This window comes from Cnephaeus nilssonii (genome assembly GCF_951640355.1).
Source record: "Cnephaeus nilssonii genome assembly, chromosome: 16".
Lineage (NCBI taxonomy): Eukaryota > Metazoa > Chordata > Mammalia > Chiroptera > Vespertilionidae > Cnephaeus > Cnephaeus nilssonii.
In genome coordinates, this window is record NC_137087.1 from 31,503,895 (window position 1) to 31,575,983 (window position 72,089).

The following is a 72,089-nucleotide window of genomic DNA, read 5'->3' on the forward strand; positions in this document are numbered from 1 at the left end:
GAGTGAAGTCATATGGTTCCTACCTTTTTCTGTCTGACTTATTTCAGTTAGCATGATATCCTCAAGATCCATGCATGGTGTCACAAAAAAATGCCTTTAATTTGATAATCCTAAAAGGCTTTGAGAATCAGGGCATGGTTATTCATGGGCTTTGTCCTTATTCCCTTCCCATGTTTGTTGACCCACAATTTAGTACGAGAAATTATACCTCATACAAATGATGTTTTAAAATTGATTTGTTTCCTTTAATTCAATTTATATTATGCAAAAGGCAAGACTTGTTACATAATTTCTGGGACTCAGTAGAAAATGATAGTTTGGGAGCTCTTAACAATTTAAAAAAAATTTCAAGGTGGCAACTACAGAGCATTATCTAAGCTCAGGGCCCTTCTGAGTGTGGATTCTAGGTGATTACACAGGTTACCAGTGAAGTAACCTGCTAATAAGACATTTAAACAATCCTGAGAAAACTAAGCCATGATCTAAAATTCCATTCTAAACAAAATCTAATATAAGATCCCTATTTATATCTCAGGACCCATATTCCTCTCCAAAGAATGTCAACAGTTCTTATCCTTGCTGTACTTTTCTGAATTGTAATATTTATATAATTTTCCTACACATCAACTACATATATTTTTATCCCAACAACTCCCCTGGTATTGCATATTAAGTACATGATCTAGGGCCATTTGCTAGTGAAACCCCCACTATTTTCAGAGTGTAGTTTGTAGCTCCTCTTGAAGTAAAGCTCTCTTTGTGTGGTTTTATGGTTTTTATTTTTAAAAAGCAAGTAAGGTTTTCAGTTATAAACTGAAGGGCTCTCACCCCTCTTAGGCATTGAAGCCTAGATTTGCCCAACTTATCTTCCATGAGTATTTCACCCAGGCTCATGGCCTAAATTGGGTAGATGCTCAAAATGTAACACTGTAGACTAAAATGAAGTTTGAGCATAGAATTGAGTTAAATGGAGTATAAAATTGGAGCAGCCTGTATTAGAGCCTGGGTTTGCCTCAGGCTTGGTATGCTATCAGGAAGGCTCAGACTTGAATACTCCGCAGGTTGACAGGAATTGCAGAATCCAGTCTGAGATGTTTTAACATGAAAAGAGAGAAGGCAAGAATTAGAAACCATCGAAACATCTCGTTTCTCTCATTCAATAGTACTTCTAATTTGTCTTGTCAACTTGTTAATAAACATTCTTGAAAAGTTTACAAATATATTTCAAATGAGAAGTATTCAAATTAGAAATTCTCTTTGATTCTGGCTAAACGAATCTTAATTAATACTCAACTCTTTATTTATTGAACGTAATATTGTTGAGAGGGGTAGAAATAATTGTCTGAACACATAAGGCTCATCCAAAACTTGTAAGTAATAATCAAATTTGAGAGACAGTAAAATAATAGAGGACTATGGTAATTACTTATTAACATAGTAAAAACATAACTTTAAATTGTATATATGTAAACTTTCTAGCTACAACTTAAACTTCTCTAGGTTTTTAATTTTTTAATCTGTATGCTTTTAATTTTCAGAGATACATATCCATCCGCAATGACAACAACAACAAATATAATATGTTCTGTTTCATTTCAACCAGTGAAGTTGAAAAACTATATGCAGAAATAGATAACTATGCTTGTTAAATACAATCTCAACAACATATTAACTTGTCTTCTTATTTCCCTGATTGTATTGGTATATATTTAATGGTGCATCCTTTCCTGTCTATTCAAACATATGTCACAATGATATGTTTTTATTGCTAAGTTGATGCTTTAAAAACCATATTCAGAACATGATCACTTCTAAGCTTAACTAGTCCCAGTGGCAGTACTAATGTATAGTTGTCATAAACAGTTATGAGATATTGCCAAAGAAGAGCAGGAGAAATATATTTTGAAAAGTTGTTTTCTCTATTTAAAAAATGGTCATCTATCCTCTGATGAACATTTTCATTGGTGGAGTCTCATCACTTAGCACCCTTTGGATCATGATAGCCTTTCTAATTATTCTGTTCATAGTCACAGCATAACAGGGATGGTCCTTATAAGGCACAAGCAAAGTCAGGAGATAGTTACATTGATTTTGAAGAGTGAAAAAATATCATCTCACAAATACCCTCTGACAAGTTCCACATTGCCACAAATATTGAACAATATTTAAAAACTAGGATCATTAGCTGTTTTTTAGCAGCCTGCCATTGTGCAAGCTTTTTATGCTTCTCACAAAGCGGGTTGAATTATCACAGTATGATAGAGGTTCGCTTTTCACTTCTACACTGTGGATTTCACAGGATCCCCTCTGTGAGATATTTTGGAATGAATAGATACCAAGAAAGAAATGTGTAACTATTTACTAGAGTTTATGGTGTGCCTAATATATAAAACTAGAAGCCCGATGCACGAAGATTCGTGCTAGAATGGGCTTTCCTTTCCCTGGCAGCCAGCACTGCCTTTCCACTCCAGCCCAGCCCCTTTCTGCTCAGGCCCCAGAGCCGCCTCTTTCCACTCCAGGAGCCGCCTCTTTTTGCTCCAGCCCTGCTTTCCCACGCTGCCCAGAGGCCCTGAGAGATGGGGGTGGGGCAGAACACCTGCATCATCGCCATGGCGACAACACAAGCATCCCATCCACCCTGTCACTCAATGCCTGTGTATGAAAATTAACCTCCATCTTTGTTGGGTTAATTTGCATATCACTCCTGATTGGCTGGTGGCGTAGCAGCCAATCAGGAGTGATATTTACATGTTTGTCTATTATTAGGTAAGATGTCTAACATGCCAAAACTGAAAACTGTGTGTAGAGGTCTACATTTCAGAAGAGTTCCTCTTTTTCAAAAAATAACATTACAGGATTATTTTTAAAAGAAGTGTGTTTTTTTTTAATGCAGTTAGTATCTAATAGATCATAATATATATGAAAAAAAATGACTGAGTTGCAAAGGAGCATATATTGAAGTTCTGAGATTTCTTGCTTATTGCTGGTCAACCTGAAATCAAGGCAATGTATGTCAAGTTAACTAGAAAAAAAAAGTCAAGTAAGAATATCAGGGGGAAAAATATATATATAAATATATAAATACATAAACATATATATATATATATATATATATATATATATATATATATATATATATATAAAAACCCCAGGGTCTGTAACGACCAAAACGTCCGAAGGCTCGACTGACCGGAAGTCAGTCCTGCAGTCAGTGCTGGGTTGCTGTGGCAACCTAGCACTGACTGCTGAAGGGGCTGCAGATCAAGCCCGGAGAGAGGCCTGGAGAGAGAACCAGGGTCTGATCTGTAGCCTCAGTGGCAGCTGCTGATCAGCCCCGCCTCTCTGATCAGACCTGCAGATAGGCCCAGAGATGCTGACTGGCATAGAAACCGACCAATAAGAACCAAATATGGATGAACTGTGAGGAGCCAATGGCTGCCTAGGAGGTGGAGCTTTTGACCCTGTGGGATCGGGCCTAAGACAGCAGACATCCCCCAAGGGGTCCCCGATTAGAGAGGGTGCAGAATGAACTGAGGGAACCCCCACCCCCGTGCACAAATTTCATGCACTGGGCCACTAGTATGTATGTGTGTGTGTGTGTGTGTGTGTGTGTGTGTGTGTGTGTGTATATATATATATATATATATATATATATATGCAGCTATGTGTCAAATTAGATACAGTGAATGATCCTCCTGTTATATATATGGATGAAATGCTTTATTAACATATTATCTATTTAAACAAACTCGTGGGCTAACATACAATGAGGAATCTGTAGATCCACTGAATAAGTTGGAATGAGGGACTCCAGAGCTTTAAAGTCAACTCTTTATTAAAGAATTCTTTCAAACCCTCGGATCTGGAAACACTGTTTTGAGAGCCCTAGGGGCATTGGAAAGAAGAAATTTGCTCAGGGACTTCTCAAACTGGATAATTAATAGGGGGTACATGAATAAAATTGGGGAGCCAAATAACTATAAGGCTTGGAGGGATTAAAAAATGTATTCCTTTCTACAGAAATAGATAAATGCAGTGCTGGTCTTGACAATGGGCTTTGATTGAGGAAAAAGAAATTTACCCTGAAAATTCAGAATCACAAGGTAGCCCACAAGCACATTTACAGTAATAGTATTCTGTAAAAAAATTCCAAGTATGTATATCATTTCACATGTATGCTAGTTGATGATGCCCTCATTTGTCTGATAGAAAGACACTAAAATTATCTCTGAATAAATTCAATTTTTAACCCAAGATTAAAATTTCCATAGATAAACTACAATTGAAACTGAATAATTTATAGTGAAGACATAAAAAATTAGCAATAAGATAAAGCATTGAGTGAAATAATATATATTAAAATTAACAAATGTTATTATTAATAACAGATTTAATAAGGCATAAATTTTACACATAAAACACAGAACTAAACATAAAATAACAATGACATACTTCTAAATATGAATAAGCTAGCAAAAATTAGGGAACAATGTATGATAAAGCAGAATAAAAGTCAGCTTTTAAAACAATAGAAATAATACCTACAAATACAGAATTTGGGGGACACATTAAACAGCAAATTAGGCATAATTAAAGAATAGCCAGTAGAGCCAGAGACTGGTAAAAATGTATTTTTAAATCTGTGCTATCATTATGCCTCATCATTTTGGGGAAATATAAACTATTTCCATATAAAAATTTTGGATGAGAGATCATGAAAGTCATTATGTCTAATGAGAGTTTCTTTAGAAACAGAGAAAATGAGAAAGAGGCAACATACAAATATCAAAAAATTTTTCCTGAATAGTTGAAAAGTTGAAAGACACATATTTAGATCATCTCAACAAATCATGCAAATATATAAATTTTGTATGACACTTTTGAATTTGTCTGAATATAATAAATTATTAACATAGCCTCAAAAATATAAAGCAAAAATTTACAAAACTACAAGAAGAACTCGTGGGAGATTTTATTTGTATATGTCTTTTTAAAGAGTTTTCAAGTAATCATGTGTTTAGGAAATGTCCCACTTTGCTGCACTAGGAGGCTAGACTCAATTGATAACCAGATTAACATTATCCTGACTTCACACTCTGACTACATCAAGTTACATTAAAAAATTTAAAAAGTATATTTAAAATTTGGTTTTAGAATTAATATGAGTAATTTGTTAGATTCCTGAATGCAAAACCAAATCATTCAAAACATTTTTACCACTACAGTTAGAATTTATGCTTAAATAAAAAGGTACCTTTTAACATAGAAAAATACTAAGATGTAAATTAATAAATATCATTTATGAAGAAAAATGTAAACCTTTATATAAAATACCTAAGAAGATGTAAATGTTTTATAATTATAATGGGTGGGCAAAACTAGGTTTACAGTTGTTTTGGAGTATGTAAAGTACAGTTTATTCTTAGTTATTATTATTTTCAATATGAACATCTATAAAACTATTTTGCCCCACTTTATATACCTGATTTTGGGGTAGGAATAAAGAATCAAGATCATATAGTTATCAACTCTTATATTAATTAAGAGATTCATTGAAATTCCAGTCTATTAGATTCCAACAGATTTTCCATGAATTTTGACAGGCTGATTTTAAAATGTTTAAAGAAATTCAGAAAGTAAAAACTTCTGAAAAAGAAAATGAAAGAGGGAGATACCCTATTAGATTTCAAGACTTACTATAAATAAATAGTAGTATCTAAGTATAATTATATATATAAATGAAAAGTTTAATAAATAGAATGGAATACTCAAACACGTGCATTACAGAAAAATGTATTATTTTCTCTTGAATTAAATATATGGGGAAAGTGGGTAGCACAGGTCTCTCTACCTAGTTTTAATGACCGAAAATGCACTCGTTAGGTAGTATTCTCAATTGTCTGCCAATTTCACATGTTGCAATCATCTGCAGTATATATTCTTGGATCCCATGAGGGGTCTTTTAAATTACGGTTTGCAAGGAGACCTATTGCAGATGTGTTAGGCAAGTTGAGATTTCAACACCTGTTACATGCAAGTTATGACTCAATAGAATTATCAAGTAATATAGATGTTCTTAAATGTTTTCTGGCTGAAGAGGAAGCTCTTAGATAATTATTTTCAAATAGCTCAGAGACACTGAGTTATTTGAAAATAATTATCTAAGAGACACTGTCTGGATAGGTGCATGCACATATATACAGACACATACATATATGCATTGCATATTAATTTTACATGGATATCTCTGTTTGTGTGTATGTGTGAGTGTGTGTGTTGATAACTATATATATAAAAGCCTAAGCTACTGGCTGACTGGCCGACTGGCTGACCCAGTAGCTATGACACACAATGACCACCAGGGGGCAGACACTCAATGCTTAGACATGGAAACATGGAACAGACTGATGAATCTCAGAGGGATTCAGATTTGTGCACCGGTGGGGTCCCTCGGCCTGGCCTACAGGGATCGGGCTGAAACTGGGTCTCAGACATCTCACTGGCTCTCCGACATCTCCCAAGGGGTCCCGGATTGTGAGAGGGCACAGGCCAGGCGAAGGGACCCCACTGGTGCACGAGCCTAGATTCCTATACTCTCCAAATTCTTGCAACAAGTTGATTGTGAATTTTTGGAAAAAAAATTCAGAGAGGAAGAGAGAGATCGAAACATCATTCATGAGAGAGAATCATTGATCAGCTACCTCCTGCACTCTCTTTCATCCCACTCAGGATTGAGCCCACAACCCAGGCAGGGAATCAAACCGGGACACTCCAGTGGTTCGTAGGTCAATGCTCAACCACTGAGCCATGCTGGCTGGACTAAAACTACATTTTATTTTCATTCTTTCTTTTCCCTATACTTGAGAACACACTCTTCTCGTTAGCATAGTAAGTTAAATTCTCCACATCTCTCTATAAATGAAAATCGGGTGACTGGAATAGAAGAAAATTTCTAAATGTGAGCCTAGTGAGTACATTTGCATAGTGAGTACATTTTCCAAGCAGTGATAAAGACCTAGTGGGTTTAAAATAATTTTTATTTTTATACACACACAAACACACACACACACACACACACACACACACACACACACACACACACATGCCCCTTCTAATTTGTGGATTTTATAATATTTCTTCTATTCATTCAGTGTTACACATTTACAGCTGAATTGACAATAGCTTCTTAATTACTTCCTATATTCAGACACTTGTCAAATCAAGTAGAGCCAATATTAATAATAAACGACCACTGCCTGACACAGTCTGGTTCAGGGGCTTGTTAGTTATTCATCATTCCTTTTAACAATGCAGGATAATGTTGTAATAGAAATGACACTATTTTCTTTTGGAATGACATGGCTGAGGATTTGAATCTTTGATCAACCACTTCCTAGCTGTGTAAACATAAATAAAGTTATTGATTAATTTTAACATAGTTTTTCCAACAGAAACATTAGCATAATAAAAATGACCTAACTCTAGATTGAAATGAATTTATAAAACATATGTTTTTATATTTTTTCATTCAGCATTGAACATTTGTTTCACCAATCACTGCGCAATATTCTTCTTTGGCCTTAAAGGATGAATAAAGAAGATTTCTGTTTTATTGTTCTCAGTTTCATAGTCTAGTAAGGGAGACAGACATACAACAGATCATTTTAATAGAGTTTTGTTAAGTAGTATGGTAAAAATATGTTCAGAGCATTTTAGAAGTCGGGGAAATAATAACTGAACAAATCTTTCAAAATATAATGTGTTTAACCTGATCATGGTTTGGAGGAATTGTGAGTAGGAAAGTCCATCCAGTTAAGTAGCAGGGGAAGTATGAAACGCCCTTTTTCTCTTAATGTCCTTGCCCACCCAAACTCATCCTGCCTTCTGAGTCTTACTTTGAATTCTTGTTTAAAAATAAGGCATAGCCCAGGCGCTTGGCTCAGTAATTCAGAGTTGACCTATAAGCCAGGAGGTCACAGTTCAATTCCTGGTCAGGGTGCATGTCCAGGTTTGATCCCCAGTGGGAGATAGGCAGGAGGCAGCCAATCAATGATTCTCTCGCATCATTGATGTTTCTATCTCTCTCTCCCTCTCCATTCCTCTCTGAAATCAATAAAAATATATTTTAAAAATAAAAATAAGGCATAAATAAAAACATTCTACTTCAGAGATATAGAATGAGTTAACATGAAAGGCAGACAAGAATATTAAATATGTTCTTTTCAACTTAACCACATTCGGAGAAAATTATCCCCGAGTGGTTTTGTTTTCACCCCTTGTGGTTCTTTTCACTGACAGATTGGGAGATTTAAAAAAAATCATTTAATTAGTTCTCTAACTGACTTGAGCTTCAGGATGATTATGAATTTCTCTACTATTCTTACATGCTATTATGCTGCTAATGGCACTGTTTTTAAGATTTCATGAGTTACATAGAGTAGAATCAATTCCACATATCACCCCTGTCAAAACAGCTCTTGTGACAATAATATGGGTTTTGGTGTTTTCTCTTAGAGTTTTTTAAGTATAAAATACTTAGTTTATATTGCAAAATTACTGAATGAAATGTTACATCTCTTGTGGAACAGATACTACGTGTATCGGTTAATAATGCAGATTTTGTAATCAAAACATGATGTCAAGGGAAACATCAAAAGTGCTTTATTCAAAGTAATGTCCATCGCTAGCTACACATTTCCCCCATCTTTCAGGTAATTTGTGGATACCGTCCAGATAGAACTTTTCTTGTTTTGAGGCAAGCCATTCATAGACCCAATTTTCCACTTCTTCGTACGTTTTGAAGTGCTGCTCAGAAAGTGCTGTGCCATTGATCAGGACAAGTGGTAATCTGAAGGAGCAAGGTCTGGTGAATACAGCGGGTGGGTTAATACTTCCCAGACAAGATCTTTTAATGTGTATCTAACTGGTTTTGAAGTGTGTGATGGTGCATTATCATGAAGCAAAATTACTTTGCCGAGTCTTCTGGCCCATTCTGGTTGTTTCACAATCAAAGCATGATTCAAATGGATTATTTGTTGTCAGTAGCAATCAGTATTAACAGTTTCACCTGGTTTTAGAAGCTCATAATACACCACACCTTCCTGATCCCACCTAACGCAGAACATTGTCTTCTTTCCAAAGCGATTTGGCCTTGCAGTCAATGTTGATGGTTGATCTAGATCAACCCATGATTTTTTGCATTTGGGATTCTCAAAATAAATCCACTTTTCATCGTCAGTCACAATTCGATGCAAATAAAGACTTCCTTTCATGCCGTTGAAGCAACATTTTACTGATGACTTTTCAATTTTCCATTTGTCTTTCGTTCAGTTGATGTGGCACCCCTTTTCCTTCCTTTCAAATCTTTCCCATTGCTTATAAATGATCAGAAATTGTTTGCTGAGCAATGTTTAATCTTTCTGCAAGTTGTTTTTGAGTTTGACACGCATCTTCATCCAATAATGCTTGTAATTGTTGGTCTTCAAACTTTTTTGGTTGACCTGGATGTTGTTTGTCTTTCACATTAAAATAATCACTTTTAAAGCATTTAAACCAGCGTTCACAAGTATCTTGAGATGGAGCATGTTCACCATAAGCTTCCTGAAGTATACAATAACTTTTTCTTCAAAATAATGAATTAAAACTTCCCGAAAATGCTTTTTTTTTTGGCACGAAATTTGACATTTTTAAGCGTAAAAATATCTATGTTAACACCTTCAGCAAATTTGACATATGAAGTTTTGAGGCTTGCTGTCAATACAACAAAATAGCAGACATATCAAATCGCATATATATCAACATATGTGTAACTCCATCTATTGAAAAAAATCCTCATTATTAACCGGTACACCTAGAGTTTCATGATTCAGAGATAAGTCTTGGGAAACAGAATAGAGGCAAGAAGATTTGAGCTTTAGATGAACTATGCACAACTGAAGAAGTTAGAGACCAGGAGCCAAAATAAAGACATATTTCCATAGTGTGGGGAAGTCAGGAAAATGCTTATGTTGATGCATTCAGGAGGTGATCACTGTTTCAATCACTATGATCCTCACAGTAAAAAAAAACCCACTTTCTTTCCAGTTGTCCTTTTTTTTCTTTTTTTTTGCTTGAAATTGCCTGGAGTAATAAAATGAAAGTTGTGTGGTTCATTAGTCTCCCTTTTAATTAAATGTGAAAGTACCTAAAAGGAAAATTGAAAAAACTATTCCAAAATATCTTTATAGTGTTTGTTCTTGTTCATCACTCATAGTTCTTTCTCCTTTACAACATAAGACACATTCCTCTGTTTAAAAAGGAAATGCAGCCTTCTAAATTCATGTACCATCTTTTTCAACCATTACAGAATAATCTTTTTTTCCCTTCCATGATTATTTTTAAAACATTTTCTTTGGCATATATTTTTATGATCATTCTTCCCACATTAAAAAAAGAAAAAAAATGATAGTCTAATAACTAGTCACTATGAAAAAAAACTTTGCAACAGTAATGAGTCTTGGTCTATTTCCTAAGACACTGGTTTGAATCAGCAAATCCTATTTCAAATGTGTATTAGATTCCATTTCAGTGACTTATGAATTGATAATCTTAAGGTCATTGCTAAAACAACAACAAAACAAAAACAAACAAAAACTTCTTACATTTCTTTTTTAAAAAGTTTGTTCTACATTTATTTTGCACAAGTAGTACAGTTTAAAATGTTCAATAAATGTAGAAATACATACAGCAAAAGGAAGCATCCTTTTCATCACCAGTCCTTTATATATATATATATTAATTTCCCTTTTTTATTGATTAAGATATTACATATGTGTCCTTATCCCCCATTACCCACCAGCCCCTGCTCATACCCTCACCCTCCTGGTGTCTGTTTCCATTTGTTATGCTTATATGCATGTATACAAGTCCTGTGGTTGATCTATCCCCTTTATCCCCACCCTCCCCTACCTTCCCTCTGAGGTTGGACAGTCTGATCGATGCTTCTCTGTCTCTGGATCTGTTTTTGTTCATCACTTTATGTTGTTCATTATATTCCACAAATGCGTGAGATCATGTGATAATATCTTTCTCTGACTGGCTTATTTAACTTAGCATAATGCTCTCCATGTCCATCCATGTTGTTGCTAATGGTAGGAGTTCCTTCTTTTTTACAGCAGCATAGTATTCCATTGTGTAGATGTTCCACAGTTTTTTAATCCACTCATATACTGATGGGCACTTAGGCTATTTCCAAATCTTAGCATTTCCTTGCAACTATTATTAATGACTTTATGTATAATAATTTGAACATTTTTTTCTCTATTTAAATACTTAAACAGCATATTTATGTAAACATTTTCTGTAAGAATGCATTTAAAAAATTAATATTAAGTCATGATGATTTTCCAAGTAGCAACTGGAAAGTAATCTCATTTAAAAAAATAATTTAGTAATATTCTGTTATTGATTCACTGTAGCTTATTTTACTATTTATTTATACTATAGTATGTCCTTAATTATAAAATAATACTGCAAAAGTATGTTTTCCATATTTTTGTCTTGATACTTATAATCAAATTCTTTTAAGAAAAATAGAGAAAAAGGCCTTATAGAAGTTCTAGTCTCTTACCCTAATATATAAAAGGAAGCTCTGTTTTCACACTTCTCCTCAGTATATGAGAGTTCATTATCCAAGAATTCTCATCAGCACTCTATATACAATATAATAACATGATTATGGATATGTGAATAAAGATAAATAAAATAAGATTTCATTTATTTTAAGATAGCAATATATTAAACTCATTGAAGACTATGAGAATGGATTTATATCATATGCATCTGTATTTTTATTTTTTAAATTATTTTGGAATGTGATTGTGACTGTGTGTGTATATGTGTATATGTGGGGTTGGTGAGAGTGAAGAGTCAGACATCATTGCATTTGAATTAAGCTTTACTACTTAGTATCTGTTAGAACTTGAACAAACCATTCATTCTCTTCAAACTTGTAAGTAAAATAATAGTAAGGAGCCTGGAAGCACCACATGATGATGAGAATGTGCAGCCACAGGAACTGTCATTCATTGTTGGTGGGAACACCCAGTGGTGAAGTCCCTTGGGAAGACAGTTTGAAGGTTTCTTTCAAAACTAACCATACTTTTCCCATGTGAGTCAGCTACCACACTTCTTAGTATTTACTCAGAAGGGTTGAAAAATGGGCCCAAACAAACCCTGCATACAAATGTTTACTCAGCTTTTGTCATAATTGCCAAAAGTTGGAAGCAACTAAGATGTCTTTCAGTAGGTGAATGGATTGATAAATGATGGTACATCCAAACAATGGATTATTATTTAGTGTTAAACATATATGACCTATCAAGCCATGGAAATACTTGGAGGAAACTTAAATCCATATTACTAAGTGAAAGACGACAATCTGAAAAGGCTACGAATTGTATGATTCCAACTATGTGGTATTCTGTAAGAGGCAAAACAGTAGAGACAGTAAAAACACCAGTGGCTGCCAGGGATGAGGAAGGGAGGCTGGATGAATAGACAAAGCACAACTGATTTTTAGGGCAGTGAAGACACTATGATGCTATAACGATAAATACTTGTTATCAGACATCTTTCCAAACCCATAGAATGTACATCACCAAGAGTGAACTATAATGTAAACTGTGGATTCTGAGTAGTAATGATGTGTCCTTGTAGGTTTAATTATAATAAACATACCACTCTAGTAGGAGGGTATTGATAATGGGGGAGCTATGCATGTGTGAGAAACCTCTGTGCTTCTCACTCACTTTTTCTGTGCACTTGAAACTACTTTAAAAACTAAAGTGTATTTTTTTAAACTACGAATTATCACAAACAAAAAAGTTATAGTGGTACATAATTCAAACCGTATTTGTGTGAATATAAATAACTGGCACTAAAAAAAATTATGCAATACTACAATTTCTTTATTTCTGTTATTTTTTTTTTAAATATATTTTATTGATTTTTTACAGAGAGGGAGGGAGAGAGATAGAGAGTTAGAAACATCAATGAGAGAGAAACATCGATCAGCTGCCTCCCGCACGCCCCCCACTGGGGATGTGCCCGCAATCACGGTACGTGCCCTTGACCGGAATCGAACCTGGGACCTTTCAGTCTGCAGGCCGATGCTCTATCCACTGAGCCAAACCGGTTCCGGCTATTTCTGTTATTTTATGGTATTTAATTGATACCTTTAGGTGAGAGTATAAAATGCTTATAATGCATGACATATCATGTAATTATTCAGTTTATTCATAATCAATTTCAAAAATGTAAAAAAGGATCAAAATTTACATTTGCTTAAAGTAATTTTTAAAAAGGAAGAGTACTACATGACAATAGGTGGCTATATTTACACTATATCTTAGAGTTTAACCTACTTTTAATTGTCAATCCATGTGATAACATATCTCAAACTGTCTCATACATTTCTAAAAAAACATACACCACTTATATTCACCATCCAACTTGTCTTAAATACTGCAGTTCTAATCCTTGAATATATATATTTTACCTAAATAATAATACAGGAAATCATAAGCATTCTGCAAATTACCTTGTTTGACTATTCTGGGATAACAAAACAAAACATCAACAACAACAAAAGCATTTCCCTGAATAATCACCCAAAGTGACATTATTAAATATTATTTTATTGTAGGAAATTCCAGATAACACTAATTTCTACCCTTTTGGAAAAACTCTCCACAACATTTTCTCATATAAATTTAGTATAGTGTGAAAAGAGAGGGTTGAATAAAAGTATACACTTATTTGTAAGATATTCTCATTGAGAAAAAAGGTGACTATTCATATTTTGATTAATATACACTTCTCTTAAATACAAGAACTAATCGAACTCTTAAGTCAGTTAACACACCAATTAACAATACAATTACTAACTGAAATTGAAGTGCTAGTCATTAAGGTAAATACTTGTACAGGTCCAAAGGGAAATAATAAATTCACAAAATGTAGGCTGTGGGTTTCACTTGGTGTCTTCTGTCATAGAACCTACTACTGTGATGAAATTAGCATTTAGTTATTTTGACTGGTAGAAAATGCTCTTAAATAAATCTATGGGGGAAAAACCTTTCATTCTAGGACGTATTTCTTTTTACCTTAATCCTTTATCCAATTACTCTTCAAGTAATTGAGTGCCAGAAATTGCTTTGAGGATATTACTTGCATTATGTCATTTGATTATCACTTTATCTTCTTGTATAAGTATTGGTTGCCTCAATTCACAAAGAGGAAACCTGTCAAGTCCACATGACTTTGGAAGTGAGAGAGGTTTCATTTTAATCCACGTCTCTGATTCCAAAATCTAGGAAGTGTCCTCCTGCTTCTTTGTCCTTGCCTCCACTTAGCAGCAGTCTGGCAAATACCTTCTGTAATTAGGAGTAGAGATTAATTCATTCATAGTCTTTTGAGTATTCACAACAAGCCAGGTACAGATCTAGTTACTAGTGTTAGGGCAGTGTACAAAACTAAAATCATGCTTCAAATGAAAACAAAAACAAAAACAAAACAAAACAAAAACCTTTTTAGATTAATAGAAACATATCCCTTATGTACTTTACTGTTCATCCACCTGCTTAGCCAAGTCAAAAGAGCCCATCTGTTCAGATTGTAGATACAGTGTGTTTTACTTCTGAGACCCCGCTGTCTGCCTAAAGGATTATTTGTTTAAGAAACCAGTATATGAAGTAGACTAGCTATATAATATAGTTCTTAAAAGGTCAACAACTGGCCTAACTGGTTTGGCTCAGTGGATAAAGCGTTGGCCTGCGGACTCAAGGGTCCCAGGTTCGATTCCAGTCAAGGGCATGTACCTTGGTTGCGGGCACATCCCCAGTAGGGAGTGTGCAAGAGGCAGTTGATCGATGTTTCTCTCTCATCGATGTTTCTAACTCTCTATCCCTCTCCTTTCCTCTCTGTAAAAAATCAATAAAATATATTTTAAAAAAATAAAAAATAAAAAGGTCAACAACTGCCTGGCCTGCATGGCTCAGTGGTTGAGCTTTGACCTATGAGCCAGGAGTGCAAGGTTCAATTCCTGGTCAGGGAACATGCCCGGGTTGTGGGCTCAGTCCCTAGTGTGGGGCATGCAGAAGGCAGCTTATCAATGATTCTCTCTCATCATTAATGTTTCTCTCTCTCTCTCCCTCTCCCTTCCTCTCTGAAATCAATAAAAATAAAAAACAAAAATAAAATATTGATGGCTTATTTATCCTTAAAAAAGAAAAGATGGCAACAATTGGTGTCATTTTGCCTAAGCTTGAATCCTGGCAAAACTACTTACTGACTTTTTCTTTAAAGTTATATATTTTCTCTACGATTCAGTATGACCATTTGTGAAATGCTATAAGGATATTGTCAACATTTTGTTTTAATAATATATCAAGGATTCAGAACATTGAAATCCTTAGAGGAGTTTTTGGTGCAGAATAAGTTCTTAATGTCAGAATTTAGGAACCTCATCATGTAGGAGTCAGATGTAGCTATAGCAGGATTCAAAGAACACTAGAATTGGACTCAGAAATGAACCTCTGTCAATTACAAAAATGTATGGCTTTAGTCATGGCTTTAAATTTTTCCAAACTTAGCATTTTATAGTGATAAATTTGTAAAGATTGTCATTCTGTTTTTGAGGAATTTTTATTGTGCAGATTAAGTGAAAATTGAATCATTCATTTATGTATTCATTAGAGAACTATTTATTAGATAGAAAATATGATGTTATAGTTACTTTCTTACATGCTGGCAATATAATAATGAATAAAAAAGACATAGTCATGAATTTGAGATATTTACAGTGGGAAGTTATTTAGTTTTTATGAATGATTTCTCCTTTATTCAGTTTGCTTTCTATGTATCCGGCCTGAATTGGATGGAATATTTTAATAGTCACCTGTATAGTCACAAAATAGGATTAGGTGATTCATATTTAGCTATATCAGGGTGAGAATTTAGTTTAGTTTCTATTCTCTTAGCCAAAGTGTGAAGATTTCTTCTTTCTATATTAGCAAACTAAGGATTTACTTACTTTTAAAGTTTAGTCTTTTACATAAATTTTGTCTCGGTCATCTCTCTCAGACCACTTTAAATGATTTCAATGACATATCTAAGGATTCATCTTAAGAGATTATATATACTATTTCCCAACAGGGAAATTAAATTTATATGGGAGGCTATGTAGAAACCAGAATGTAGTTGTTATTTGTTTTTGACACTCTGTAGGTCAAAGTTTCTTTTGTTGGTAATGAAAAAAAAAGTGACTTATAATCAGTGACTTCAAGCAGACAACAGATAAATCTAGCAAGTAGTGAGATAAGATACATATGCTTTTTGGATATCAGTCCAGAATTTACTTTTAAAATATAATTTACAAAATATACAAACCATTTCAGATTTGATCTTTCAAGGACAGAGTTTTCTAAGCTTATTAAAATTTTGAAATTATACGTAGCTATTCAGAAAACGTCTGGAAATAATGATCTCTTAAGATCACAATCCTCATTGTCCCATTTCCTCCAAACATAGCTAAGTATCTGTGGGTATATGTACTCTAGTGTTGTTGATGAACATGCTATCATTTTTTAAACATGTTTTTATTGAAATTTAGAGGGAGTTGAAAGGAGAGGAATTGAGAGATAGAAACATTGATGAGATGAGAGAGAAACATCATCAGTTGGCTTCTTCCTATATGCCTACTACTAAGGATTGAGCCCGCAACTCAGGCATGGGCCCTGACAGGGAATTGAACTAGTGACCTATCGGTTCCTGGGTTGATGTTCAACTGCTGAGCCACACTGGCTGGGCCATGCTATCATTTTAATGGTGGCTTCCTGCAGATGCAATGAACAAATGTGTACTAAAGCATAGATGTAACATACTAATTTTAGGCGTATCAGTAGCAGCAAGCCAGCTGGGACATCAAATGTTCCCATGATAGATAAGCATTTTAATATCCTACAAACAACAGGGCAAGGATGGTTACACATGCAGACTGTGCCCAGACTTCTAATGCCCATGTATCTTCATGTCCACAACTTCACTCTTCAGTAGGGTGGCATTATGAGGAAATGTTACCTTAAAATAGTGGAATTATTATAAAAGATTTAAAGAAGACAAAACATTTCTATTTATACCAATTGCATGTCTTATTTTATGTCCATGAATCTACCAAGTCCTTATTGGGGCATATGTTGATTTAATTGGGCTGCCTCATGCTGCTTAATTAAACCCTGAGGGATTTTGATTAGTTGCATGGAAGGAAAAGCATAGCCAGGTACACTGTTTCACTGTTCTTTTTCTTGTTTCTTAACCACCTAAAAATTTCATCTTTAGTGTTTGTGTTTGTGGACCATCAAGTTACCCCAGAGGCATAACTATTTAAAAGAAGACAGCTAACAAGCCCAAAGGATTTTACCATGAAACTGTTCATTAGACAAGACACAGTATACAGATCAGTTACAGTTGTGGACTTGAGCCAAAAATTGTTACAGAGATCAAAGCAGAGGCATTTGTCTTTCCACATTTCTCATTACTCTTTGAGACTTGAAACCCAATGCTTAAAAAAAAAAAAAAGATTTTGCTTATCTGTTCTTTCTGTTACATTTTAAAAGGTCTACAGGTAGCATGGGCACAAGTTAAGTTGTTAAATGCAAATGTGGACTATGTCATTTGTATTTAAATTGTTTTAATATACTGTGATATTACCTAGAGGTTTGCTTTCCAAATGGGTATGGAAGACTATTTTAATGAAGTCAGCTACATGTAAAAAGTAATCTTTTTTAAGAGGCTGTATAAATTGGTTTAATGCATTAAACTCCATGGGAACATTGATTTTTTAAAAAGGAAAAGTGAAATTTTATGCTTAAAACCCATTTGTTAATGTTTTAAAATTGTTTTATTTCAATCAAGATTTTTTTCCCCCCATTTGCTTTCTCCTCTACAATAATGTGGAAGTCATTTCTACGTCCAGTTGGCAACTGCTTCTTTGCTTCCGGTCACTTTGATCACTATGTCCCCTGTCTGGCCCCTCTCCTCCTGCCTGTTTGTTTAATTCTCTTTGGCCTTTGCATACTTAGTGAGAAAATTGAAATATTCAGATTGGAACTACTTTATTTTACCACTATGGAAACAAAGGACCCCCTAAGACCTGTAGTATCTCTGGCTTCTCTTCAGATACAGTGGAGGAACAATCCTTGCTCTTACCTATAAGGGCCGCCACTTCTCCATTTGTCACTGGATCCCACGATGTCCCACTTAAATATTTTCACCTGCTAATATTTCTTAGTTTTGCAGCACCATCCAATATTCACTTCCTATTGGATTATTTGACTTGTGCTAAAAACAAGTTATACTATTAACCACCGTCTAAAATTTTATTACACCCCTCTCTAGGTCTTATGCTTTTCCTTTCCTTTTCCTAGAAACAAACAAAATATATGTGTACTTGCTGTCTCCATGTCCTCAGCTCTTCTATCCTTAATTTACTCCAATCAGTATTCTACCACCTGACTGACATTCAGGATTCATAAGTCCCTGATTTGTCCAAGTCAAATGATTCCTTCTCAGTCATTGTCTTACACAACTATCTGGCAGTATTAAAGCATAGTTGACTATTCCCTGTTCTTTGAAGTACTTTATTTTATTTTTTTACTTCATTTCTGACACACCTTTGCAGTCTCCTTTTCTTTTCCTCTTTTGAGACTCAGGATTCAGTACTTGACCTTTCTTTTTTCTATTCATAATTTCTTGCTAAGATATGTATTCTTCTCCTATACATTAAGTGGCATACACATGCTTATTACCTTTGTGTTGACATTTTGAGGACTAATGTTTCAGTGAATATAAGGGTGCACATATCATTTCAAAATAGTACTTCAGTTTTGAGGAGGAAATGTCCAAAAGTGGAATTGCTGCGTTATATGGTAGATTTAATTTTAGTTTTTTGCAGGATTTCCATAATGTTTTACATTATGGCTGCACCACTTCTCAGTCCAACAAAGAGTGCACAATTTTTCATTTTTCAAAAAAAAATTTTTTTCTGCCTGCACATATCTCAAAAATGAAGTATTCCAAAATTGAGTGTTGAGAATCATATTAGAATCTCTATATTCTTCCTTCCTTTATTTGCCATCAAGTACTTTCACTAGTTCCTTTAAATTAAGACTTCACTATCTTATTTATATTAACACTCATCTAATTCTAGTTCTCCATAAGCTCATTACTAGACTATTTAAGAACAAATTAATTTCCTTTTGGTAATCTCTTTCTTCCTCAACCATGCTTAGAAACAAATCTAAATTTCTAAAATACCATGATTATCATATTCCTATTCTTCCTAATGACCTATTCCAACTGCAAGAAGATTAAATATAATCTTTCTATCCTCTGATTATTCCAGAATCTGGGCATATTTTACCTATCTTCACTTAACTGCTAATTTTCTGCAACATATTGCAGGAAACATGATAAATTGGATGCTTCAAGCTATATATCTGAATTATTCTAGTCAATTTCCATGACATGAGATGTGGAATAGGCTGAACTGTTTCTAAATAAACTTGAATTTTAATCAATCACAGTTTTCTTGATATACCAATGTTAAGATTTAGAACTATCATATTGAGGTTTGAGGGCACAATCCTACTAATATTTTAATTACCACAAACTTCGCAAAGCTGTCCACGTTTATAAAAAGTCACGGAACCTAATTGTCTTTGTCATATATTATGCCATTCCAATTATTTTCTCTTATTGCTTCACTTTCTCTATGTAAGGTTAATTTTCTCCAAAAAATAAAAAATAAAAAAAATTGTAGGTCCTTTGCGAAAAGAGATCTTGTTTTATGCTTCTCTTTTATGCCTGGTGCTGACCAAGTAGCAGAGGATTATAATCCTCTGTTCAATTGAACTGAATCCTCTGCCTGAAATCTGTTGCTCACCATTCCACCGATAAACAGCTTGCTACTAGAGGAGACACCTTGCCCTCATTACAAAGGTTTCCAAATGGAGCCTGGATCAAGGCTTCCAGATGCTGCTTTAATTGGGGCCCTGAACTCTCTGAACCATAGTCCCTAGAAAAATAGCATTTTCCAAAACCCTCATTTTAAAGAGACTTTCATTTTATAACTGTTACCACATATGAAATCAACTGAAAAAATTGTCTTCTTTGAAAAACCTAGCCTGTAGTACACCGTGTATGCATTCCTTGGCATGGGAAATAACTACTGGTCTTGGACCTACTTATAAATAAATACATTTTTAAAGCTTGATATCAGTTAGTAAAACATTCTTATGTATTGGATTCATGTATTTCTGTCATATATATTATAGCATTTAAAAATGTGAAATGCATTTTCACATATGGTAGCCACAAAAAGAATGTTGTTTTGCAAGGAGAGCCATGTATTAACTAAATGCTCAGATATCAAAAGTTTTTAAAAGATGAAGATATATAAAAGAAATTCAGTGACTAATTAGCATTTTGTGTAATATTCTGCCCAAACTACTAATTTTATTTCAATTTTAACATTTTTACCTAATCACTACAATAGCATATTTTCATATTGACTTTATTGCAATGTGCAATTTTCTTGACTTCAAATCATAGTATACTGTTTGAACAATTATGTACTTAACTCACTGAACCAAATAGTAAAATCGTTTAATTTTTGCACATTTTACAAATGGAGCCACAAACTTTATTGATCAATCAGCATACTTTAGAATGGTTCAGTTTTATGTGCATTGCTGAATGAGCCATATACTTTACAAGAATAGCTTCATATGTTTCTGGAATTCAGCTGCAAACTCTCCTAGCCAAAAGAAATACCTTATTCTGGTTCACTTAAAATGCACAATGACTTGCTGTTATTTCACAGCTTTACTGGTACTTACATTCTCAACAAGTTTCAATAATTTCTGTATGTGCTTATGTTAAACTATGGTTACAATTAGTAATTCAATGAAAATAAAATTATAGGCATGAAATTCTAAGACAGTGAAATTTTAGAAAATATAAGGGTTAAAATATGTAGCTATGAGAAATGATAAGGTGGAATAGATGTGATCAAGCTCATCTGCTTTGGAAAAAAATTCATTTTACTAAATAATTGATTTGGTTGAGTCACGATTAAATTCATATTCATTCTCTCTCTCTCTCTTTCTCTCCCTCTCTCGATGCCCCCTCATGATTTCTGCCAAAGATAAAATATGTTCAAGTTAAATTTAACGTGTAAATATTGGATACAATATTACCACTAACCAGAATGTTGCAAATGGCACATAAATAAGGCAACAATCAGAATATTGCATTCATATAAAAATTATTATTATATAGAATATTTAGTAGATGTTGTTTGACAATTATTTTTTTATTAGACAAATAACACATAAATAGATTTCTTTAGTTTTGGACATCAGAAGAACATAATTACATCAAGCATATTTGACTTATGGAACACTATCATTGATCATATTTGGGCTACTTATATTTTATGTTACTTCTTTTATTTAATAATTTAAAATAATATAATAAACACCATGAAATCACTGCTTCAGATCAAGAACTGTAGCATTACCTATAACTTACACTTACCTATGTATACTTCTCCTACCACTGCCATCTGATAAGTATGGAAAAATCTTGCTTGTTTGCCCAACTTTGAACTTTGTAAAATGGGTATTGTCCTATATGGTATTCAGAAAAATACCTTTTTGGTATTTTTACCTTGTCAATATACAGTTTTAATGTTATATAGTACAACATATAACTGTAGTTCATGCATTTTATTAGCTGAATATAACTAAATTATAAATGCAAGCCTCTCTTATTTTTTCATTATTTTGTGAAAGGGAATATTGGTAGGCACTTGTTTTTATTATGTTACGATCCAAGTGTCCTTGCATATTATGGTATGTAATTATATGCTTTTTATCTACCTTGAAATAGTAAGTCCTTTTTCATATTGATTTGAGTTCTACATTTATTTTTAATTGGCTTATGAATTTTATGAATTGCAGATCTCTTCTATCAATTTGTATTATCTTTTCCTTAAAGTATCAAATAATAAAAAGTTTTTATTTTTCTTTATGTTTAGTGCTTTTAATATCTTAGTTATTTGTACATTACAATGTCAAGATGAGAATTATATTAATCAACTAGTAGCCCGTTTGCACGAAGATTCGTGCAATAGACCTTCATTCACCTGGCTGCCTGCACCAGTTTTCTGCCGGCACCAGGGACCCAGGCCTTGGCTGTGGCCACCGCCTTCTGCCTTTTTCAGGGTCGGGGCTTGGCCCCGGGCGGTGGCCTTGGGCTCAGCGGCACCCAACATCCTTGCTAAGGATCGCAGGAGCCGACCCCCAGTGGTTTCCTGCGATCGGTGCAGGCTGCCCACTGGTGCCCAAGGCTGGGAAAGCCTCCACCCCAGGCTTTCCTGGCCTTGGGCTCAGCGGCACCCAACATCCTTGCTAAGGATCGCAGGAGCCGACCCCCAGTGGTTTCCTGTGATCAGTGCAGGCTCCCCGCTGGTGCCCAAGGCCCGGAAAGCCTAGGCCCCTGGGACCCCCGGGAGCGGCGGGAGGGGCCGGGCCACGCCCCCCCAGGTGGCCGATCGACCCCCGGGAGGGGCGGGAGGGGCAGGACCACGCCCTCCCAGGTGGACGATCAACCCCGGGACCCCTGGGAGGGGCGGGAGGGGCCCGGACACGCCCCCCTAGGTGGCCCATCACCCCAGGCACCCCCCGGGAGCGGCTGAATGGGCCCGGCTACGCCCCCCCGGGGTGCCGATGGGCCCGGCCATGCCCCCCAGGGTGCCGATCGCCCCAGGCACCCCCGGGAGCGGCGGCATGGGCCCGGCCACGCCCCCCGGGGTGCCGATGGGCCCGGCCACGCCGCCCGGGGTGCCGATCGCCCCAGGCACCCCGGGGAGCGGCGGCATGGGCCCGGCCACGCCCCCCGGGGTGCCGATCGCCCCAGGCACCCCCGGGAGCGGCGGCATGGGCCCGGCCACTTGGCACCGCCATCTTGAACTTCTCAACGGCGGATATGCCACCCGGAGTCCCGCCCCCAGCCTCCTGCCGGCCCAATCGTGGGCATAGAGGAGGTGCGGTCAATTTGCATGTTTCTCTATTATAAGGTAAGATATTCTCTTTTAAGAATTTAGATTTTGAGTATTATGCAAGGAAATAATCCATTGTACTTTATTTATTTTCCATATAGATAACCAAATTTCCCAATACCATTGGTTGGAAAAACTCTCCTTTCCCAAGGGCTTCATCTTGCCATCTCTGTCATAATAAACTTGCATATACACAGATGTCTGTTTTCCCCAAATTTATAATTTGTATATCTGTCTACTTATAAACACACTGTATTTGTATATATTTAAAACATTTTTTCATAAAAGAAGATATGCACAGTGGCTGCTTCAATCTGCATTCCCACCAACAGTGCATGAGGGTTTCCTTTTCTCCATATCCTGTCAACACTTGTATTTTTTTATTTATTTATTGATGATAGCCATTCTGACAGGTGTGAGGTGATAGCTCATTGTGGTTTTAATCTGCATTTCTCTGATGATTAGTGACACTGAGCATCTTTTCATATGTCTATTGGCCATTTGTATTACATAATGGAAGAAATACTCTGCCATGAAAAGAAGAAAATCTTACTATTTGTGACTGCATGGATGGGCCTAGAGAGTGTTATGCTAAGTGAGATAGCCAGTCATTGAAAGACAAACAAAATAGAAACAGATTCATATGTATAGAGAATAGACTGACATCTGTCAGAGGGGAGGTAAGGTTAAGGGGCTGAGTTAAAAAGAAGAAGGGATTAAGCAAAATGCAACAACTCATAGACATGGACAACTGTATAGCAATAACCAGAGGGTAAGCGTGGGGTTAGGGGAGGTAGAAGAGGGTAAAGGAGGGATAAATGGTGATGGAAGGATACTTGACTAGGGGTGCAGAACACACAATAAAACATACAGATGATGTATTATAGAATTGTATATCTGAAAAAAATATATATATATAATTTTATTAACCAATGTCACCACAATAAATTTAAATAAATAAGTAAAACATAAATATATATGTATTTAAATATAAATAAATGTGTCTTCATTTATTAAATGGGGGAAAAAGACCATAATAACCAAATAGAAAAAGTCAAGATTCCAGTTCCTATAGGAAAAGAATAAAACTTATAATTCCCCCAAAATAAGTAAATTAGATTGGGGTTATACATATAATGAGCTACACTACTGTTACACAGTCTTCAGTTTGACAAAAATGCAAAAGAAACAAACAAACCCGTAAACAATATGATGGTTAACTCTCTAATGTTTGTAAAGTATAAAATGACAGAATCTAAATTTGTCAGAGATGCAAATTTGGCTGCCTTTCAAATTGATGTCGACGTGCCCTCTATGACCAGGTAATTTCTTCTGTACATTTTCTTGAAAGGAATGCTTTACTTTTACATAAGTATATGCATGCAGGATTTCTACACCAGTGTAATTTTACTATTCTGAAAATAAGTTCCAATAGGGTGTCCAATATGGGTGTTGACAAATCTATACACGACACTCTCCTTAACTGTCATTGAAAAATTCCAAGATGCAATGTCAAGTGATGAAAGGAAGAAGAGAACAATAGCTGGAAAATAGAACCTCATTTGTGAAAAACACATACCTATCCATGTGGCAGCATGTATGTTTTCGCTTATTTGTACTTCAACTTTCACTCATGTGCGTTGATCAGTGTAAGGAAAAATATGAGTTTAAATTTGAAAATAATCATCACTATAAAGACAAAACAGGAAGAGCTACAAGGTCTTCAAAATCCTGGAGATTTTTTGAACTCATCAGTAAATTCATCTTTGTAAATGACTGTTGCAAAATGATGCATAGCCATCAGAATTTCTGATATATAGAAGCACATGCATCTGAGCACATGGAGTGTCTCCCCCATTTTTTGCTTTGATCCAATCAAATTTGCTTTTCTTGTTTAAAGCAGTGAGATTAGAAATAAAAGTTTCCTCAGCTGAACTCTTTCTATTTAGGTTATAAATCCAAGAGGTCTTATAACTGAGAGCCTTTTCATTTGAATTTAGGTGCTTTGTTGTTACACATTATTCTTCTGTAATTGCAGCCTCTCTTCTTCAGTTCAGTATGGGAGAATTACCAGAGAAAATAATACTAATTCAGACCCTTTTCCACACATGTTGCCCAATACAGATAACTCATATTTATTTTTATATTGTCTTTTATTCCCAAAATAGCAATATTTAATATATCCCTATATGTCTGATTGGGTATCTTTGAAAGTACTGTGGAAAAAGTTCTAGAACTCAGATGCATAAAGGCAATTCCATGCAAATAAGAGTTCAATTATTGTGATACTTATCCACAGGCTGATACTGTGATTCATCTAAAATGTACACTTGTCCTAACTCTTACCTGTTAATCACAAAAGGCACCATGAATGACTTCCTGCTGGAACAGTGAAGTACTGATAAGACTTATTTCTGGGTCAGTAATGCAAACTCTGAATTTCCTTATTGATTTTCCAGGTGCGTTCCATGTAGGATGTTGGCATTATAACGGCGCCAGGGACTGCTTTTGCAGAGCACTTACTGCCAGCCGTTTATCTGACCAAAGTTAGCTTTCTCTGCATGGTCGCCAGCAGAGAATTCTTTCTGGTTTAGTTTTCTGAGCCTTTAGTAGAAATTTGCTGTCTGCACTGATACAAAAGTGTTTTTGAGAAATGGAAACTTATCTTCACAAATTCATTTCATGCTATCCATGATGGAGTGTGAGAAGAAAGAATCATAACCAGGTCAGGCATTGAATCTTACAGTATTGATCACATGACTGGAATGCCAGCCCTTCTGATATTTATCCTGAGATACTGGACAATGTTTTAGACACCCAGGTTTATGAAGTGATTTCCAGAACCTTCCTTTGTCTTAGAGTAATATTTCAACACTGAAAGATTTAAAAAAACAGAATAGATTTTTCAGTATACATATAAGGGATTTTGATCTATGAATCACACCTAGTATTATGGAGTGAATGCTTGTGTCCTTCAAAATTCATATGCTGAAATCCTAACCCCTGGTGTGATGTTGCTAGGAGGTTGGGCCTTTAGAGGGTGAGTAGATCTTGAGGGTGGAAACATCATCAATGGTATTAATGCCCTTAAAAGAGGAGATGTGTGGGCTTGCTTGCCTGCTGTCTACTCTCTGTCGTGTGAGGATACAATGAGAAGGTGGCCATCTGCAAACCAGGAAGCAGGATCTAACCAACTCAGGACATGCCAACATCTTGGACTTCCTAGGCTCTAGAACTATAGAAGTAAATGCTTTTTTATTAAACTACCAGTCTATAGTAAATCGTCAAAGCAGCACAAACTGACTGGAACACGTGGTATTTTCCATTTTAATCTGGTTGAGGAAAACCTAAATTTCTCTAGTTTGGGGTGAGAATCAAACACTGGAAATAAAACCTTCAAATATGACTTGAATAACTCAACTGTAGTAAATAATAAATTAACACTGTAACATATAGTACTTTGAATTTTTTGGCTTCTTTTGAGTTATTTTATTTTGCTTTGACTTTTCCATAAATGTTCCAAATTTATGTTAGTAGTTCCCTATTAATTGTTTTGAAGATCCTAAGTTCTAAAACATTGTAGTGTATGTTTCTAGATGCAGACAATTGAAGAGAATTTATCTTTAAACTTCTGTTTTTCTCCACTAGAGAACAGAACTAGAACAGTAATAACTTCGACTTTTATGTTTTACACATCATGTTACACTCTAAACAGTGATTGATTTTTTGACAGTCTACTTTGTGCTTTAAACTCATGCAAAACTACTGCGATTTTTCTCTCTTGCATGAGTGACTTGTCAAAACTGGTTAGATTTGAAAGAGTGCAACAGCTGAAAGAAAGGAAAACTTTCAGAATAGAAGACACAAATAAAAGTTGTATCATTTATTTAAGGAAACAATAATAGGGGAAAATAATGTCACCCTTGGGAAGGACTTTGGCCCAAAGCAGAGATTTGAATTTCTATAACTTCAAAAGTCATGGTATTTCATTTAGACTTTTTATTTGAAATAGTGGCCTGTCTTATATAAACAACCACATTTTTGCACATCCTAGATTCCATATAATTATTTTCTCATAAGGAATGAATGGGTTCCTTGGTTCCCTTATTCTGACAGTACATTGCTCAGGTCAGTAAATTTTAAGATTATAGTTAAATACATTGATCTCAGTTGTTTGCAAAAATATCAGAAGACTAGAAGACAGAAAACTCAGGTGGAAGATGGTGAACTTTACTTTTTTTTCAATTGTTGCCCAAAGAATAATCCATAAAGATGAGAGAATTGCATATTATTTTCTCATTCCTCTACTAGAGGTGCATATTTCATAATCCTGAAGTGGGATTTAGAATATGCAGTTTCAATCAATATATCAAGAGTGTGGTGAACACATTTAAAAAAAATAAACATTTGTCCAGTGAGGAATGAGCATTGTTTTCTTGTGCTTACTATTTTTAGAGGTCCATGCATGTTAATCCAAGAATGAGCTTAAGTGAAAGGAATTCATGGCAAGCGAGAAAATAGAATAATTCCAGTGGGAGGTATAGAAAGCACATGGATCAGGAAATGGAAGATAGTGTTTCACTTCCTGAGTAATGTCTCTATGATATTCTGGAGGACATTACATTTTGGTCCACAGCAATGTGGTTCAGAAGTCTCTGACCACTGTCATTGGGGTGGGGGTGGGGGTAGATTTGGGAGTTTGAGAAAAAAAGAGAGAAATAGTTAATAGACACAGATTCCCAGGGGGAGGGAGGATGGGGAGATGAAGGAGTATAGAGGGATAAATGGTGATGGAAGGAGACTTGACTTGGGGAGAAACACATAATATATTGTACAGATGATGTATTGTCAAATTGGGCACCTGAAACTTGTATAATTTGGTTAACCAGTGTCACTCCAGTAAATTCAATAAAATGAGGGGGAAAAAGTCTCTAAAGAGAACTAAGGATAGGTTATCAGAATCTCATTTTATATACATTAAATTCACAATAATGATCTTTTGCAAATAAAATAATAAATGTATTTTAAGGTCTACAGACATATTTAAGACTACACAGGTTTTAAAGCAACATATTTAACCTTATTTTAAAATTATTTTATTGAGTAAAATGACAGGCTAAGTGAGAAGGAACATTAACATTTAACATTCAGAGACAGTAAGATATGGCTGATTTCTTTTGAACATAGGGTTCAATTCTGGAAAGGTACTTCAAGCCCAGTGTTCAATGATTTGAGTGAAGGCTGTTTTGAATTTGAAATAAATGAGACACTCAGAACTCACTTTAGACAGAGCTCATGTTTGAGAGAGCCTCTCAAAGCCTCAATGTTGATGATTATTGTCAGTTAATTATACATTTTAACATTTATTGAGTCCCAGCATTGTGCTCGTCACAGAACAAAATATGGCTTTAAAAGCACCAGCTCTTACTGATTTGCAGCTTTCATTTTGGGATAGAATGAGGGTTTCTGTGATGAGCTACAGCTAAACCATCCTAGGAAAAGTAAAAAAAAATAACATAACCTCTTTAACAAGAAATATGGTAGATAATCATTAAGTGGATGTTTTCAAAGTGGATGTTTTCAAAGAGTCTGGCATTGTTAGTCACATAAATTTTCTTCCTAAGTAGCAAATTGGGACCACGATTTCCCCATGGTATTTTCATCATGATTTGAATACAGCAGAGTCTCCTTTTGCCATTTACAATTCCCTGCCTGCATTTAATATTTATGCAATATTGAATTAAATAAAATCCTGAAGTTCTGTGCTCGTTCATTTGTTGTGTGTTTAGGGGAAACTGTGCAGAGTACAATAGAGTAGGAAAATACATTCTATTATTCTCATTATAAACATAGCTGCTCACTGACAGACTATCCTGGGAAATAAACTTCCCTTTTAGGCAATGCTTCCTCATTTTCATTCACCAACTTCAGTTGTTTTATTTTCTACCATAATGGTAGTTGTTGTGAAGAAGATCTTCCGTAAGCATTCCTTTATAAGCCCTGTATTCCATTTCCACCAGAAAAATACATGTGAAAGGTTGTTCATACTCCCCCAACCCAGTTCCAAGTGATTTTCCCCTTGTTCTCTTCATTATTATTTTTTAACTCCTTACCTCACTCGCCATATGCAATGTTTTTGTCCTTTGTGATATCCTACCAGGCCCTAAATACTCAGAATGTGGATACATTCCTACTTTATATATGAAGATAGTCCCGATCTTGTTCCTGTCCAAAAGACTGACCTACAGCTTTGCCTAATCATTTATTTACAAGGGATCTTTTCAATGCATGGGCCACTATACATGAATTCTGGACTCTTCCTCCCCACCTCTGCAAATTCATCATGAATTCTCCACAACCAAGTCTTTTTTCTTCTAGAATAATTTCCTCTAAACTTCCCAATTAAAAAAAAAGAAAAAGTAAACAAAATCTTACAATTGTTAAGTCTTGTATTGTTAACAATACTTTATAGAGTTTATAAGTTTGGATTAGTAGTAAAATAGTCCTCGGTTCTGATTTCAGTTCTGCCTTTTGTAACTATGTAGCCTGAAAAACAAACAAACAAACAAACAAAAAAACACCTAACTTTTCTCAGCCTCAGTTATATAATTATGCTGAATTAATAGGATTAAGTTCTATATTTGTACAGAACACATAGTACTATGCCTAACATAGTTATTCCTATTAGTTACCTCGGTACATTGTGAAGACTCATTACATTGTAAATACCAACTAACAGGTGGTACTGGAGGTACTATCTCCTGTCATTCTGTAACTGAGGAAATCTATGACTCTGAGCAAAAAGAAAGCAATATTCAGTCTCTTGTTCACCTTGTTACTCCTTAATAGTAGTCATTTGGGCTTATTTTTTACTATGCATTTTATATATGTTGTCTAAATGTGAAAGCTTTTTACATTAGTCTTTCATATTGAATTGTATATATTAAAATATTTAATTGAATATTTTAATGTATAAATCACCTTTCTGTTCTTAAGAGTTGGCATTTGAGCTGTTCACTGCTCATAAGGAACTCAGAAAAGTCATCTTTTATTTACATATTTTTTAATTTTTGAGAGAAATATTCTGGGAGAAAAAACCCTCAAAACATTTTAAAAAAGATAACAGATGAAATTATTAAAACATTTTAGTTGTATTTTTTTATTATTATCATTTTATTTGTGTCTCTTGTCTTTTTGCATAGATTATTAAGCTTATGATGAACAGACTATATTAGAGTCCCTATTTCTCACTTGTGTCTCCCGGATTAGAATGTCCTGTGTGTAAGGTTTGGGCAGGCATGTTCATTTAGAGATAGAAAGAGCCTGGCCAAGTGCCCAGCAAAACCATCTCAATCAAACATCTGCACTTCAGGCAGCATGCATGTTTATAAGGCACATGATGTGTTGCTCTGATATAATTTAATTAGGCAATTTATAGAAGGCAAAGGGACCTGTGTCTTATTACTATCAGTTGGATACTTTTAATTTATAGAAATATAGAAAACATTTGGCATTGCTTCACACGTAAGTGCAATTGAAACTTTTCAGTCTGCTAAATCAGTTTTAGATGTTTTCTTGCAGAGCCATCTTTTTACTGTTGTTTGCAAAAGATAATTTAAATAGAAATAAACCAAAGCAGAATAACTGACCTCTGTATTTATACTAACCAAATCCATTTCATTTTTATAAATGTTTATTTAAGTGTGTTTAATTACTTTCTAATTTATAATACATATACACTATGACTTGTTCTATTAACTTGTGAATTTACTACATTGAAACTCTAAGGAAAAAATATTTACCTTTTTCAGGCTGTGTAGAAGGAGGCATTACTAAAAAAAAAAACTTACAAGGGAATTTATTGCTGGGTTTGTGATGAAGAATAATATAAATCACTTGCATAAACATCTAAGAATTGGGATTATCCTTTTTGCTCTCTCAGACATCTGTAGATATAACTGCTGTGGATATATTAAAAAGTGAGAGCTACTTGTCATATGTGGCCTGCACCTGTCTGCATACTAAGTACTTGTTCCAAGGCTGAGAGTTTACAACAAGGAAATGGTGATATTTGTGTTATAGCGAGGGCCCTTTTTCTAGCAACTGTGACTTATTTGGGATGTCAGGATAACTTAAAATAAACAAGTAGAAGTCAAGGTAACTTTTTGACTGTGAGTGTTTCTAAAATGAAATTTTATAGGAAAGAGCCATACGACAACTTGGGTATATATCAGTTAAGTCCAGTGTGACCCATTCTCTTAGATCGGACTGCTATAACAAATAACCCTAGACCAGGTGGCTTAAGTATCAAATGTTTGTTGTGCAAAGTTCTGGAGGCTTCAAAGTCTGAGATCAGAGTACAGGCATGATTGGGTTCTTGGTGAAGTCCCTCTTTCTGGTTTGCAGAAGACTATCATTGTATCCTCTCATGATGGGGAGAGAGAGAGAGGAGAGAGAACACAAGATCACTTGTCTTTCTCACAAGGGCACTAACCTTATTCATGAGGGTTTCACCCTCATGACTTAATACCTCCTAATTGGCCCCGCTTCTTAGTACCATCACATATGGATTTCAACATATAAATTTGGGGAGTACACAAGCATTTAGTTCATAATATTGACTGATCACAAAAATCTCGTCTACCCTGTGCTTGGCAAAAGGAGATGGCCAACTCTCTTAGATGCCTAAATGATGAACAATTACGCCACACATTTTCTCACCGTGGGGGGATTTCTGCAAGCTAATATTATCTCACCTTGGATGGCCTCATTGCACTAAAGCTTTACAAATAAGGGACTCTGATTCCCTGCAAAGACTACAAAAGTCTATGTGCAAGGTGGAATTGAGTGATCTCTTGTTCAAAGTGTTGTCATACCATAAAGCTAAATTATCATACCTTTTTTTTTTTTAATTTAAAAGAGGAATTCAGATTTCCAGTTTGACATTGCATATATTATCAATGGGATAATAAATTGTTTATATAAATTTTAATTATGTTCCATTGCTGTTTAAGTTCCAAACTACTAATAATATTTTAAATATATGCAGAGCACATTTAATCTGCAAAGGTCTTTCTACTTTTATGATTTTAAATAAGCATTTTACAGAAAAGAATTAAGGCATGATTGATCTCCTTACATCCAAATTAGTTCTCCTTAGGATTGTCTAATAGTGATGGTTCATGTTTGATGTTTAGGTAGGCTGTTGTATTTCTGAATATAGGTAGTTAAATACTATCCAATTTTAGGATAATCTTTTTTAGTTAAGGAAGAGTCATAGCACTGAACAAAAATTGATATTTATTCAAGTAGATGAGAAATCTTGGCTAATTGGATTAACCTCTTTAAAATGTTTTCCAAACTTGTGAAATGAAAAACTCAAAGGTCTGAAGTTCTAGAACTTCCTGTGTTCTTTGCAAATAAAAGTTAGCTAGAAAACAAAATTTACAGATCTGTACCAATACACTGCATTATATAACTACTTTCATCATTAAAAGCCTATTTAGAGAATTTAGGACCTAACTGTGTTAAACTTACTAATGTCAAAAAACAGTTAACAGAGGATATATTTTAATTGCTATATTCTGCATGTGTGCAAGTAATGCACATAAGTTTGTATTTTCTAAAAACAATGCAGTTTCTTGTTTGATATTAATTGTATTAAATATTTGCATATTTGATGTATTACATTTGAGCCTCAATTTTCATATTATGAAAACATGTGAAATGTGATCCAGATATATATACGTATACATATTTCCTTCTTCCCAATTTGAATTTAAATAAAATATTATTTTTATTATAACAAATTAGTTTTGCACAAATTATTAGATTATTTAATTAATTAATTTTCTGAGATGCTTATGATATAATTTATCACAGTCACATCATACATTTAAACCAATAGTAATGTGTAAGGCTTACCAATTGTATAAATAGAATGTTCTTAATGTTGATTTACCTTGGTAGCTAACATTTTAGTCAAACCTATGGTTTCTATTCAGATAAAAGTTAAATGTATTCAATAGAAAAAAGTCACCTTTTGAATGTACAGTATTTTTTTAAAAACATGGAGTTAATGTTGCCTTCTAAATATAAAATGGCAACTTAATTGTGGGAGAATTTGATTTCTTTTTGTGATATTTCTTTTGATTAGGAATATGGATATTTCTATTTATGTTTAATAAGACACAAATTGCTCAATACTTGAAAATTAGTATTTCTCATTAAAAGTACGCTTTCTATTGCTCACCTCATTAACTTAGCAATTAGAAATTAAGCTACTTGTATTATAATAGTGAAGCATGTAGGTGGATGGATTGTCAGAGAGATGTCGTGTTCTACTCCTTTCACTCTCAATTGTGTGCCAAGGAATATTTTGATAATTGTTCTAATGTTTCTTCCAATTTGTGTGAATTGAGTAATTTTAAAAGACATTTTCTAGAACAATCAAAGGAAGAAAGTGCCTATTTAATTAGTGGTACTAATGGCTACCATTTCAGAGCATCTGCTAGAAATTTCATTTTGAGTCCTCATAGTTAAACTGTACAAGAATAGTGCATGCTGTTGATATTATAACAACCTTAACAGTCTTTTAAATTAGAAGAGAGAGAGAGAGAGAGAGAGAGAGAGAGAGAGAGAGAAGAAGAAGAAGAAGAAGAAGAAGAAGAAGAAGAAGAAGAAGAAGAAGAAGAAGAGGAGGAGGAGGAGGAGGAGGAGGAGGAGGAGGAGGAGGAGGAGGAGGAGGAAGAGGAGGAGGAGGAGGAGGAGGAAGAAGAGGATGAGGAGGAGGAAGAAGAAGAAGAAGAAGAAGAAGAAGAAGAGGAGGAGGAGGAGGAGGAGGAGGAGGAAGAAGAAGATATAGAAGATGGAACTGAGCTCTGCTGGACTCCATGCATATTTTCTTTTTATTACCCTTGGTTGCCAGAAATTTTAGAAAAGAAAGAAAAAAACACAGAAAACTATACTTCAGATTTTAAACCTACCTCTAGTCAAAAGGAAAAATGAGATTGTTTTTGCATCATGTCGTTAAAATATTTAATAACAAAGTTTGAGTTCACTGAAATACTGAATCATAGAGTCTCTCTAAACAGAATGAGATGTTTACTGCTCATTATGACTCCTATGTAAACTTGAAGAATGACAAATGTAATCAAGGCCTTGGACCTACTATGAAGAGAATACTTCTTACAGTATAATGCAAAGTTGTTAATTTAGGGTTTTAAAAATTAGATGCTACTGGTAGAAGATGGCTTGTTGTGTCACAATCTCTTTGGGAGCCTCCAAGGTATAATCTGAGTCGTCCCCCATACCTGGAGGGCAGGGAGAGACTGGTACGTGGCAGGTTTTAATAAGCAAGGATACTTACTTACGAGGCTTGTCTTGGGCAACCATAAAATGAATATTTTTTTGCACCCACCCATCAGAATCTCAAAAGTTGATATAGAGGCCTTAACTGGATTCAGTCTCATACACAGAGGGCCTTAATGGGTCTAATCACGGACCCAGTCCAGCTGGTCTCATCATCATGTTATTATCTTAAGGTTGTACCTTGGGCAGCTTCTAGCATTGGGAAGGCAACTGGAGAGCACATTCCAAGCATAGGAAGGGAGTGGGGAGCCTTCAGTTGCCTGGGTCCATCTTAGGGTCTAACTGGCAATTATGTCTTCTTTATGACCTTCCCCAACAGGAAAAGTAACCAAATACAAGAGTCATTAAGAGCCAAACCGCCCTGGCCGGTGTGGCTCAGTGGATAGAGCGTCGGCCTGCGAACTGAAGGGTCCCGGGTTCGATTCCGGTCAAGGGCACATGCCTGGGTTGTGGGCTCGATCCCCAGTGGGGGGCATGCAGAAGGCAGCCGATCCATGATTCTCTCTCATCATGGATGTTTCTCTCTCTCTCTTTCCCTCTTCCTTTCACTCTGCCATCAATAAAAATACATTAAAAAAAAAAAAAAAAGCCAAACCATTGCTCTGCAAAGTGCAAAGTTAACTTGGCAAATACTTCTATTTTGCCTAACGTTGTCAAATCAAAGGGTTAATTTATCATGGGTGACTTATGAAGTTAGAACAAGATGTGAGGCAAAGGCACACTAAAAAGAAGACCTGAGACTTTGATTGAGTGTAACTGATAACTACTTAGCTGTGTTTTGTAATGATCTAACATCCTTTCTGAAAGCATGGGACCTGGACCTCGTGATTGTACATACCAGGGATATCAATACAGGATTTAAATTTATTTGTGTAAATTTTGGCGAAACTATAGAATCTTAGTTAACTTCCACATACCCAGTGAGTTGCAGGATGTAGTCATGAAGTGAGTATATAGTAGCTTGTTAAAACCCGCACTTTCTACTGACTCTGCTTCTATACTTGTGTATCTAGAAATGGGATAAGGGGAACCCCCAGGAGGTAGGAAATCACTGAAGTTGTCTTAGAGACTGCCAAACACAGCCTAGTTTTCAATCACACACACACACACACACACACACACACACACACACACACACACACACACACAATTATCCTATATAAATTATCAGAAAATAGTCCCAGCTGGTTTGGCTCAGAGCATCAGCCTGTGGACTGGAGGGTCCCAGGTTCAAGTCCGGTTAAGGACACATGCCTGGATTAAAATTGAAATATTTCTAATTATTTAAGTAAATTACCCACTAGTGTTAATAAAAGGCAATGATTTCTTTATTCTCTAAAATTTCTGATTGGCTTTTGAAGGCAGGACTGTAATTAGCCTTTCCAGTTTCAGCTTCTGACACTTCATAATTTATGTTGAATTACACTCCAAAAGCACTGTTTACTCTTGTAAGTTTTCATAATATTTCCAATATCAGTCCCTCTTCATACTGCATCTACCAGCTGCCAACAATCTTTTTTTTTTTATTGATTTCAGAGACGAAGGGGGAGAGAGAGAGAGAGATAGAAACATCAATGATGAGAGAAAATCATTGATTGGCTGCCTCTTGCACACTTATACTGAGGATCAAGCTGGCAAGCCAGGCATGTGCCCTGACCTGGAATCGAACTGCAACCTTCTGGCTCATGGGTCTATGCTCAACCACTGAGCCACACCAGCTGGGCCCAGCTGCCAACAATCTTAAAAGACATTTTTATTTTTCTGTAGAGATTTAGCTGAGACATGACATCATGCTGAGGCACTCTCCTATTTTCCAAGAGAATTCACGCTCACCTGTCTTTCCATAGGTACCAGGCATCTCTGCCCTTTGTCTGTTTTTATTACTCTTTCCATAGCCAACACTCCATGAAAGCTCTTCTATCCTTTTGTTTTCCTTATACTCAATAAATTGTCTTACATGGTATGAATGCTCAATACATTTTTAATAATATATTTAATCATGGATAAGTATGACATATGATTTAATATGTAATCATACATGTTTCATTAAAAATAAATCAAATAGTAATGTATTTGCTTTCTTCAAGTCATAAATATTGTTCCATGTGTTCACAAATGATTTTTGTTCAATTTGCATTTACTAAATATATATTATTTATATTATTACATTCACCCAATATATATTATTTAAATATGCTTAAATCATTTTATAAATCACTAACAGTGCTTTAAATAAAAGTATTATAAACTACCCTGAGTGGAGAGATGTGTTTAAAACTGTGTGTGTATAGATGTAGATGCTAAATATAATTTTGTATAGAATATGCAGTAACCAGAGTATATTACAGTTAATTAGAAATTAACAAAAATATGCTTCTTCCATTCCAAATACATCACAATTTTAAACTGTGCTCCTCTGGAAAGATGTTACTTCAAATAGAAAAGATAATATTCTATTACTACTATAAACCATGAAGACTAAGAAGGGCTCCTGGTAGCTACCTGGGTTCAAAAGCAAAAAAGCAAAAAAGCAAAACCATAAAGCAGAGCCTAGCAGCCTGTGCAATGGCATCTCGTGCAAACTGTATGTCAGGGAGAAGTCTCTGTGCTACACTGCCCCTGTGCTGCTAAGCTGCCTGCCTGCCTGCCAGCACTGTTTTCCTGTCAACTGAGCCGGCCCTTATAAAGGAGTTCCTGGAGTCCTCGTTCAACCAATAGGACTGATACTTTCCCCATCCAACCAGAGCTATGCATCTCTGACCAATCAAAGTGTCTCTATTCTGACCAGTCAGGGACTAGAGGTGAGGACTTCTGTCTATATAAACCAGTTCCCCACTGGATCATAGCACTCTTTCCACCAGAGTGAACCCTGTGTTTTCCCAGCTAGAGCTGAACCACTGAAGATGTTGGGTGGCCTAGGGAAGGAGGGGCCTGGCCCCAGGGGCAGAGCAGCATTAGGGCCCTGCTGTTTTCACAGCAGCGGAGCTGGCTGCCCTGTAGCACTATGGAGTTGTTCCACAGCAATGCTCTCTGCACAGCCATGCTGTGTTGCTGTCAAGCTGTTTGCACTAAATGAAGTGTTCTACTTCACCATCCCCACACCCACCCAGCCCCCTAAATTGGAGATTCCAGTTGGCGCCAATGGCCATCAGTTGACACCACATTGTTTATATGTAGCAATATCAAATAAATGTTTTATTACTGAAATTTCTTTTGTTCTGTGTTATAGGCATTGACACTATCTTAGAAGCTCTTTCCATAGATTACTGCACTTGTCCCTCATGTAGTTTGTGGAATAGCTCTACACAAAACAGTTCTTTAATAGAGTGGAGTTTAGCAGGTTACTAATATACTCCACATGTTAAAAATTATAGCACTCAGTTCTGAGAAATAAGAGCTCCCACGTGCACACAGCTAGAAACAGGTCAAGATTGGATCCAAACCCAGATATGCTAAAACTCTTAATCACTCGCTCTTCTATTCAGCTGGCTATTATCCCAAAGGAAATTGCCCCTTTACATGTAAGAGTACAATTTTCTAAAGAGTCTGCAAACACATTTTGGTGTATGACTGGTTGTTTTATATAATATTTGAAAGAAAACTAAAGCTTAATAAAATCTTGGCATGTTGGCTCATTTTTCCATATTTGCCTCATCACTGACTTAACACTTTGGATATAAGTATACTATTGATCATAAATTCATAAAAGAAACTGTTTTCTCCAAATGCCTATGTTAATTGTCTTATGCTAAGGGACATTAATAGCAATAAGGAAATGCTGTCAACACAGTGTGTGACTTAAATCAAATACAGAGTTATAAAAATTAAAGGTGTACATACTGAGTGTATACTTTATGTTCTTACTTAGTTATAAATATGTCTCCCCCTTAACATGATTAGTAGAGATTACTTGTGAAATCTAGTTAAGGCTTTTTCACAACAGATTACAAGCCTATATTTTAGTAAAGTTTTAAATACTGTATTATTTTACTTTAGGTAGTACATACCATTTATAATTTTCAGTTTGGAAAAATTTTTCTAGCCATAATTTTTATCAGGTAATACTTCAAATTTGACTATTTTTTGCCCTGCAGTCACATGCCTACTTCATATGATAAATTTTAAATATGCTGGGGAAATTCTCTATTATGTAGATTTTATAGAAAATTTAAGGGACTTTCAATTTTATAGATTTTACCTCAACTTTACAGAGAATGAAAGAGCTGATAAACTGGAGGGACAATATGATATTTTTGAACTTGGGGCTTTCCTTTTGTTGTGAATTATTTTTACCCATGTTTAGAACCTCATAATGTAATTAAAAGGTAATGCTCCCAAGATTTTCTAATCTTAAATATTACAAGAAATAAAATAGTAGATATTGTGGAGTAGATAAATGATAAGTACTATTATTTTTCAAAATTTGAAATTGTGACAGATATAATTGAAATGAGGCCATTAGATCACAGGGCATTAAATTCATGTTAATGAAATTCACTAATTTTAAGATTTGATTTGCCATAACTTTTAAAATATCAAATAAGAGAGGTGCTTTGGATACCATCTGATGTTTCAAAAGTATAACAGGTAGGATGAATTGCCTTGGCAGGACCCCTCATTAGTATGAAATTTCACAAGTATGAAAACATGGACTTGAAATATCAGGTTGAAGCATATACACATTTGCTTATTTCCTGGTAGATAACTTCACAGAGACACTCACTTTTCACACTCACTTCCAAAAGAATTGCTGTCTTATAAAGAGGGAGGGATATTTTGCTGTAGCTATTGTTTTTTTAAAGTAATACATGTACATAGTTTTAAAGGTCAAATTGTTCTCTTGAGGCTTAGAATAAAACCAGCAACAGGATACCATATTGAACTCTTAGTCTGATTCTCAATATAAAATAGTCCTTTTGTTTTTTACTGCCACCCTTCTAGATAATGTTTTTATACAGGTATTTCTAATTATACAGGATGTATAGACTTTTTTAGTAGGATGTTAATAAGGCTTGAAACATAGGCAGACACACATAATAAATGACATATTGATTTTATAGTATGTTGTGTGATGCGTACAACATTACACATGATATGTACAATTTGTTGCCCCACACATACACTTAATGTTCTCAAAGTTCGTGTCCTTATGACTTTTCATAGGTTGTGAAAAATTGGAATGAATAGAGCACATTAAGCAGCATTTTATCAGTCCCTGTATGTGTTGCCTCAACTGTATACGACTTTGATTGATTTCACTAAGTAAATCTGTACATTTAGCATACTCTAGAATAAGTAGTGGGGGGGAGATTTGACTGTCAAATCTGCTGAAAATGTCAAATATAGTACACTATGTTTTATGTCTGCATGTATCAAGTGAAGATTGCTTTTTTTAGACTCCTCCTCCTTATTCCTTGCCTTCTCCCATCCTTTTGAATATAACAATATAATATGTCCTATTGGTGGTCAGTATTTACAATATTGTTGGTAACTGACTAAAGTAGTGCCCTATGATTCCATTTCCTGTCATATCCAGGATAAGTTTGGTTCTACTAATGGAAACTGGCTCCTTTTTACAATATTCTTAGGTTTTAATAGTCCTTTCATGGACTTAAGCCTCATATTTTTATTAAAATTCTGTAACATTCCTTCTGGTACCTTCCATTCTTCTGGCTGACTGTCCTCTAAAGGCTGCTGATGAGTAGTTATCCTGGGAATGCTTTAATTATTATTTTAGAATCTTTATGCCTCTTTCTGGCATTGGTTTATCTCTTTCCTATAGCCTATGTGTTGTTCTTAATTAATTTATATCCTCATTTTGGTGGAGTAGATCCCCTCAAATAGTTTTCTGAAAAAGAATACTTGGCAATGTATCCTGATCCTTTGAGTGTGTACAAATTTACTTTATTCATAGTTCAGCTAGACATGTAAACCTACTTGTCCCAGAATTTAAAAAATAAATTATCCATTTTCTTCTGCTTTCCAGTGTTTTTATTGAGAAGTCTGACATCACTGTGACTCCTGACATGTTTTACCTATCTGTATTTTTTAGAATCTGTCTGTGTGTGTGTTTTTCTTTTTCTTTTTTTTCAAATTTCACAATGTGATTGTTTTTGTTTTGTGTACTTGTTATTTTTCATTTATTTTAGTCATTTTTTTGAATATGAAAATTTAGGTCTTTCCCTATTTCCCTATTCCATTTCCTGCTCATGTAACTTGTATTAGTGGGATAGTGGACTTCCTGGTCTGATCCTCCATTGTCTTATTTTTTCTCTTTTAGTTACTTATCAGAAGCCCGATGCAGGAAATTTGTACAAGGGGCTTGGCCCTAGCAGCTGTGGTGGCTTGCCTCGGCCTTCACAGCCCCGGCTTCATCTGGAAGGTCGTCCAGAAGGACGTCCGGAAGGTTGTTTGGCTAATTGGCATATTACGCTTTTATTATTATTGATTTATGTCTTTTTGTTTTACTTTTTGGAAATTATTTCCATCTCTGTATTCCAAAATTTCAAATTTTGTTGTTGTTGTTAACTATTATTATTAATTACTAGAGGCCCGGTGCACGAACTTATGTACCAATGGGGTCCCTCAGCCTGGCCTGTGGGATTGGGCCAAAACTTGCTCTCCAACATCTGCTGAGGGGTCTCAGATTGTGACAGGATACAGGCCAGGCCATGGGACCCCCACTGGTGCACAGGTGGGGCTGGGAAGGGAAGCAGGAGGTTGGCCAGCTGAGGAGGGACTGCGGGAGAACTCCAGGGAGTGTCTGGCCCATCTCGCTCTATCCCAATCGGCTGGACCCCAGCAGCAAGCTAACCTACTGGTCAGAGCATCTGCCCCCTGGTGGTCAGTGCACATCATAGTGAATGGGTGAGTGGTCTTAGCATATCATTAGCATATTACGCTTTGATTGGTTGAACGGCCGACCAGACGAATGGACACTTAGAATATTAGGCTTTTATTATATATGATTATTATTAATGGTATTATTTTATTATAAAGACCCCTACCTTATTCTCTAAACATATCTTTATTCTTAAAGTATCTTGTTTTGTTTAATTATCCTATTAATACCTTTCTGAAGAAAATCTACACTAATAAAAGAGAAACATGCAAATTAACCATCACTCCACTATGCCCACCAGCCAGTCAAGAGGGAATATGCAAATTAAGACAAAGATGGCGGCCGCCCAGCTGCTCCAGGTACGGAATGGACGGGCGGGGCAGGATGCCTGCTATGAGAGGGAGGGCGGGGGGTGAAGGGATCTACAGAAGACAAAGACTGCAGACTTCAGCCAGAGTCTACAGCGAAGACAAAGATGGCAACTCTGGCATGAGTCTGCAGGGAAGACAAAGAAGGCAGACTCCAGCCGGAGTCTGCAAGGAAGATGGCAGACTCTGGCCAGAGCCTGAAGCAGAGACGAAGAAGGCAGACTCTAGCCAGAGCGAAGGCCTGGGTCCCCGGTGCCAGAGGAAAACCAGTGCTGGAAGCCAAAGGAAGGAAGGCCTACTGCACGAATCTCTTCATGCAACGGGCCTCTAGTTATTATAGAATTTAAAATATTTGGTTTCCTAGCTTCTTCACTATTTTCTTTGAGATCAATCTTCTGTTTACTTGATTGGCCTTATATTCTAGATGTTTTCCTCAAATCTCTAAAATTGATTGGCTCTCAGTTCATATTTAAGTGTGAGGTACTGAAAAACTGAATGGAAACTCTGTGTGCTTGTTCAAACCTTATTAACTGATGAGCATTAGTTTAGCTCAGTGGTCGGCAAACTCATTAGTCAACAGAGCCAAATATCAACAGTACAATGATTGAAATTTCTTTTGAGAGCCAAATTTTTTAAACTTCTTCTAATGCCACTTCTTCAAAATAGACTCGCCCAGGCCCTGGTATTTTGTGGAAGAGCCATACTCAAGGGGCCAAAGAGCTGCATGTGGCTCGCGAGCCGGTTTGCTGACCACTGATTTAGCTGATGAGGAATTCTGTCTTTCATTGAGGGGACTTGCAAATCTCCATATTTGTAGTTTGTTTTATTTTATTCTGTTTTGTTTTATTTTGTTTGTTTTGTTTTGTTTTCTCGTATGATGGTCACATTTCCCCCAAAAAGAACTCCTCTAATCTTTAATCTTAGAGATAGAATCCTAACTCAGCATTTTGGAAGCCAATGAGGAAAGGAACTTGAGAGTTAATACCCTTTAATGTGCTTTTAATCAATAAATAGGGCAACTCACACTTATTATCCACTGAGCCCAGAGAATCCTTGTTTCAACATTGCAGAGTAATCTTTATGCCTTTTCCTACTTAGTTGGGCTCAGGAGAATTCCCTGAGTGGGAGATGAGAGAGGAAATCTGGGGATCTAAGGGCTTCTTCTACTTCATACTGACAGTCAATTAATACTCCTGCTTTTATCCCTCCCTCCTTTTCTGTCACACACGCACACAACTCTTCAAAGGCATCTGAGATCTGTGTTTGTGAAGAACATTATAAGGGATTTTGCAGTACAAATTTGTAGGGTTTTTTGGCTTCCCACACAAGAGCCAGATTTTTTTTTTCCTGCTAAGCTATTACCACTTGGCCATCTACTTCTGATAATACAAAACTAAGTTGACATCTCTCATCTGTTCTAGTTCTACCTTCCTCTAAAGGGAATTTTGATTTAATTTATTTACTGCAATGTTAAGTGAGGATTAGGAAGAAGTACACTTAAAAACAAAATACAGAAATATTCTTTGATTTTGCAAGTTATATCAGTAATTAATTCAGGAAATAATTAAGGAAAAATTTTTTGTTGTTGTTCTTAATTCATTTATCAGTTAGGGACATAAGATGCTCTTTATTCATTTATCTGTTATGTACTTTCCCCCTCCCGTGTGCTTTTCCCTGGGCTCAGTGCTGACTGCAGGTTATAAAACTGAGCATTACAAAACCCATCTTGTGAACTTACATTCTAATAAAAGATACAAACACTAAATAAGTAAAGAAAGTAAGAAACATGATTGTTTTATTTAAGAATCAGTGTTAAGAAGAAAACTATGCCGAAACCGGTTTGGCTCAGTGGATAGAGCATCGGCCTGCGGACTCAAGGGTCCCAGGTTCGATTCCGGTCAAGGGCATGTACCTTGGTTGCGGGCACATCCCCAGTAGGGGGTGTGCAAGAGGCAGCTGATCGATGTTTCTCTCTTATCGATGTTTCTAACTCTCTATCCCTCTCTCTTCCTCTCTGTAAAAAATCAATAATATATATATATATTTTAAAAGAAAACTAAATATGATAATGTGATAGTAACCAAGGGGTGGCTTTAGTGGGTATATCCCTGGAAAGGCCTTTCTGATATTCCTGATGAGGGTGGGGTCATGATAAGGTTCCAACCATGAAAAGAGGCCGGGTAAACAAACAACAAGGGGATCCAGAAGTGAGAATGGCCAAGCCACTTTGGAGAAAGGTAACGAAGTGGTGGTAGAATGTAATACGAGTTGAGGCGTGAGTTGGAGAAAGAGAGCCATATCATATACTACTAAGCTCTACAGACCACAGTATGTTTAGATTTTATTCTACATTGAATGGGAGGATTGAGCAAGTGAATGATAGCCATTCATCCAGCCATTATTAGATGAGCTCTACTGTATGTGAGGCAATGCTGTAAGTACCACTAAGAGAACCTATACCTCAAGAGGCATTGCATGTCTCTGCTGTGCTCATCATTTATCTGCTGTTCACTGTCAGGTCATCTCAAGTTAGCTGGACTAGAACAGCCTCAGAAGAAACGGCTGGTCTCTGCTCCATATGAGGAGCAGGGTAGCCTGTGTTTATTCACTTGGTGACTGAACTAAGAGAGCAAGAAGAAGTACATAGGACTTTATACTTACATGTAGCATATTTTTTAATGTTAAACATTTACCAGCACATCACTACTTACGTCACTCTTTCGGGCATCACCCAACACTAAAGATAGCCACATTCTGAATTCTATCATCATAGATGAAATTTGCCTGTTCTTTGAATTAACAATATGCTTTGTGTGTGTGTGTGTGTGTGTGTGTGTGTGTGTGTGTGTTGTGTGTGTCTGTCTGTCTATGCCTATGTCTGATTTCTTACACTCAACACTTAAAAACCCATCTATATTGTAGTGAGTATTTGGGATTTGTTTCTTTCCATTGATGAAAAGTATATCATATGAATGTTTCTCCTGCTAATGGCATTTGGATGGTTTCCAGTTTTTAGCTATTATGAATGAGGTTGCTGCTATGAACATTTTGTACATGCTATATATATATTTTTTTATAATTGATAAATACTAACTTTTACCTAGAAAACTAAAACACAGTAAAGATTATAGTAAAATAAATGGAAGATGCTAACCTATTGAAATATAAAGGTGTATACCTAACTAAAAAACAATGACAGAAAGTCAAATACACACACACACACACACACACACACACACATACATATATATTAGAGGCCTGGTACATGAAATTCATGCACTTGGAGCGGGGGGTCCCTCAGCCTGGACTGTACCCTCTCACAGTCTGGGAGCCCTTGGAGGATGTCCAACTGATGGCTTAGGCCCACTCCCTGCAAGAAGTGGGCCTAAGCTGGCAGTAGGACATCCTTAGCGCTGCTGTGGAGGTGGGAGAGGCTCCTGCCACTGCTGCTGCGCTTGCCAGCCATGAGCCCAGCTTCTGGCTGAGTGGTACTCCCCCTGTGGGAGCACTCTGACCACCAGAGGGCAGCTCCTATATTGAATGTCTGCCCCCTGGTGGTCAGTGCACATCATAGCGACCAGTCACCATTCTGCTGTTTGGTCAATTTGCATATAAGCCTTTTATTACATAGGTTATATATTGTGTGTTTGCACACACACACACTGAATGGCCAGATTATTATGATCTCTGAATGCATAATAATCTGGTCACTCAGTGTGTGTGTGTGTGTGTGTGTGTGTGTGTGTGTGTGTGTGTGTCTGTGTGATATCAGGATTTCTGGGCCCAACATACTGAGAGATTTTTGGAATATCATTCTGAAGAAGTGCTTCTCATCCCCTTGTTTTTTCTCACTGTGTAATTATGAAAATGTATATTCTGTTATCTGGAAAATTAGGCATTTGGTTACTAATGTTAGTTTTTTAAAGGAATTATTATTATAATTTCTCAAATTTTTGTACATTTTTCTTAAAATTTGGTCAGTAGTAATTCTACTACTGACCTTCACCAAATTTTAAAATAAAATGTGTGATTTAAATTTAAGTGTATATATATATATATATATATATATATATATATATATATGAAATTTTATCTTATTTAAGTTTCTGATATTTTGAAATAATACATTAATCTAAATTTTTACCACAAGAAATATTCTGAGACTACTAATGTACAATGCACTTAACAGAAAGCAATATAATGTACTTTAGATACATATACCCAATTACATTAATAAAAGAGAAATATGCCAATTGACCATAACTCCATGGCACCCACCAGCCAATCAGGAGTGAGTATTCAAATTAACCCAACAAAGATGGCGGGTTTATTTTCATATGCAGGCGCGGAGTGAAGACTGAAGGCTCCGGCCTGAGTGAAGACTGAAGACTGAAGAGGCTTGGCTTCTCTACTGCAGTGGAGAAGCAAAGCCTTGCTGCAGCCTGGAGCCAGAAACCTTGAGGCTTGGTTTCTCCACTGCAGCCGGAGTGGAGAAGCCTAGCTTCGAGGCTTGGCTTCTCCGCTGCGGCTGGAGCAAAGGCCTGGGTCCTGGGTGCCGGATGAAAACCGGTACTGGCAGCCAGGGGAAGGAAGGCCTATTGCACAAATCTTCATGCAACGGGCCTCTAGTATTAAAATAAATGTAGCTATCATTAATATTATAATACTTTAATGCTGTAATGAACTATTAGCAATAGTACAGATATACAATTTTTCTTGCAACCTAGAACCATATCAAGAGGGAAATAATGATGCATTAGTAATTTGAAAGAAAAGTGAGTGTGCATTAAAATTTCCCTGAGCAAACCAGCATGTGTGGTCACACAGGAAATAGAGAGGAAGATATCACTCCATATGGTTAATCACGAGAATACTTTATTTGGGAATACTGGATATATCGCATGGGTAAAATATATTGGGCTTAGTCAGAGGTGACTTCCTCCCAAAGTGGGTTTTGATCCAAGCTTCATTTTTTTTCTACCAGAGTGGAGAGCAATCATAGGGATTAAGAAAACAAAGTCACAGGATGGATTATAAGGAAATGTGGCTGGCTGGAATCTCACTCTCTTGAATGATACTGAACTTCTGAGATATAAGTGAAGGGAAAATCAACAAAATGTAGATCCAGTTGTCGTTTACAAAGGGAAGATCCAAAACTGCTTACACAAAAAGTGGAGGGAATTCCATAATTGAAAACTGCAATAATAGAACAGGATTTCCATGCAGGCAGAAATGGGAATCAAATGAGATTACAAAGATGCATCTCTTGGTTCTCTCTCTTTGAGTTAGTTCTGTTTTCAGGAGCTCAGCAAGGTGCCTATATACATCTTGCTTACATGTTCTGAGCTAATGAGCCTAAAATCATGCATTTGAGCCATTTAGGAGCCAATTAGCTTTAATATATTTTATCATTACAGACTGTTCCTAAATGCTAGACAGAAATCCATAGCATATGTGTTGATTACCCAGAGAAACAAGAAAAATAAATTTGTATATATTGAATTAAATTAATTTTTAATACCCCCTAGAAAGATGTCTCAAGTGTAAGTTCTTTTGAGGGTAGCTATAAGCATTTTCATTGCATGGTAAAACAGTGACACACCAGGAATTTAGGAGTGACAAGGCCTCCTCTTAGAATAAAGAAAAAATTTTAAAATTCTGCACATGTCATTTCAGGCTCCCTCTCCAGCTGTCACAATCCTCTCCCCATCCTCTTCCCCCATTCCTACATCCTCTACTGACTTGTTTCTGTTCCTTGAATGCAGCAAAGCCTTTGTCTATGTGATTTCATCATCACTGAACACTTCTCAGTGACCTCTTTCTTTTTATTCTGTGGGATCACATAAGGCTTTATTAAATAGCTGATATTTGATGTGAGATATAAACAAATAATAAGTCTTCTGTGATTTCACAGAATAGAAGAAGTCCTGGTCTTATGCATTTATCTGTTACTATTTCTTATCTCTATAACAGTTATTACCAGTTGTAATTCCAGATTTAGTTCATTATTTGATTTTGCTTACCCAACCAGATTGTTACTCCCTGACATGAGAGTGTGTCTTTTTTTTCTGCTTCTTTGAATCCAAACTACCTAAAATAGTACATAATACAAAGTAGGTAGTTGATAAATATTGTTAAATAACTAAATAATAGACTATATAATTCATTTTGCTAGACTGTTATGTGCATACTACATATTTGGGAACATATATTCGAACAGACATTCTGATACTCTGGAATTGGGAATCATCTGGAAAATCTTAGGGAAATATGAGTAAGTAGAAAGTAGAGGCAGAAGATTACTGAAGTTACTGGCTTAAAAGTATGTGGGAGGGGGAGAGTAATGAGAGATGGAAATTAGGTTGTGCTATCCTATATAATAAAAGCCTAATATACAAATTGTCCCCTCGACTGGGAGTTCGAACAGGAGACCGGAAGTTCGACCACTCACTATGACGTGCGCTAAACACCAGGGGCCGGCGCAGAACATGGCGGGCATCGACAACGTGCTGCAACCTCTTGCCGGCTACCTGGGGGCAGGGGTGATGGGGACAGAGATGCGGTGAGAATGCAGGGTGTCCACCAAGCTCGCTCTACCCCTGCTAACCTCCCCCAGGATGCCAGGGCTTGTGCTCCAGGGAAACCCCACGCTCGTGTGCCAGGCTCCTGCTAGGAGCCCGCCCTGCACCCACGTGGTATCTTCCTGGTGAGCTGGGCTTCCATGGGTTCATGCAGGAGCCAGTCTGCGAGGCTGGCCGGGAGAGAGCGTGTTGCCCTCCTGGCTTCCGTACAACGCCACTGGGTAGTCCAGAGGCCCACACTGCGTCCCAGCCCACAGTGTCCAACCGCGTTCACTGCATCTCCGCATGGGGACTTGGGCTCCGTGACTCAGGCAAAGGGGGTGCGCAGGAGCCCAGGCGCCCAGGTGCTGCCCAGGGCCCAGAGTTCAGCTGGGTCCTGCCCTTCCACACCAGACGCTCGCACTTCGATCTCCAGCCATGCATAGGGACCACACCCATGTACGAATTTCATGCACCGGGCCTCTAGTGAGAGAGTAAGAATTGAGTGGGAAGGGTTTGCATGTGAAAATGACACTTTGAGACTGTCTCTTTGAAGATAACACTGTGGTAGCCAAAGAATAATAAAGGATGAAGGAAGACTTTCCTTTTTTTATGCAGAAGAAATTTTGCAAATATTTTCAATATGTGCTTATTTAAATGTCCAGTAAATGTTCTTCCATTTATATTTATGAACAGTTCTACATAGCTGATCTCATCCCTTTGAAAGAGGGAGCCCACTTGATGTTTCTCACTTTTGAGAAGTCACCCTGAGGAAATATAACCCAGACCTTCAAGGAGGACAGTCAGGGAGGCTGGTGCTGGTGACCAGGCTGGGTGTGGTTGGACTGGCTCTCTGAGGGCTGGGAAAATGTTAACAGAATCTATGGGAAGTATTGTTAGGTAGGTAGGGTGCCATGAATAGGAGGAACAGAAGGCAAACAAGTAGGAGAGAGCCCGTTTATGTCTTTCAATCTTGCCATCTCTCTACACACACTCAGGATAGATAGATGGAGGCTATTGAGCAAAAATGTGATTTCTGAATTTCCAGCTTCAGCATAAAAAAAAAAATGTATAATAGTGTTTGCAGCAGAAAGGCAATAGTTTAGTTACCCATACACACTCTATTAGCCTTAGGCCTGTAATATAAAAATAGTGTTTATGTTTTATTTTATTTCCTAGTGATATCTAGTGACTTTCATTGAGATAAATTATGAGTTTGTGTCTGTACTCAGCAGGAAAAAGTGTTGTAAAAGTCAGCAACATGCGCCATGGGTGACGGAAAGGAACAAAGCATGTCCTTCATTTGCTGGCCCTGCTCTGGCAGCCACAAATCCTGGTGAAAGTACGTCCCTGTGGCTGACGTTTTGCTCACGCTGTGCTGGGGGTAGGTAAGGATGGCTACAGGTACCTCCAGGTATCAGTAGGTCCCAGTAGCTACTTCAGCAGTGACAGTGCTCCTGGCAATGATGGCTCTCGGAAACGGTCCATGGGTAGCTTTCATCTCTTCAGATCGTCTCTGTCCTAGAGTCAGAAGATGGCTCAGTTGTACTCAGCAGTATCTCTAGGAAGGAACTCACTTCACATTGCTGGTTGAAATTTCTAGTGACACCTGTAATACCATAAAACATTTGAAGGAAATTAAAAAGAGCCGTTGATCTCAGAATTTTCTGTCACTAGACACAAAGCACATTGAAGGGACAGCAGAGGAAAAAAACGAACCTTGTATTATGCCAAGTAGAGACACTGAAGAGCACACAACCAAACCTATCTATTAAAATGGTCATTGCATACATAAAGAAAAAGCATTTGGAAAAGTTGGAAAGTCATCATCTAAGAAGACAGATCTTTCAAATGAATATATTTAGGTTTGTGAGCACTTCATTTGATAATTGTTATTTTTTCCTATGTTTCCACCTATTGATGGAATTTCATCAATGAACATCAATAGTATGCAGCAATAGCCATGCCGGAGCAAAAGTTCCTGATATTCTTCTGCCAAAACACAAACAACAGATTTTGATCTTCCATAAATGTCCCTGGGGACACTTGGAGCTCTACATCTTCTCTAGTCTACAAGAAAGTCCAGGGGAAGAAGTAAATGAGAATAATGATGTAACTTAAGTCTGTAATGTTTTTAAAATGGTAAGTCACTAGCAAAATTTCCTACTATGTTGCTTGAGGTTTTGGTTTTTATTTTCAGTTGCAAGAAACACAAACACAACTCCATCTGGTTCCCATGATTAAAACAGTTAGCTGCCCAGCCGGTGTTTCTCAGTGGTCGAGCATTGACCAGAAGGTCACGGGTTCAATTCCTGGTCAGGTCACATGTCTAGGTTTTGGGCTCAATCCCCAGCAGGGGGCATGCAGGAGGTAGGTTTCTATCTCTCTCCCTCTCCCTTCCTCTCTGAAATCAATAAAAGATACATTTTTTCAAAACAAAAACCAAAGCAGTTAGCAGTTGGGCTGGCTCAGGATTGGCTGAAATTAATGTTTCAAATCATATTATCCTTAAATTATCTTATACAATCACCCTTATGATTTTATATTTGTCTTCAGGTTCTGCATGATTCTGGTATATGATGGTTAATTTTGTGTCAATTTAACTAGGCCCCAGGGTGTCCATATATTTGGTCAAACATTATACTGGTCCTAGCCAGTTTTGCTCAGTGGATAGAGCGCCAGCCCTCAGACTGAAGGGTCCTGGGTTTAATTTTGGTCAAGGGCCTCAGTTGCAGGCTCAATCCCTGGCCCTGGTCCGAGCATGTTCGGGAGGCAACTAATCAATGTGTTTCTCTCACATTGATATTTCTCCCTGTGTCTCTCCCTCTCCCTTCCACTCTCTCTAAAAACCAATGGAAAAATATCCTAAGGTGAGGATTAACAACAACAATAACAACAACAAAAAACATGCAAACAAAAAAGCAAGTATTATTCTGATGGTTTCTATGAGGATGTTTTGGATGAGTTTAATATTTATATTGGTAGACTAAATAGAGCAGATTGCTTGCCCTAAAGTGTTAGGCCTTATTTAATCATTTGAAGATCTGAAAGAAGAAAAGGCTGAGCAAGAGGGAACTCCTCCTGACTAAACTGTGATTTTGGTGTTTTTTATTTTGTTTTGTTTTGTGTTTTTTTTTTTTTGGGGGGGGGGGGGGGTTGGGGAGCTTTTAGACTAATTGAGACATGAGCTCTCGCTAGGACTTATGCACATAGACTTTGGAGTGGAACTCCCCCACTTGTTCCCCTGATTCTCATGCCTCCTCTCAGATTGGAAGTGTACTATTAGTTTTTCTGGGTCTCCGGATTACCAACCATAGATTTTAGAAATTATCAGTCTGCCAGTCCTTATAATCTCTCTTATAGTGTCGCTCTCACTCCTGGTCTATCTCTCTCTCATATGCATGTATATGATGGTTCAACCTGCTATTGGTTCTTCTAATAAGGGACAACTTCATTTTCTGGGAGTAGGGCAGTCATTTTTAACATATGTGGTACAAATGGCTTTCGATAGTGCCAGGCTTATTTTCTACTAGTCTAGGAGTCTAATAGGAAGAGCAGCACTTTCCCGAAATCTTCTTATCTCATCTGATCTGTGAGAAGTAGTAATCCTTTTTACTTAACTGATTGGTTCTCTTGGTAAAAAAGAAGATGGGCATTCTAGAGGAACTACTTAAAAAAGGCTATCCTGACAAAAAGGATACAGCTACAAAGAAAATATAGGCAATTGGATTGAAGAAATGACTTCAGTTAGAGCAATAATTTGCTTATTTCCTTCTCAAAGATTACCATGACACACACTGTTTTGTTGATCTTCTTTAAAAAATTAGGGTAGCAATAGCTATTCCTGTTCATCCCTCACCATTATCACTACAAGAGCATCTTTATAATTTAATATATCTCTAGTCAATTAGACTAATAAATGAGTGATTTGTTAAGACCTGGCTAATCCAAATCAAAAGATTTTTAAGTATATAAACACTTTACTTTCTTGACAAATAAATGTATATGGCTTATGGAAGCACCAAAAGATACATTTAATGGAATATTGTAACTTCAATACTTTTAATAGTATGTAATTTAATTGTATTTGACCTTGAATTTTATAATTGGAGATTGAGCAGTCACTGCTTTTGTGTCATGATTATTACATGTTGTTCCTGTGGTTATAACCGGGAGACTTTTAAAATAGAGAAAAAATTTGTGAGAATATGAACTAACTTGAAGGAATTAAATATAAAGAAAGAAGAAAAATCTGAGAGCTATTTGAAAGAGAAAAATTACTTACTTTTAGCACAAGATACAGGGGGGTGAGTTCAGGTTATGAATCTATTAAAAGATAAGGGACTGGTTTAAGCCCCATGAAAAAGCCAGATTAAAGAAAACAACTACATTTCAGCATGTTGAGAGAGAGGTAACTAAATGTTACTTACTCAGATAACTAGAGTGGATGACATTACTAGAATGAAGAAAAATGACATAAACCTGTAGAAGAGGTCATATGCGCAGTAAATATCAAACAAAGCAGGGGAGGGAAATTAGGAAGAAAGGGTGTCATCAAACCTCAGAATGAGATTCAAAAGTTAGAGTCATCAAAACCAGGAAAGAAGGAAATTCACTGATGATGTGGCATAATGTCAAGGCTATAAGATGATGTAAGGAGCTAAATAAGAAATATTTTTCTTTTGTTGCAATGATTTGCTGTAGCTCTTACTTAAGAAAAATTCATCTCTGTGCTGTTGAGCCAGCATGTGTATTGGGTATTTCCAGAGAGAATAACTGGTAAAGAAATGTGAGGTAGAAAATTTGATTTCAAGTATTATTTCAAAATATAAGCTCAAACCTATAAATGTATAATGAAATAATAAGAAGGAAAGAATCTACACTAATAAAAGAGAAACATGCAAATTACCGTCACTCCCCTATGCCCAACAGCCAATCAGAGTGAGTATGCAAATTAACCTGAAAACATGGTGGCAGCCCACCCCACCACCACCACTCTAGGCCTGTAGGGGTCAGAGAAGTCGGCGCCAGTGCCTAAGGCTGGCTACAGCCTGCTAGATGGAGAAGCTGCCCACCCCTCAGTCCCGGGCACCAGTACCTGTAACTGTCTGTGGCCCAGCAGATGGAGAAACCGCCCACCCCGCGGTCACGGGCGCCAGCACTTTTGGCTGCAGCCCAGGCAAAGCCACCTGCCCACTATCCCCTGCGGCTGGCCTGGACACCTATGGCTGACCAGAGGGAGGGAAGTCCGGATCCCGGGTGCCTGTGGTTGGCTGGAGGAGGGAATCCTGGGTCCTGGATGTGGGGCTGAGGCAGAGGTGGTTAGGGGCAATCAAGCCAGCAGGGGAGCAGTTAGGGACAATCAGGCTGGCAGGCAGAAGAAGTTAGGGGCAATCAGGCAGGCAGGCGAGCGGTTAGGAGCCAGCAGTTCTGGATTGTGAGAGGGATGTCCGATTGCCGGTTATCCCCTGAGGGGTCCCAGATTGGAGAGGGTGCAGGCCGGGCTGAGGGACACCCTTCCCGCCCTTCCCCTCCGTGGATGAATTTTGTGCACTGGGCCACTAGTCTTCCATGAAAGCAATGACTATTTCTAGAATACATTTTTTGATTTGGGAATATTACATTGATAATTTTTACTCCTGATAATTTACTTACTATTAGGTATGAGTTTTGTTTAAATCCATCAGGCATATTATTTCTCTCTTTTCTACATTTATAATGTAAGCTAATTTTTTTTCTCTTCCTGTATATCTTGTACTTGTGATTTAAGTACTGTCAGACAAAGCTGAGTGAGTGACTGAAAGCCAGTTAGTTTACAGGTAGCATGAGTTGCTAAAGCATCTTTAACATGTTAAATGGGATTTGAATGCATAAAGAAGGAGAAACAAATGCTGTAAGGAAGCAAAAATGCAGAAAGAGATGAGGTTTTAGATTCCTAAATTCCAATCACACTTTTCTTCCATGCAGTGTATTATTCTGTTACTAGTCATCTGTGTATTATAGTGCCAGTTATTTTTCATGGGTTTCTGTATTACCTCTCCATCACAATAATAATCTAGTAGAGAACAAGGACTGCCATATTCATCTTTGCTTAGAAAGCAACCATAGTGATAATTGAGAGCTGGGATTTTAAGTAAGATTTCCTGGGTGCATATAGCATGCCTCCATCAGTTTTTAGCCTTGATATTTAAGGCAAGTTTTTATCCTAATAATGTTTTAGTTTCTTTATCTGTAAAAATTGATAATAGGTCTTCCACCATAGTGTTACTTCAACAGTTTATAATATGGTAAGAGCCACAGAAATATTATTTATTATCATACCTAGCATATTGTCAGTTTCAGAGAACAGAATGAAGATCAGTTATTGAAACCATTGGAATTTTGTAATGTAATTATTCATTAAAGAACAAAAAAGAAGGGCAATGAGTCATTATAGGAAACAATAGAATGTCATAGTTAAGATCACTTTTTTGAAATATAAGGCCTTCAACAAAACCCCATGATGCTTAACTTCTCTAAACTTTATTTTCTTTAACTGTAAACTAGAAGCCCAGTGCACAAAATTCGTGCACGGCGGGGGGTTGTCCCTCAGCCCAGCCTGTACCCTCTCCAATCTGGGACTCCTGGAGGGATGTCCGACTGCCCGTTTAGGCCCGATCCTGGTGGGATCGGGCCTAAACGGGCAGTCGGACATCCCTCTCACAATCCAGGACTGCTGGCTCCCAACTGCTCTCCTGCCTGCCTTCCTGACTGCCCCTAACCGCTTCTGCCTGCCAGCCTGATCACCCCCTAACCACTCTGCTGCCAGCCTGGTTGATGCTTAACTGCTCCCCTGCCAGCCTGTTTGCCCCCAACTTCCCTCCTCTGCCAGCCTTGTCACCCCTAACTGCCCTCTCCTGCAGGGTTGATCACCTCCAACTGCCCTCCCTTGTAAGCCTGGTCCCTCTCAACTGCCCTCCCTTGCAGGCCTGGTCCCTCACAACTGCCCTCCCTTGCAGGCCAGGTGCCTCCCAACTGCCCTCTCCTGCTGGCCATCTTGTAGTGGCCATCTTGTGTCCACATGGGGGCAGGATCTTTGACCACATGGGGGCAGCTATATTGTGTGTTGCAGTGATGATCAATCTGTATATTACTCTTTTATTAGATAGGATAGAGGCCTGGTGCACGGGTGGGGGCCAGCTGGTTTGCCCTGAAGGGTGTCACAGATAAGGGTGGGGGTTCCCTTGGGGTGTGGGGCGGCCTGAGCGAGGGGCCTGTGGTGGTTTGCAGGCCGGCCACGCCTCCTGGCAACCCAAGGGGAGGCCCTGGTATCTGGAATTTATTTTCCTTCTACAGTTGAAACTTTGTAGCCTGGGGCGGCAGCCATTTCTGTGGCAGTTAATTCACCTTCTACAATTGAAACTTTGTAGCCTTAAGCGGTTGAGCCCGGCCAGGGTGTGCGGAAAACTTTGCTTCCCCTGTTGCCGCCGGCAACCCTGGCCTGCTCTCTCAAGGTCCATTCTGCCGCCATTTGTTTGAATTTGTTTACCTTCTATAATTGAAACTTTGTAGCTTGAGTGGAGGCTTAGGCCTGCAATGGCTATGGAAAGCTTGGCTTCCTCTGTTACCTGGGAAACCTTGCTCTCTGTGGCTGTAGCCATCTTGGATTGGGGTTAATTTGCATACTCGCCCTGATTGGCTGGTGGGCGTGGCTTGGCATGTGGGCGTGGCCTATGCAGTGGAGTGATGGTTAATTTGCATATTACCATTTTATTAGAGAGGATGGTGGAAATATTTGTAATGTTGCATACCTGTGAGTGGTTAGTATGTGTGTTCATATGTGTGTGTGTTCAGCTTATCACAGTGTCTGGCACAGTGTAAACATACATGCAGCACATATTAGCTAGGATTAACATTACTGAGATAATGATTTTTCAAAACCAGGATTATTGAATTATAGTTTTATCATCATTTAGAGGACCAAACAGTTTATCTAATTGTGTGTCAAGTGCAATAGTATTTTCAATATATTTATAATAGTCTCAAAGACATATTCAATAGATTGAAATAAAAATATATGAAAAAATAGCTGTTTGAATGTCTATGTATACAAACAGCTATTTAATTATTATCACATAAGCATGTAAGACAAATATCTCAGATACTGAATGCACCATCTACACTAATAAAAGAGAAAGATGCAAATTGACCGTACCTTCGTGACACCCACCAGCCAATCAGGAGTGAGTATGCAAATTAACCCAACAAAGATGCCAGGTCAATTTGCATACACAGGCGCTGAGCGGCCAGGGGTGGGACACTTGCGTCATCGCCATTGCGACGACAAAGGTGTTCCACACCGCCCCAGCCGCTCCGGGCCTCTGGGCAGCGTGGGAAGGTGGAAAGGCAGCTCCAGGCTGGAGCAAAGGTGGTGCCAGCAGCCAGGGGAAGGAAGGCCCATTCTTGCACGAATCTTCGTGCATCGGGCCTCTAGTTAAGTTATAAAACACTTACAGTGAAAAAATATCATCCTTCATAGAGAAAACACATACCATATAAGGCATATAGAAATTTTTTTATTTATTTAAATTATTTATTGTTTAAAGTATTACATAAGTCTTTTTCACCCATTGACCTCTCCCCGACTGCCTCTGCCCCCCGGGACGTGCCCTCCTCCACCCATCTGTGTCCATTAGTTATGCTCATATGCATGCATACAAGTCCTTTGGTTGATCTCTTACCCTCTCACCCCCACCTTCCCTCATAGGTTGGACAGTCTGTCCGATGCTTCTATGACTCTGGTTCTATTTTTATTCATCAGTTTATGTTGTTCATTATATTCCATAAATGAGTGGGATCATGTGATATTTATCTTTCTCTGACTGGCTTATTTCGCTTAACATAATGCTCTCCAGTTCCATCCATGCTGTTGCAAATGGTAAGAATTCCTTCATTTTTACAGCAGTGTAGTATTCCATTGTGTAGATGTACCAGTTTTCCCACTCATCTGCTGATGGGCACTTAGGCTGTTTCCAAATCTTAGCTTTGGTAAATTGTGCCCCTATGAACATAGGGATGCATATATCCTTTCTGATTTGGTGTTTCTGGTTTCTTGGGATATATTCCTAGAAGAGGAATAGCTGGGTCAAATGGAATTTCTATTTTTAATTTTTTGAGGAAAAGCCATACTGTTTGCCACAGTGGCTGCACCAGTCTGTGTTCCTACCAGCAGTGCAAGAGAGTTCCTTTTTCTCCGCATCCTTGCCAGCATTTATAGTTTGTTGATCTGTTGATGACGGCCATTCTGACAGGTGTGAGATGGTACTGCATTGTTGTTTTGATTTGCATCTCTTGGATCATTAGTGACTTTGAGAATGTTTTCATATGTCTCTTGGCCTTCCTTCTGTCTTCTTTCGAAAAGTTTCTATTTAGGTCCTTTGCCCATTTTTGATTGGATTATTTATCTTCCTTTTGTTAAGTTGTATGAGTTCCCTATAAATTTTGCAGATTAAACCCTTATTGGTGATAACATTGGCAAATATGTTCTCCGATGCAGTGGGTTTCTTATTGTTTTGTTGATGGTTCCTTTTTCTGTGCAGAAGCTTTTTATTTTGATGTAGTCCCATTTGTTTATTTTCTCCTTAGCTTCCATTGACCTAGAAGCTGTATTGTTAAAGATATTGCTACGACAAATGTCTGCTATTTTGCTGCCCATGGCTTCTTCTAAGATTTTTATGGTTTGCCTGTCTTACAGTTAACTACTTTAGCCATTTTTAGTTTATTTTTGTGTATGGTGTAAGTTGGTGGTCCAGTTTCATTTTTTGTATGTATCTGTCCAATTTTCCCAACACCATTTATTGAAGAGACTGTCTTGACTCCATTGTATGCTCTTGCCTCCTTTGTGAAATATTAATTGAGTATAATGGCTTGGGCTGATTTCTGGGTTCTCTGTTCTGTTCCATTTGTCTATATGTATGTTCTGTGCCGGCACCAGGCAGTTTTGAAAATAGTGGATTTGTAGTATAGCTTGATATCTGGTATTGTTATCCCTCCAACTTTGTACTTCTGTCTCAAGATTGCTATAGCTATTTGGGGTCTTTTTTTATTCCAGATGAATTTTTGGAGAGTTTGTTCTAGGTCTTAAAGTAGGCCATTGGTGTTTTGATGGGGATTGCATTGAATCTATAGATTGCTTTGGTAGTATGGACATTTTAATGATTTTGATTCTACCCATCCATGAACACAATATATTCTTCCATTTGTTTATGTCTTCCTCTATCTCTTTTTTTCAGCGTTTTGTAATTTTATAAGTACAGGACCTTTACCTCCTTGGTTAAATGAATTCCTAGGTATCTTAATTTTTTTGTTACAGTGGTAAATGGGATGTTTTTTTTTTTTGTTTTTGTTTTTTTTTTAGTTTCTCTTTCTGTGAATTCCTTATCGGTGTATTAAAAAGCTGTAGATTTCTGGGTGTTAATTTTGTATCTTGCTACATTGCCCAATTCATTTATTAATTCTAGTAGTTTTTTGATGGAGTCTGTAAGGGTTTTCTATGTAAAATATCATGTCATCTGCGAATAATGACAATTTTACTTCTTTTCCAATTTGGATGCCTTTTATTTCTTCTTCTTGTATGATGGCTATGGCTAGCACTTCCAGTACTATGTCGAACAGGAGTGGTGAAAGTGGGCATCCCTATTTTGTTCCTGTTCTTAAGGGAAATGGTTTTAGTTTTTGCCCATTGAATACAATGCTAGCTGTAGGTTGGTCATATAAGGCTTTTATTATGTTGAGGTATGATCCCTTTATTCCCACTTTGCTGAGAGTTATTATTAGGAAAGGGTGCGGATTTTGTTAAAGGCCTTTTCTGCATCAATTGATGTGATTATCTGATTTTTGTCTCTAAATTTGTTTATGTGATGTATCAAATTTATTGATTTCCAGATATTGTACCATCCTTGCATCCCTGGAATAAATCCCACTTGGTCATGGTATATGATCTCTCTAATGTAATGCTGGATCTGATTTGCTAGTTTTTGTTGAGGATTTTAGCATCTATGTTCATCAGGGATATTGGCCTGTAATTCTCTTTGTGGTGTCTTTATCTGGTTTTGGAATAGGCTAATGCTGGCTTTATAGAAAAAAGTTTGGAAGTGTGCCTTCCTCTTGGATTTTTTGGAATAGTCTGAGAAGGATAGGTTTTATTTCTTCTTTGAATGTTTGGTAAAATTCCCCTGTGAAGCCTCTGGCCACTGGCTTTTGTTTGCTGGAAGTTTTTTGATGACTTATTCCATTTCTTCCTTAGTTACTGGCCTGTTGAGATTTTTTTATTCTTCTTGGTTGAGTTATGGAAGGTTGTATTTTTCTAGGAATATGTCCATTTCCTCGAGGTTTTCTACTTTGTTGGAATAGAGTTGTTCATAGTATTTTTTAACAATCCTTTGTATTTATGTGGGTTCTGTTGTTATCTCACCTCTTTCATTTCTGATCTTGTTTATTTGGGTCCTCTCTCTTTATTTCTTGGTGAGCCCAGCTAGTGGTTCATCATCTTGTTTATCCTTTCAAAGAACCAGCTCTTGGTTTCATTGATATTTTGTTTTTTTTTTTGGGTCTCTATGTTATTTATTTATGCTCTGATCTTTATTATCTCCTTCCTTCTCCTCACTCTGGGCTTTTCTTGTTGCTCTCTTTCTAATTCTTTAAGTTGTAGAGTTAGATGATTTATTACCAGTTTTCCTTGTTTTTTGAGGTAGGCATGTAATCCTATGAACTCCCCTCTCAGGACTGCTTTCACTGTGTCCCATTGGTTTTGGATTGTTGTGTTTTCATTGTCATTCATTTCCAGGATGTTTTTAATTTCTTTGATCTCTTTGGTAACCCAATCATTGTTTAATGACATGCTTCCAGCCTCCAAGTCTTTGACTTTTTTTGATTGTTTTTAGTGTAGTTTATTTCTAATATTATGCCATTGTGGTCTGAGAAGATGTTTGACATGATTTCAATCTTCTTGAATTTGAAGAGACTTTGCCTGTCACCTAATATGTGGTCTATTTTTTAAAATATCCCATGTGTACTTGAGAAGAATTTATATTCTGTAGCTTTGGGGTGTAATGTTCTGAAGATGTCAATTAGGTCCATCTGATCTAGTGAGTCATTTAGGATTGTTTTTTATTTGCTGATTTTTTTTATTTTTATTTTTTTTGTCTAGAGGATTTATCCAATGATGTCAGTGGGGTCCATATATGTTTACCAGAGTTATATCCTCTTGTTGTATCAATCACTTTAGTATTATGAAGTGGCCTTTTATCTCTTGTTATGGCCTTCACGTTGCAGTATATACTAATTTTGTAAGTATTGCTATCCCAGCCTTTTTTTTTTTTTTTTTTCATTTCCATTTGCCTGAAATATATTTTTCCATCCCTTCACTTTCAGTCTGTGTGAGTCTCTTGTTCTGAGGTGGGTTTCTTGTTGACAGCATATATATGGGTCATGTTTTCTTATCCATTCAGCCACTTGATGTCTTTTGATTGGAGCATTTAATCCATTTACATTTAAATTTATTATTGATAGGTCCTTGTTTGTAGCCATTTATATTTTGGTGACTGTGTCCATTCTTCTTTTTTTTTTTCTCTTCTTTTTACTACAGTCCCTTTAGTGTTTCTTGCATTGCTGGCTTGGTAGTGATAAACTCCCTTAGCCCTTTTTTGTCTGTGACGCTCCTGATTTCCCCTTCAATTTTGAATGATAGCCTTGCTGGATAGAGTATTCTGGGATTCAATCCCTTGCTTTGCATTACTTTGTACACTTCCTTCCATTCCCTTCTGGCCTGATGTGTTTCTGTTGAGAAATCATTTGATAATCTGATTGGGGATCCTTTTGTAGGTAACTCTGTCTCTCTCTTGCAACCTTTAAGATCATATCTTTGTTATTAATGTTTGCCATTGTAATTACCATGTGTCTTGGGGTGAGTTTTTTGGGTTTGTCTTGTTTGTGACTCTCTGTGCTTAGGTGACTTTTTTTCTCCCCCATATCAGGGAAGTTTTCTGTCATTATTTCTTCAAATAGATTCTCCAATCCTTGCTGCTCTTCTTGTCCTTCTGGCACCACTATTATACGTATGTTACCTCGTTTCACATTGTCCCAAAGCTCCCTTAGGTTCTCCTCTTGCTTTCTAATTTTTTTCTCCAATTGCTGTTCAGATTGGGCTTGTTTCTCTGCCCTATCTTCTAGCTCAGTAATTCAGTCCTCTGCTTCTCTTAGTATGCTGTTGAAGCCTTCCATCATGTTCTTTATTATAGCTATATCACTTTTGATTTTTCTTGGTTCTTACAGTGGTTGTTGATTTTCTAGTCCATCTGGTTTATGAACTGTATGACAATTACTCTGAATTATTTTTCTGGCATATGGCATGCCTCCGTTTTATTTAGTTCCTTTGGGGGATGGGGTGTGATTTCTACTTTTCTTTCCTTTGGGGGTTGCTTTTTTGTCTCCTCATTTTCACTGTTGCTGAAGGGTACAGGCGCCCAGTTGTGCGGGGCTTGAGCTAGGGCGGTGGGCTTGGCCAGAGCATTGCACACACCAACAGTCAGGGGCAAGCTCAGGTGCACAGTAGATGTGCCCTCCGGGGTCTGGGTGGGGGTCGCGTGAACTGACAGTCAGGGGCCAGGTTGGGATGTATGGAACCTGTGCTGCCATGGCGGGTAGCTGGGACGGGAACACACCCCGGGACTCACAGTATCTTGAGGCTGGTATGGGTGGAATAGGTGTCCATGAGTCTGTGGCTGTGGTAGCAGGTCTTTGTCTAGCATGGCTTAGGGTCTCAGTTTTTGTCTGAGGTCAGGGTGGGTGGTGGTGAGGTTGGGCTCCTAATCACAGAAGCTCTGCCCTTCAAGATGTCATGGTTTCTGTGCTAGCGCCAGCCACTCGGGTGTGCCTGCAGTGGTAGTGGGGGCTCCCCATCCGAGAGAGCCTGGTCCTACAGCTCCTGAAACTCTTGCAGGATCTAACTGTCCTCACACAAACACACACACACACACACACACACACACACACACACACACCACCCATGTCCACACACTCCCCTTTTGCTCCCTCACTCTCTCACACTCCCTTCCTCACTGTTGTCCTGCCGGCCACCATCTTAATTCCCTATCGGAAATTTATTTTTTTTAAATTATAAATTTCTGTTGTGCCATTATTTTTTTACTTCTGTTAAAAGAATGATGGAGGATGCTGAAACTGTTAACTTGAATATAGGAAAAGTAGATCCCATTATTTACACGCATTATATAAAACACTTATTTTAAGTAAATGTTCTTCTTTTCACTGTATACTATATCAAAAGGTATTTTAATAGTGCAAATAGCCCCAAAATGATTAGACAGATTGGCCTTTTTGTAAATTACCTATGATCTGGATCAACCACTTCTCTCAGCACTCTTTCCTCAAGGCACTCAGAGGGATACTACTCTTTCAGCTCCTGTAGATAACTCCAGGCTTAAAACCTTCAGGGAGTCCTAACTGCTATTTGCATAATACCCCAACTCCTCAGTTTCCATAAGACCCACTCTGGTAGAAAAGGATAAAATCATATTATCATATCAATAAATGCACAAAAAACCATTTGACAAGATACAATATCCAGTTATGATTAAAACACTCAATACAATGGATGTAGAAGGAAAGTACCTCAGCATAATAAAGGCCATATATGACAAACCCTCAGCTAATACTATACTCAGTGGTGAAAGACTGAAAGCTTTTTCTTGAAGATCAAGAATAAGAGAAGGGTGTCTATTCTCACCACTCTTATTCAACATAGTACTAGAAGTCCTAACCAGAGCAATCAGGCAAGAGAGAGAATAAGAGACATCCAAATTGGGAATGAAGAAATAAAATTGTCACTTTTAGCAGATAACATGATTTTTACATAGAAAACCCTAAAGACTCCACCAAAAACTCTTAGAAACAATAAACAAATAGAGTAAAGTTGCAGGATATAAAATCAATGCACGCAAAATTCTCTCTCTATACACTAATAATGAAATTTCAGAAAAAAGAAATGAAAAAAAAACACCAAAAACAGTTCCTTTTTGCCCTTGCAACAAAAATAATAAATACCTAGTAATAAATATAAGCAAAGGATGGAAAGGCTCTATAGACTGAAAACAACAAAGCATTATTAAAAGAGATTGAAAAAGAAAAAAGAAGTGGAAAGACTATTCTGTGTTCATGGATTGGCATAATCAACATAGTTAAAGCGTCCATATTACCCAAAGCATTATACAGATATACTGCAATCCCCATTAAAATCCCAATGGCATTTTAACCCTTTGCACTCGCTTGCTTTTTTCTCGATTCCTTTATTCTAATGCTAACCGTGTCGAGTCACACTCGACATCTGAGTGCAAAAGGTTAAAAAGAAATAGAATAAAAAAAACATCAGATGTGTATGGAACCAGAAAACGCCTCAAATATACAAAGCAGTTCTGAGAAAAAAAGAACAGAGCTGCACTTGTCATACTTCCTGAGTTCAAATTATACTACCGAGCAATGATAATCAAAACAGAATGGTTCTGGCGGGGGGGGGGGGGGGGGAGGCACAAGCAATGGAATGGAATCAAGAGCCCTGAAATATACCCACATGTAAGGTAGATGGGCCAATAATTATCAACCAAGGAGCCAAAAACCTACAATGGAATAAGGAAAGCCTCTTTACTAAATGGTGCTGGGAAAATGGAAAAGGCACGTGTAAAAAATGAAAGTAGACTACTGTTTGTCCCCATACACAAAATTCACTCAAAATTATTTTTATTAATGAAAAATCATAGCTCTAACCTTTCTTCTTTAATTTTAACATAATTGTATTTAGGTGTTCTAAACAAGTATAACTAGACATATGAATTTTACAGTGATGCCAAAAAGTGTTTCTGATACAGAAACTGGCTTTAAATCAAAATTCAATAAAAGTAAATGAGCATGTTGTATTATAGTTTCACATAGATGGAGTGTTTCCAAATTCTTTATTCTGCTCTTTTTGACTAGTGTTTACTGTGAGTGAATATTGATTATCTCCAACATTGATAGATGGTGCTCAAGATTTTCTGACCTAATGGGTTGAGGGAAAGAGGTTTCTGTATGACATGTTAATATTACACACTACTCCAAAAAGGGCAGTACAGCCAAGTTGAAGGTAATTTTCCTCTCACAAAGCAGCAAGTAAATTGTGCCCAAATAATCCAAGGCAAACTTTATTTTTTAAAAGTATATTGAGGTTATAAAAAGAAAGAATGTTTTCAGCAGATGGATAGTGAAATCAATCTATGCAGACTTATTGTATGTCTCTTTCCTTATCTGTATTTTAATTCATGTAATGCAATAAAAATATACGTGCGTATATATGTACATTGAGCTTACAGGGTAGGGCAAAAGTATCTTTACAGTTTGTATGGAAAATTATACAATAAGAATAAACTGTTTCATGTACACACACACATACATACACACACAAATATATATGGAAAGGGATGGGATATAAGACATCATTTATAAAATGCAGAGTTGATTTTATTTGCTTTCACCAAGAAAAATGACTAGTGAAAAAAGCAAGCAATACCTTAATATGCAGATCAGGAAATCCCTGATATCGAGATTAATTATATGCTGTAATGCGATTCCTTTGAGTCCATATTTGAAATTCCCCCATTTCAATATTAGAAACATTGAAAATTTTATCCCAGTTGGGAAGGTAATAAAGAAGAAGTAACCCCCAAAATAGCACACTCTATTGTGAAGCATTGAGTCAGCTTCCCAGGCATTTAATAACCATTCAAAGGGAGGAATCACTCCTTTGAACCCAAGTGAGTACACATATGTGATTCATATTTTTTTCTTCTAGGCTACTGTAAATGCATTTTTCTAGTATAATCTCTGTCTCTTATAAATAGTACTAGGGGCCCAGTGTACGAATTTGTGCATCTTTTTTTATAATTTAATAAATCTTTATTGTTCAGATTATTACAATTGTTCCTCTTCCCCCCCCATATCTCCCCTCCACCCAGTTCCCACCCCACCCTCTGCCCTTACCTCCCCTCCACTGTCCTCATCAATAGGTGTACGATTTTTGTCCAGTCTCTTCCCATACCCCCCACACCCCTTCCCTCCTGAGAATTGTCAGTCCACTCCCTTTCTATGCCCCTGATTCTATTATATTCACCAGTTTATTCTGTTCATCAGATTTTTAATTCACTTGATTTTTAGATTAACTTGTTGATAGATGTGTATTTGTTGTTCATAATTTTTATCTTTACCTTTTTCTTCTTCTTCCTCTTCTTAAAGAGTACCTTTCAGCATTTCATATAATACTGGTTTGGTGTTGATGAACTCCTTTAGCTTTTTCTTATCTGTGAAGCTCTTTATCTGCCCTTCAATTCTGAATGATAGCTTTGCTGGGTAGAGTAATCTTGGTTGTAGGTTCTTGCTATTCATCACTTTGAATATTTCTTGCAACTCCCATCTGGCCTGCATAGTTTCTGTTGAGAAATCAGCTGACAATCGTATGGGTGCTCCCTTGTAGGTAAGTAACTGTTTTTCTCTTGCTGATTTTAATATTCTCTCTTTGTCTTTTGCTCTTGGCATTTTAATTATGATGTGTCTTGGTGTGGGCCTCTTTGGATTCCTTTTGTTTGGGGTTCTCTGAGCTTCCTTGATTTGTAAGTCTATTTCTTTCACCAGATGGGGGAAGTTTTCAGTCATTATTTCTTCAAATAGGTTTTCAGTATCTTGCTCTCTCTCTTCTTCTGGCACCCCCATAATTCTGATGTCGGTATGCTTGAAGTTGTCCCAGAGGCTCCTTACACTATCTTCAAATTTTTGGATTTCTTTTTCTTTTTGCTTTTCTGGTTGAGTGTTTTTTGCTTCTTTGTATTTCAAATCTTTGACTTGATTCTTGTGTTCCTCTAGTCTGCTGTTAGGTCTCTGTATAATATTTTTTATTTCAGTCAGTGTATGTTTCATTTCTAGTTGGTCCTTTTTCATATCCTCGAGGGTCTCGCTAAATTTATCGGCCTTTTCTAGGAAATTCTTGAAAAGCCTTATAACCGTGCTTTTGAACTCTATATCCAGTCATTTGCTTTCCTCCACTTCTTTTGTTTGTGATCTGTTTCTTTGTCTCCGCATTTTCGCTGCTTCCCTGAGTTGATAGTGTAGCTTTGTGTGCTATGTGTCCTATATGGCCCAGTGGCTCAACCTCCACAGTTACCTGAGGTGCACACTCTTGGTGCACCCCTTTGTGGACTGTGTGTACAGCCTTGTTGTAGTTAAGTCTTGATTGTTGTTGGTATCACTGGGAGGAATTGACCTCCAGGCCAATTGGCTGTAAGGGTCAGCTGTGTCTTTGCCGGGAGAACTTCTGTGCTGGAGACAGCCTTATGAGACAAGACTTTGAAAATTGCAAAAGCCTCTGTGCACAGCTTGGATTGGGCGGAGTCTCAGGGCTGAGCAGACAGCTTTGGCTTCCCCTCAGCCCTGCCCTATGAGGCCGCTGGGTCTCAGTGTCCCTCGGTAATTGCTACAAGCACCTCTGAGAGAAAGCCGCCCTCGAGTTTCGCCCACTGCCAGACAGTTCAGTTTCTCTCCCAATGAATCTGGATTCCCAGATTTTCACCCGGAACTGGAATTCAGTGCAGTTGGGAGCTTCCGTCTTCCTCCCACTAGAGAAAGCGAGTGGCACACCCAGAAGTCAGTCCTCTCTGTTCGCACTCATGTGCGTGCCTCCAGACCTCTGCCTTTCGCGCCTCCCCCAATTTTCTGTGTGATCCTTTTTTTCCCCGACAGTCCAGACTCCACCCGTATGAGTCTGGGTCCCTAGGGTCTGGCCTGGAACTGGGGTTCAGTGCAGTTGGGGCTTCCTTCCCTCTCCCGCCAGAGAAAGCCAGCCAGACACTCAGCCGCCCGTCCTCTCCGCACGCGTGTCTCCATACCTCAGCCTTTTGCAGCTCCCCTGAGTCTCCATGTGCACCTCTCTTTCCTTCTAGTTGTAGAATTTCCACTCAGCCAGCTTTCCTGTGGTTCTGGATGATGTCCTCTCTGTATTTAGTTGTAGTTTTGAAATTGTTGTGTGATGCAGCAGTTTGGGTGTTCACCTATGCCGCCATCTTGGTTTCTCCAAATTTGTGCATCTTGAAAGGAATGGTGGGCCACAAGGCTCTGGTGGGCATAGGGGCGGTTCTTCATCCAATCTCCACAATCCCGCTTGGCCCCTCCTGCCAATAGCCCTACTCCCGCCACCCTCGCTCCCATGTGCTGATGGCACTGGCCCCACTCGCACCCAATGACGGTGCAGAGCCGTCATTGGGGCCAGTGCCAGGCACTGGCAGCAGGTGCGTGTGGTGCCTGCCAGTCCCAATCACCCCACAGGAGTAGGTGGAGGTGGAGAAGCCCTGAGGGCGATCAGACCGGCAGCCGCCATTCTCTCCCACTGATGGCACTGAGTGAGGCACTGGCAGTGAGTGCGAGTGGCGGCTCCATCACTGGCAGCAGGTGCTAGCGGGGCCTACGCTGGCAGCAGGTTTGAGTGCTGGGCGGGACTGCAGGGCGCAGGAGCAAAGAATTTTCAGTAACCACCAGAGGCTCTCCCCAATGACAGTGATCTGTGCCCCGCCTTGGTCTGGTACCCCCACACACCTGCTCCACCATCTCACCACGGCTGACGCCCACCATGTTCTGCGTTCTGCCACCTACACCCGCCATGTTCTGTGCACACCCCCTGGCGGTCAGTGCACATCATAGTGACTGGTTCAGTTCAGTTGTTCTGCCCTTTGGTCTATTTGCTTATTAGGGTTTTATATATATATATATATATATATATATATATATATATATATATATATATATATATATATATATATTATAACATAGTTCAGCTGATGAGAGGCAATATACATAACTCCCCAGTGTCTTTGTCAATTAAATAGACAGAAGGAGGGTTCAAAAATTTAGTCTGGTCTTTGAAGGAATTCATATTTCATCCTACAGTGCCCAATGGGATGAGCAAGCCAATGAAAAGAGATGTTTGTTCCACGTTTCTTTCTCATTGCTCAGATAGTGAAATGAATATCCAAAGGCCATGGCAATTAAATGAAAACAATCCCTTTATCCTACTAAGAAAGCATGACAGTTGGATAAGCATTTGGATAAACATTTACAAGATATGCAGAGGGTGGTGGGAAGATGTGGAAGAGAGTATACAGGGGATAAATTGTGATCGAAGGAGACTTGACTTGGTGTGGTGAACACACAATATGGTGTACAGATAATATGTTGTGGAATTGTGCACCTGAAATCCACATAATGTTGTTAACCATTGTCACCCCAATACATTCAATATAAAGGAAAATAAAAACATTTACAGGACACATGACTATTGGATAAACATTTATTTGAAGGAAGAATATTATTTAATAAAGTTTGTTCTACTCTTCTTAACCATTTTTCTCAGAATCCCAAAAACGTTTGGCATTTTCAGTGACATGCTGTCTTGTTCAGAATATCATACTGTGATGAACAGGGGGGGAAATGCAGTATGTGTCCCATGAAAATTGTTGAGGGAAGTTGTAGTAAAAGGTGCAAATGTTTACCTGTGGCTTGAGAGCACTTTTCCTACACTTACTGGGATTCCAAGGCAGTATAAGAAATGAGTCTACATTAAAGTACTACTTATTAAGGGATTATGTGACAATAATTAGCCACTTGATCTCATCATCACTGTTGCAAGTGTACTGTAATGGTATGATTATTCCCATTGTAAAAGGAATTAAACCAAACCTGAAGAGATCAAATAACAGGGTTAAGGCATACCTCTAGTAAATAGCAGAGCAGAGATTTGAATCTAGTCCTAATACCGAACTAGGTGCTCTTTTACTTACATGATTTAGTTTCCTAATACTACATTCCTGAGGCAATAAAGTAGTGTAAAAGTATCTAAAATGATAAGGGAATGCTTGAAAAGGCAAAAAGAAAACTGTGTATTAAGATACTTGGAACATTACATTCATTAGAAATAGCAAAGCACTGCCTAGCTGTCATGGCTCAGTGGTTGAGCCAGGAGGTCAAGGTTCAATTCCTGGTCACAGCACATTCCCTGGTTGTGGGTTCAATCCCCAATGTGGGACTTAAAGGAGATAGCCGATCATTGATGTTTATATCTCCCTCTCCCTTCCTCTCTGAAATTATATAATATATATATATATATATATATATATATATATATATATATATATATACACACACACACACACACACACACACACATATATATATATATATATAAAATCTCCTACCTAATAAAAGAGTAATATGCAAATTGACCACACCTCTGCTACATCACAAGCCATGCCCACCAGCCAATCAGGAGCGAATATGCAAATAAACCCAACCAAGATGGCTGCAGTAGCAGAGAGCAGGAGGGAGGCTTGCGTTTCCCCTGCACTAGCTGGCCTTGGCCATGGTCGGAGCTGGGTGATGGGAGCCAGGCCATCGGAGCCAGCTGGGATCCCCTACAGGCGATGGGAGCCAGCTGAGGTCCCCTGTGGGCGATTGGAGCCAGCTGAGTGTCCCTGCCCAGAGCTCAAGCCTTGGCCAGAGGCTTGCAGCCTTGGCCACTGGAGCGGAGCTTGGCTATCAGAGCCAACTGTGGTCCCCTGCGGGCGATGTGAGCAAGCTGGGGGTCCCTGCCCAAGGCCCGAGCCTCTAACAGAGGCTTTTGGCCTTGGCTGAGGAGGAGCCTGGTGATCAGACCCAGCTGGGGGTCCCTGCCCAGGGCCCGAGCCTCAAACAGCGGCTTGCGGCCTTGGCCAGGGGTGGAGCAGGGCAATCAGAGCCAGATGGGGCCCCTGTGGGTGATTGGAGCCAGCTGGGGGTCAGTGCCCAGGGCCTAAGACTCGGCCAGAGGCTTGCAGCCTTGGCTGGGGGCGGAGCCTGGAGATAGGAGGAGATAGGTGTGAACTACAGAGGAAACACCTTTTCTGACTGCTCATTGCCTAAGCTCCCTGTATGCCACTGGTAATATTCTTAGTAACTTGGGTATAAGAATCCAAAAAGGTGATCTAGGGCTTTTCCACCACACTCCTGGGGAAAATAATGAAGGTCTGCTGCTGGAGGGCTAACAAATGTCATAACATGCCCTAGGTGGTTTGGCTCAGTGGATAATGCCTAGGTTTGTCAACTACAGGGTCCAGGTTAGATTCTGATCAAGGGCATGTACCTAAGTTGCAGGCTCCTCCCTGGCTGTGGCCCAGGTCAGGGCTCATGCAGGAGGCAACCAATCAAAGTATTCCTCTCACTTTGATGTTTCTCTCTGTCTTTCCCTTTCTCTTTCACATTCTCTAAAAGTCAATGAAAACATATACTCAGGTGAGGATAAAAAAAAAAAAAGAAAGAAAGAAATGTCATATCCTATGAAAATAGATACATCTTGAAAATGTCTAAAGAAAGTTGTCATTTTTTCATGGTGAAGGGACTGGAGTCCGTGTTGATGAAAACACCTTGGTAGCTGCGGTGACTGGCAGTGGCTCCAGCAGCGGGGTGATGGGGCTGGTGCCTTTCCCTGATCAGCCCGGTTCTCTCCCACAAAGGGAGGCCAAACTGCAGCTTAGGCCCGATCCCTGTGGGGCGTGGGCCTAAGCCGTCAGTAGGACATCCCCTGAGGGCTCCCAGTATGTGAGAGGGGGCAGGCTGAGCTGAGGAGACCCCCCGACCCAGTGCACGAATTTTGTGCACCAGGCCCCTAGTGTGTGTGTGTGTGTGTGTGTGTGTGTGTGTGTGTGTGTGTATGTATATGTGTGTGTATGTGTGTGTGTATATATATATATGTGTGTGTGTGTGTATATATATGTGTGTGTATATATATATGTATATATGTATATATATATATATATATATATATATATATATATATATATACATACACACACACACACACACAATATATATATTGCAAAAACACTAATTGATTTAGGGAGGTAAGTGGTGTCTACATAAATATTTGTAATTATACCTATACCTGGGAAAGTACTAATAGAAAAGTGGATAAAATGTGAGATTGGGCATGCAACATTGTTTTTACCTATAACTAACAGGATATGTCACAAAATTAAAAACAGTCTTAAGCCTGGCTGGAATGGCTCAGTGTTTGAGCATCGACCTATGAATCGTTCTCATTAATAGAAGATACATTATTTTTCTCCTAAATTTTTTTATCAAATCATATCAAATCTTATGGTTTAGGCACTGAACAAGTTTCAAGCATTTTATCGTTCTCATTAATAGAAGATACATTATTTTTCTCTTAAATTTTTTTAAACCAGAAGGTCATGGTTCGATTCCAGGTCAGGGCACATACCTGGGTTGTGGGCTCAATTCCCAGGTTGGGTGTGCAGGAGGCAGTCAATCAATGATTCTCTTTCTTCATTGATGTTTCTATCTCTCTCTCCCTCTCCCTTCTTCTCTGAAATCAATGATTAAAAAAAAAAAAACAGTCTTAAGTTATAATAAAGACATAATGTTCAGTAGTGAATGAAAAATTACAATCTCTGATCTCTGAAATGTTCAACACAAGACTGGATCAAAACAACAACAACAAAACTCAGTATGTCTACCTGTCAATTACTATGAATTTGGCTGAAAATATGAAACTTATTCCATTAAAAACTATCTTTTTTCTGAAGAAAGGGATATTGTACAAGACACCTGTCTAAATCAGTTTATTAAATGTAACTGATTGCATCTGATTTGCACTTCTATTAATGTCAAAA